The sequence below is a fragment of the Zalophus californianus genome, chromosome 1 (genome assembly GCF_009762305.2).
Source record: "Zalophus californianus isolate mZalCal1 chromosome 1, mZalCal1.pri.v2, whole genome shotgun sequence".
Classification (NCBI taxonomy): Eukaryota; Metazoa; Chordata; class Mammalia; order Carnivora; family Otariidae; genus Zalophus; species Zalophus californianus.
The window spans coordinates 97,473,587-97,545,675 of NC_045595.1; the positions used below are offsets into that span (position 1 = coordinate 97,473,587).

The window sequence follows — 72,089 nt, forward strand, 5'->3', positions numbered from 1 at the left end:
ATGTTTTATATGGTAAGTGCTTCATTGAACATCTGTTGAAGCCTTAGAATTGAGCAGATTTAAGGGTAAATATGGAGGTAAAGACCTAGAGGAATGACAAAGTGGGAAAATCCCCCTACAGAGATGTAGTTATTTCAAGCCACTACCTCTGCCCCAAACCATATATCACAACACATTCTACATAACCCTTATTTTTTCGGGGATTTTCACCTGAAGAATCAATATTAAGAGAAGAATGAAAATAAAGCAAAAAAATAACATTAGTGGGGGCGCCTGAGTGGCTCAGTCAGTAAGTGTCTGCCTTCAGCTCAGGTCATAATCCCAGGGTCCTGGGATCGAGCCCCGCATTAGGCTCCCTGCTCAGCGGGAAGCCTGCTTCTCCCCCTCCCACTCCCCCTGCTTGTGTTCCCTCTCTCGCTGTCTCTCTGTCAAATAAATAAAATCTTCAAAAAAAATGATAGTCAACCTAGAGAAACATAGTATTGCATCATAAAAGATTAGAAAATATTACCTAAAGACATTTAATTTACTAAATGTGAAAGATGGACAAAAAATTTTTTAAGGATATATAGGAACAAGCTAACCTGACTATGTTAAGCTTTTTTTTTTTTTTTTTAAGATTTTTATTTATTTGACAGAGCGAGAGAGCACAAGCAGTAGAGGGAGGGAGAAGCAGGTTCCTCCCAGGACCCTGGGATCATGACCCGAGCCGAAGGTTAAGTTCAGATGCTTAACCATCTGAGCCACCCAGGCGGCCCTGGATAAAATTTTGTTATATTGCATTCCTCTTTAGAGTATTTAATTTTAGAGTAAGTAGCACATAAAATGTTTGTGATATAGTATAGTGTATACAATACATAGAATATAGATTTTATACTTCTAGTACAGATTTGTAATTTTATAGGTAGTAAATTATATGTAGTACAATATATAGTATAGTGTATTATAAGTAAATGTAGATAGATGGATAGATAGTATTGCTTTTTCCTTGCGATAGGACCTGTTGCTTAGAGAAACATTGAAGCTGATACGTCTCTTCTTACCATTTGGTATTGTTTCAAAGATTAATGGCCCCATGGTAACTGTTGAGACAATATGCTAAGAAAATAAACACTGAATAAAATGTTGCATTGCGTCTGAAATGAGGGATACATTTAGAGAGTAAAACCTGAATGCGTTTTTAAAATTTGCATTGTATACTGCTATTTCTTTTTTCCCTCTGAGGAAGTTATTAGTCATGCTGTTTCCTCCTAGTAAACTCATATTGACATTGACCATTCTGTTTTAGGCACATGTTCTGTAGATGCAGAGGAAGATTTGGAATGTGTACTAGTCAAGCAGCTCAGAAATTACTTTCTCACAGATGAGTGAGCATCAGCCTTACATTTCCAGAGTAGTGATCTGCCAAGGAGACAGTCCAGCATACTATTTATTTTCTCTGTATCTAGAAAAAAAATAAGTATTAGTTTTTCTTAACAGGAGTCATTCTTTTTGCAATGGCTGAAATTAAAAAAAAAATCTCCACAAAAGCCAGTTAATACAGTTATAAATATACTGGTTCACAATGGGAAAATAGGATTCCATTTCAAATCCCTCCCCTGCTGAAAAACAAGGCATATTTTGATTCAAATTTGTTGAACTTAGATTTGGCTTACTTCAAGCGTATGTTTGTGTATGGATGTGTAAATGTAGTATGACACATGTATACGTCCATTCATTAATGTGCTTTTAACTCATTGTTCTCATTGTTTGGGTATATAAAAGAATCAGAAAAGTAAACTCCTTGAAGGATATTTTTGTTTTATAAGAATTTACTAGAGCTGCAACTAGAAAATGTGTGTACCCTGTGCAGCAATCAGAAAACATACTTGTAGGCAGGACGGTAGTGAGTTTTCGGATAGTGGGGTGACTGAGTGGAAATTGATGAGAAAGGCACTGAAACATAATATCTGTTTCTAGAAGAAAAACAATAAATAACATGGGAAGGGCGAATGGATGGAAAGCTTGAGGAAAGCCCTGTGAGCAAAAGAATGGGGAAGAAAGACATCCTTTACCATGTAGTAGACATTGAGAAATCAGATATCTATATTTAATAATTCTTTACAAAAATAATATATGCAGAAATGTGTTCAAACAGTATACCTAATCTAACAAAACTAGTCTGATAGTTACATAGGAGTTGGGCATTTACAGTAAGATCAGTGTTACTATATTTAACAAATAAGTTACTGTAAAGGGAGTAGAAATAATTATGAAAGAGTTTGTATAGATTATTTTATATTTATATTTAATTCCATTTAGTGTGCATAATTTAGACATCATGTCTCACTTTTAAGTTTTTTAAATAGATTTGACTCTTTTGCATTTATAACATACTTTTGAATGACAAGTTATTACTGTCCTTATTTGAAAGTCAAGAGAGCTAAAATGTCAAGAGAACGGACCTAGTAACATTTTAACAGATTCCAACCAAAATCCTTGTTTGGGATTTTTGGGGGCACCTTGTCTCAGCTTTGAGTAGCAGTTGGAAAGAGTGTTGCCCCCACCTTCGTGGTTTATCCAGATTGTTTTCCTTTTTTGTAAATTAATGACAACACCTACAAATAATTTTTTTCAGTTTTTCTTTAAAATTATAGTTAGGCTTTTTAGTTTGGGGTGTGTGTGTGTGTGTGTGTGTGTGTGTGTGTGTGTGTGTGTGTGTGTGTGTGTGTCCTTTTTCAAGTTCTGTTATTGAAGATGCTTTTCTAGGACATATTTAATGTAATAACTTTGCTAATATGGTTGATTTTGTAAAGTATATCAAAACATTTGTGTATTGATTAGAAATGAATTTTCTTTCATGTTTTTCATAATCCTGGTTATGTACTACATGCATATTAAATAATAATAGATTTTTAAAAATTTATTACAATACACAAATATGTTTGACCACTCAAATGTTGATCATTGTACAGTGAGCTATTTGAGTAGCTTTTTGTTTGATGTTTTTAAAAGGATGTATTCATAAAATGTGAACCAAATATTTGGCTTTGCAGTGAAGAGAGAAATAGTAAGAATGTCAAGTTATTTTAGTTGGTATGACAGTACACAAATAAAATGTGAAGGATGGTGGTAATAAGTAGATTTTCCACACAGCAAAACCACCGGCCCACCGCCTAACAAAGCTCTGTTTCTACTACACATCAGCATCTGAGGGTAATAGAGGAGGAGGGGCTGGGACAAAGCAGCACTGATCCTACCCATCCTGGGATGATATCAACTCATCTGCATAGCCGTCTGAAGGTTTAGTACATATTGTTTCATCAGAAAGAACACACTGTGACATTTAATTATGAGAACCAAAGCAAAAGTTAAGCATTGAACAGATTTTTCTTTCCATTTGATTAAACAATGTTGAAATTTATTTTACTAGTATATTGGAAATATGTTTGTCATCTTTAGCTCCGTAATTTTCTGTCTATGCAAGGTGCATTCGTCTATTACAGCTGACATCCAAATCAGTAAATCTTACCCCATCAAACCCATTACTTCTTTTTTTTATTTTATTTTATTATGTTATGTTAATCACCATACATTACATCATTAGTTTTTGATGTAGTGTTCCATGAAACCTGTTACTTCTTATACAATATGTTCCCATTACTATCCTGAAGTGCAATTCATAAATGTCTCCACACATAATTAAAATATGTATAATGACTTAATTGTAATATCTAAATATGTAATATAAGATAATATAATATGGAAATAAAGGGAAAGTAGTTTGTAAGTATTTGCATTTCAGTATCTAAATACTTGGGCATAGTTACACCTGAAGGCGTAAAGAAGTAGGCTGATGCATGTCTGGATGTGTGTGTATGTGTCATCACTACATATAGACAGCAGTAATGCAGACTGTCGTGACTCCGTAACGTGGGAGCATTTCCACTGATGGTAAGAACTTTCCCGCCCAAATGATGGATCATGCTTAGTAAAACTCTGAACAAAACAATGTACAGTCTTTTGATTTACATGTTAGTTGCATGGCTGGACATTTCAGTGACATGGTTAGTGAATATTCACTTGGCAGTCTTCTAGGCCTAAAGAATAAGCTCAAAATTGTTTTATTTAATTGAAGCTAATGTAAAAGTCTTTAGGATAAAAAAAAAAGTTTAAGTGTTCCTTTAGAAGTTTAGCAGACATCTGATAAGAAAGGTAACTTTTTTAAAAATGCTTTTTTCCTTTTTAAAGTTACTCTCAAGGGCTAGCTTTTCAGGGAAATGCTCTGAAAAGAAAATTAGAAAATTTCCATGTTTAGTTTAGTAAGCCCAGTTTAAAAAAAATATATTTAAAGGAAAAATTACAAGGAAAATTAGAATTAAAGTACAAATATATTTGAAGTTTTAAGCTATTTTATGTTGAACATTTGAACAATATAACAAAACACATGATAAATTTTGTATGGAAGTTCCTCTTTTGCCCTTTTATGTCATTCTGTTTCTGCCACGGTTAGGTTTTGTTCAACAAAATAGTGTCTTAGGGGAAAAGTATCTTCTCCGCATTTTGACACTCAGTTAGTGGCTGAGAGCTGACTCTACAGCCAGGATACCTGAATCTGAGTCCCAGCACCTCCACCAAGGGTGACCTTGAGTGAGTCACTTACCTCCATTTTCTCTTATACATTGCAAATAACAATAGTACCTTCCTCACTAGATTGTTTTGAGAATTGAAGACTAAGTGAATTCATACACAGGTAAAATGCTGAGAACAGTTAAGTACCACTGTTACTTCATTTTAGTCAATTTTGGAAGCTCCTCTAATAGAAGCGGCACTTAAAAAATAATGTATTTTTAGTTATGGGGTAAGGCACTCTTAACTGTTCTCAAAAATTTTGTAAGAAAAAGTTAATTGTTGTAAATACAGGTTATTTGTTGCACTGTGAGCTTTTGTGAAGAGTCATTAGTGAGGCTTTTAATGACTTGCCTGTCACATTTTTTCTAATCATGGGGTCAACACGATTTCCAGATTTTATATTAAGAAAAGGTTTTGTAACTATTGAGCTCTCACTTTAATTTTAGGTTTTCCATCTTAGTAGAAATATTTTACTGGCTGCTGCAGATAAGCATATGGGGTACATTTTTTGACCACTTGATTTTGCAGGAAACCCCTATAGCTTAGAAAATTTACCTTTTTTTAAGCCCTCAGTTTTCATCTTCATAGCCTACTTTAAGTCTTACAATCAACCTGCTGCTTTTTCTTGTCTCTGCACTCAATAAACCTGGGTCAGTGATCAGAACAGAACCTGCTTTTCCTAAGTGGGCTGCAAGCAGGCTTTCTCTGGGTGAGTGTAGCTGTGGTATAGAATAGTAGAAAGACTGCAATTTAGGAGTCACTCAGCCTGGCTTGAAATCTTGAATCTATTGTTTACTACCTGTGTGATCCTGTACCAAGTTCATAACGTCTCTGTCCCTATCTCCTCAACTAAAATGGGAACAACAATATTACCTACCTCACAGAGTTGCTATGAAGATTAAATGAGTTAATACATGTTAACTACCTGGAACAGTGCCTGAAATATACTAAGCACTCAATAAATAGTAGCCATTATTATAGATCAGTATTGCCACTGTGGATTTCTGCCTTCGAGAATGGCCTTGAGAAAAGGTATCTTGTTTTCAGTGATGATTCTTGTAGGAATTAGGATGTTTGTGTGTACTCACAACCTGTGCACAACTGCCAATATGAGTTTTTAGGAGAATGGCTTTCAACTGTTTAAAAACCACTCCAAGACAGTCTGAAAAGCACATTCCCATCAGCAGCAATGGGCTCTGCCACAGTGGTTTTCAAAGAAGTGTATGTGTATAAACCAGACAGGGAGGAGAGTTAGAAAAAACAGCCCGGATGAAAATCTCAGTTAAAAGCTTTTGGAACTATTTCAGTGCAGATGAAATGTTCTATGGCATTTGCATTTTATCCTAGCTTTTAGGGAGCTACCTACTAACTAGATTTATTAAGACTTATAGAAGAAGTCCAACTAAATTATTTGTACCCAAATTGTATGTAATAAAATAATCAGAATTCTTGTCAGACCACCTGGGGGAAAACTTTATAAATCAAAAAAATACATAGTATAGAACAAGCTTTGTGTGGTTGGTATAATACAATTGTCATCTAACTCTTTAGTGGTGATTCTTGGACCTTCCTTGTGAATTAACATCTCCTATACTAACTCCTGCTCTGCTTTTTCTACCTTTATAGAAATTATATATTTAATAATATTTATTATTCACTGCTTGCCTCCTATATATGAGGCTTTGCCTTAATGGTAGAAAGAATTTGAATACAAGTAAGTTTCCAATCTTCAGAGACTGCAGGGTCTGTTAGGGAATGTTGGATTCACCACAGATTTGTAAAGTGTAATGTAATGAACCTTTAAGAGACACATAGTGCCTGGGAAGTCGAAGGGACAAACCACATTCACTTGCAGTATATACAGTATATGATTCCAAAGACCATCTCTTGTGTGGATTATGAAAATCCATTCCTACGCTATTTAACAATATGTGGTATGTATATGCTCCATAGCATTTCTGGGGAAAGAAATGCTATGTGTCCATGTGTCCCCTTGAGGTAAGTTGTTCACATAGCTTCCACTCCCTCACCTGCCTACCTTGCCTTCAGCACTTTACATACTCTCATATTTGCCTGCTTGTAACCTTCTGTATAGGGCAGGGGGAGAAGGGGGCCTCCCCACTGACAAAAAAGCCTCCGAAGGAAGAAAATAACATTTAAAATCATTTCTTGAAGGGTATAGGTCTGTGCTATCCAATAATGTAGTCATTAGCCACATGTGGCTATTTACATTTGTATTTTAATTAAAATTTTAAATTTAGTTCCTTAGTCACATTAGCCACATTACAGGCGCTCAATAGTCACATGCGGATAATGGCTTCTATATTGGACATTACAGAATAAAACATTTCCATCATGGAAGAAAGTTCTGTTGGACAGTGCTGGTATAGATCACGTGTTTTTAAGGCCTATTCTATCAGAATATAGGAATCATGGAGTCCTCAGTTATATCAAATTTAAATGACCTTCCACCTTCCTTTTAAAGATTATCTTTGGAAACTAGAATGTTGAACATGAGCCTTATTTTACTAATTAAATCTTATCCTTGACAAAGAGAATTACACACTTTTAACTGGTCAGTTCACTACACTTAGGGGGAAAAAATTAACCCAAATACGAAGATCCAAAATTATATTGAAACACCTCAGTTTAAAAAAGGGTTATTGACATAGTTTCCTGTTCTTTAGATTTTGTAAGAATTTCTTATGTTTTCAAAATGACTTAATATCTGAAACTATAAATTTGAAACTGTGTAGCTGCTTTTGTATCCTGGATAGATTTATAGCAGTGGTTCTCAGCCAGGGAATGATTTTGCCCTGCAGGGGACACTGGGCAATGTCTGGAGACACCTGTGGTTGTCACAGCTGGTAGGAGGGCTAGGATCTTTTGGATAGAGGCCATGGATGCTGCTAAACATCCTACAGTGCACAGGACAGCCCCCACAATAGAGAATTATCAAGTCAAAAATGTCAGCAGCACTGAGGTTGAGAAACCATGATTAACAGTAATTTATATACATTTGCATATTTTTGAGAAGTTGGAATTCTCTCTTAGAAACTTCCTGAAATATGGTCGGTAATGATAATAAAACTTATGTAACACTTACTAGCTACCAGTTTATCCTCTAAGAGCTTTACACGTATTAACTCATTTAATCTTAACAAAACCCCTTTTCTGTTATCAACTCCTTCTACAGCTAAAGAAACATAGACATTGAGAGACTGAGTAACCTACTGCTACGGACTGAATTGTGTCGCCTTCCCCCAAATTCATATGTTGAAGTCCTAACCTTCAATGTGATTGTATTTGGAGATAAGGCTTTCACCCAGGCACCCCTAAATTTCTGTTATTTAAGCCACTCAGTTGATGGCATTTTGTTATGGCAGCCTGAACCAAGGCATCTGCCTCAGCTTATAAAACTAGTAAATGGAAAGCAGAATATAAACCCGGGCAGTCTAGTTCTAGAATCCATGTTCTTCACTGCTAGCTTATACTGTATTAATAGAATACCTATTTGAACATATTTTCTTCCAAGATTGCTTTTCTGAAGTTTGTCCACATACATCTGTTTTTAGTTCTGTAAAGTTATACACAAACCTCTTCATTTATACTTGTACTTTACAGCTGTATATTTTGTGTTTTCAACTATTGGCCAAGCCATTTCATTGTGTTTTATACCATTTCATTGTGTTCTAGCATACTACTATCACATATGATCTAAATTCAAACATGCATACACTGAAAGGGTAGTTTATGTTTGTTCTCAAAGAATAGAAGCATATGAAGAGACCACTGGTAAAGAAAAATATAAAATGTCTGGTATATTTTTTATAAATGCTAAAACAATATTAGAGCAGGTTATCAATAAATTTAGCAATGTTTTTTTTCAATTTGGTTCCTAGAGTAGATAATATGGTGAAAAATGTTAAGCCCCTTCTGCTTAAATAAAAGTATAATTATGTCTCAATACTTGGAGTTCCTAGGAAAACCAGTTATATCCTTAATAAAGCCAGGCTCAACAGGAAGATGTTGGTGCATAATACAAAGAGTTAATTTCATGTTTGGTACGATACCTTCTTTTAAACACTAGCTGGCAGTACATTTTTCTTCCAATATCAGAAGGCCTGACTACACTGGTTTAATAAGCTAGTGGTTTATTGTCTCACACAACAAGAAGTCTAGGAAGATTAGGGTTAGTACAATGATCAGTAATGCCCTCGGGAGCCATGCTCCTTCTTTCTAGTCCCAACATCTTCAGCGTGAAGCCTTGTTCTCATACCCTCTCCCTCATGGTCCCAAGATGGCTACTATATTTTCAAGTCTCATATTCACCTTCTTGGGGAAAAGTGAGGGGCTAAAAGATTTCTTTTTCTTTAGTAAGAATGACTTTTACTTTGGAAAGGGTGCCCTCGCTGATGTCTTTAGTCTATACCGCATTGGTCAGAATTACGTCCCAGAGCCTCTTCTGGATGCAAAAGAAGTAAGAGGTGAAGTATTTGCCTTTCCAGTTTTTAGTTTTTATTTTTTTAGAGGCGGTGGAGTGGGGGGTAGAGAGGCAGAGGGAGAGAGAGAATCTTAAGCAGGCTCCATACCCAGCACAGAGCCTTACACAGGGTTCAATCTCACAACCCTGAGATCATGACCTGAGCCGAAAAATCAAGAGTTGGACGTTTAACCGACTGAGCCACCCAGGTGCCCCTGGCTTTCCAGCTTTTATAGTAGAGGAAGAAAAGAGGAACAATGATTGTAAACAGGTGTTGAATTAATCAACCTATATTATTGTCTGCCATTAGTATTAATGACTAACTTAGCAACTGTTAATACTTGGAGAGGTGCTGCTACGTGTACTTCCTTGTCATAAACTCTTAGAATTGGAAAGGATCTTACAGATCATTTTATCTCTGAAGCAACATCTTTGTGTCTATATTTTTTAAAATGCTGACTTGTAAAGCAACTTTTCAATGAGCCTTTAGCATGTGTTCATTGTGACATAAATTTGGATAATCAAATAAAATTATGTTTCAAAATATAACTGCATATGGAAAAAAATATGATGTTATATAGACTGTGACACTACTTTTAGATATTTCCCCCAACCTAATTTTATGTTGAAGTTAGAGAGTAATTGTTCTTTGGGTTCTGAAACAGAACTGAAATAGCACATGGAGCCTTTTACAGATAAAATGGTTGCTTCTACAGTTGTCCTGGGAAATTTAAACTGTTTGGAAAGATCCAAATATGCTTTTAGCCAGCTTATCTGATTTCTGCCATTGCTACCTCAGTGTCTGCACAGCATACAGCTTCTCTACTAAAGAACGTGAGCAGTCAACAGATTACTGCCAGATGAGGCCATATTCTCAAGAAAAGCTTCAAGAGCTGGATAACGGGCAAAAGATTTGAAAAGATACTTCACAAAAGAAGACCACAAATAGGCAGTTAGAACATGAAAAGGAGGGGCGCCTGGGTGGCTCAGTCGTTAAGCATCTGCCTTCGGCTTGGGTCATGATCTCAGGGTCCTGGAATCGAGCCCCGCATGGGGCTCCCTGCTCCGCGGGAGGCCTGCTTCTCCCTCTCCCACTCCCCCTGCTTGTGTTCCCTCTCTCGCTGTGTCTCTCTCTCTCTCTCTCTCTCTCTCTCAAATAAATAAATAAATAAAACATGAAAAGGAGGCTAGCCTAACATTTCTCATCAGAAATGCAAGTTAAAATTACAACAAAATACCTCTGCACACCCCCCTAGAGTAGCTCAAGTTAAAGAGGCTGTTAACACCACTTCTCAGTGAGAATGTGGAGGACCTGGAACTCTCATACATTGCTGACGGGAATGAAAACTGGAACAGCCAAACAGTTAGGCAGTATCGTAAAAAGTTAAATATACATCTACCCTATGACCCAGCAATTTTGTTTCTAGATATCTGCCCAAGAGCAATGAAAACTTATGTCCACAAAAAATGCAGATGAATATTCAAAGCTGAATTTTTTTTTAAAGATTTATTTATTTATTTATTTATTTTTGAGAGAGAGAGAGAATGGGAGATAGAGAGCACGAGAGGGAAGAGGGTCAGAGGGAGAAGCAGACTCCCTGCTAAGCAGGGAGCCCGATGTGGGACTCGATCCTGGGACTCCAGGATCATGACCTGAGCCGAAGGCAGTCGCTTAACCAACTGAGCCACCCAGGCGCCCAAAAGCTGAATTTTTGTAGGTGTAACAGCCCAAACTGGAAACAACCCAAATGTCCATCAACAGAAGAATAGTGGTATATTCATAGAATGGAATGCTACTCAGCAGTAAAAAGAAAAAAAAGGAACAAACTACTGATACATGCAACAACATGAATGAGTCTCAAAACATTATGTGGAACAAAAGAATCCAGACACAAAAGAGTACTTAGCTGTATGATTCTATTTATATGAAGTTCAAGAACAGGCAAATTTAATCTACAGAAATCAGAATGGTTGCCTCTCACTGTGGATATTGACTAGAAAAGCTTTCAGTGGCCATGGAAATGTTGCATATATTGATTTGGGTGATGGTTCCATGAGTGCATACATTTGTCAAAACCAGTCATTCTCTACATTTTATTCTATATAAAATAAACCTGAATGTTTTTTTAAAAAGACAGAGGGGGTATTATTATTTGAGACCACAACCGACACCCTTTCATATTTGCCACTAAGTGGAAAATACAAGAAAATGCATTAATGGTTGTTCCATTTGTCTTATTGTTCAACTCTTCAAGAAAGCACTCAAATCAAAATAATTGTGTTTCTGATCTTGTTCTGGTTCCCTGTGGAGGTAATCTGAGAAAGCTCCTTGGAGTTCATTAGAAGTGTTTCATTTTCAAGAAGTTTATCAAAATGCAGAAGAAATCAGTAATGGAAGAGGTATTTTTTTTTAAAGGGAAGATGTTTTATTCATCTCAGCTCTCTTCTAAAATATTTTTCAGGGTTTTAAGTGTACAAAGTCTTAGAGCTGCTATCAGTCATAAGGTGGAAATTTTAGTGTACCCTGCAATTCCTCACTGAACTCTGAACACCTCACCGAACAACACCGACTCAGAATTTTTCTAACAATAGGCTTAGAACTTAAGGATAAAAGATATGGACTAGGGTCATTCCCATACCTTCTGCTTTCGAAAGCTCTTGAAGGCCCTGAGGCTGTAGTGCTGGGTTTCTGTTGGACAGATGGCCTGGAACTGGGTCTTGCGAGTGAGCACGCACAGACCCCTTGATAAAGCTTGGGAGTGCTGGAGCCCTCCCATCTCCACTGTAGCCCTGCAGTTAGGTCCTTAGGTGGATGCAAAGTAAAAGGAGTTACCCTTGAAGTCCTGATGCAGCCCTAAAACCTGCATCTAACCACAGAAATGCCCCAGATCCTTCCAGCTCAGCTCAGACCACCCCTCTGTGAGCTCCGCGTGCATGGAGCAGGTGGGAGGGTGCCCAAGTACTCTCCATAAGACCTCCCACAACTCAGTGGTCAGGTGGGTCCAGTAGTCTCAGCTCCAGCATCCTGCGTGCCCACACCAGGCCAACACCCCTCCCTGCCCCAAATCTCAGGGCCTGGCCACCACCACTGAGTTGTTGAGCCCTCATTCTCATCTTGCTCTTCATCCCTAGTTAGATCCGAAAACACAAAAAACCTATACTTTCCAGGTCATCTCACATTCTCTCAAATCTAACTCCAAGTAGTTCTTTACATCCCCTTATATTCCTCTTCTCTCACTCCTCCCAACTTCTGAAACTTCCTCTGTGCCCTCTGGTAGTTATACCAACAAAATTTCCTCCATCCTCAACCTTCTCTGAAAGTTCCCTTCGCTTTTTTTTTTTCCAATTGAAATATAGTTGACACACAATGTTACATTAGTTTCAGGTGTACAGTATAGTTATTAGACAAGTCTCTACATTATGCTAGGCTCACCACAAGTGTAGCTACCATCTGTCACCATACATGATATCATGGACTACATTCCCTAATTCGTATGTTTTAGCCCCATGATTTACTGATTTGATAACTGGAAGCCTGTATCTGCCACTCCCCTTCACCTGTTTTGCCCAGTGCTCCACCGCAGTCCCCTCTGGCCACCGCCAGTTTGTTCTTTATATTTATAGGAGTTTGCTTCTGCCTTTTTTTCTTTGTTTATTCATGCATTTTATTTTCTGGATTTCACATACAAGTGAAATCAAATAGTATTTGTCCTTCTCTGTCTGACTTTCAGTTAAGATAATACCCTCTAGATCCATCCATGTTGTCACAAATGGCAAGATCTCATTCCTTTTTATGACTAATATTCTACTATATATAAATACCACATCTTCTTTATCCATTCATCTATTGATGGACACTTCAGTTGCTTCCCTATCTTGGCTATTGTAAATAATGCTGCAGTAGGGTTGCATGTATCTTTTTGAGTTAGTGTTTGCATTTTCTTTCGGCAAATTGCCAGTAGTGGAATTGTTGTCATATGGTAATTCTATTTTTAATTTTTTGAGGACAGATGGCCTGGAACTGAGGTGTTGTGAGTGACAGATCCCTTGATAAAGCTTAGGTGTGCTGGTGTATGTAGTCCCAGTAGCTCATTTTGCTTTTGTTTCCCTTGCCTGAGAAGGCATTTGTAGAAAAATGTTGCTATGGTTGATGTCAAAGAAATTACTGTCTATATTTTTTTCTAGGAGTTTTATGATTTCGGGTCTCATATTTTGGTCTGTAATCCGTCTTGAGCTTATTTTTATGTATGATGTAAGAAAGTGCTTCAGTTTCATTTTTGGCATGTAGCTGTTCAGTTTTCCTAGTACCATTTACTGAAGAGACTGTCTTTTCCTAATTGTATATTCTTAAAAAAAAAGATTTTATTTATTTATTTGAGACAGAGAGAGCATGAGCTGGGGGACGGGCAGCAGGAAAGAGACAAGCAGACTCCCTGCTGAGCATGGAGCCCAATGTGGGGCTCAATTCCAGGACCCCAAGATCATGACCTGAGCTGAAGTCAGACGCTCAAACCACTGAGCCACCCAGGCACCCCCCTAATTGTATATTCTTGCTTCCTTTGTCAAAGATTAATTGACCATATGATTATGGGTTCATTTCTGGGCTCTCTATTCTGTTCCATTAATCTGTGTGTCCATTTTTGTGCCAACACCATACTGTTTTAATTATTACAGCTTTGTAGTATACCTTGACATCTGGCATTGTGATACCTCCAGCTTTATTCTTTTTCAAGATTGCTTTAGCTATTCATGGCCTTTTGTGTTTCCATACAGATTTTGCTATTATTTGTTCTAGTTTGTGAAAAATGCTTTTGGGAAAAAAATGCTTTTGGTATTTTGGTATTTTGATAGGGATTGCACTGAATCTGTAGGTTGTTTTGGGTAGTATAGGCATTTTAACAGTATTAATTCTTCCAATCTACGAGCATGGAACATATTTCCATTTGTTTGTGTTGTCTTCAGTTTCTTTCACCAATGTTTTATAGTTTTCAGAGTACCAATCTTTCACTTCCTTGGTTAAGTTTATTGCTAGGTATTTCATCCTTTTTGGAGCAATTGTTAATGGAAGTACTTTCTTAATTTTTCTTTCTGCTACTTCATTATTAGTGTATAGAAACAACCGATTTCTGTGTATTAATCTTGTGTCCTACAACTTTGCTGAATTCGTTTATGAGTTCTCATAGCTGCTTTGTGGCATCTTGAGGGTTTTCTATGTATAGTATCATGTTATCTGCAAATAGTGACAGTTTAACTTCTTCCTTACCAATATGCCAATATGGATGCCTTTTATTCCTTTTTTGCTTTGTTTGTTTGATTGCTATGGCTAGGACCTCCAGTATTACACTGAATGAAAGTAGGGAGAGTGGAATACTTGTCTTGCTCCCAATCTTAAAGGAAAAGCTCTCAGTTTCTCACCTTTGATGTTAGCTGTGTGTTTCTTTCTTTCTTTTTTTTTTTTTTAAAGATTTTATTTATTTATTTGACAGAGAGACAGCGAGAGCAGGAACACAAGCAGGGGGAGTGGGAGAGGGAGAAGCAGGCTTTCTGCCAAGCAGGGAGCCCGATGGGGGACTCGATCCCAGAACCCTGGGATCATGACCTGAGCTGAAGGCAGACACTTAACGATTGAGCCACCCAGGCACCCCTAAGCTGTGTGTTTCTTATATGGCCTTTATTTGTTGAGGTTCATTCCCTCTAAACCTAGTATGTTGAGTTTTTATCATGAACAGATGTTGAATTTTGTCAAATGCCTTTCTGCATCTATTGAGATAATCGTGATTTTTATCCTTCATTGTGATAATGTGATTATCATGTTGATTGATTTGTGAATATTGAACTGTACTTGCATCTCCAGAATATAATCCCACTTGATGGTGGTGAATGATCCTTTCAATATATTGTTAAATGAGGTTTGCTACTATTTTGAGGATTTTTGCATCTATGTTTATCAGGGATATTGGCTTATAATTTTTTTTTCTTTTTTTAGTGTCCTTGTCTGGTTTTGGTATCATGGTAATGCTGGCCTCATTAGAATGTATTTCGACATGTATCATATGATCTCACTGATATGAGGAATTCTTAATCTCAGGAAACAAACTGAGGGTTGCTGGAGTGGTGGGGCGTGGGAGGGATGGGGTGGCTGGGTGATAGACATTGGGGAGGGTATGTGCTATGGTGAGCGCTGTGAATTGTGTGAGACTGATGAATCACAGATCTGTACCTCTGAAACAAATAATACATTATATGTTAAAAAGAAAAAGAAGAAGATAGCAGGAAGGGAAAAATGAAGGAGGGGGGAAATTGGAGGGGGAGATGAACCATGAGAGACTATGGACTCTGAGAAACAAACTGGGGGTTCTGGGGGGGATGGGTTAGCCTGGTGATGGGTATTAAAGAGCACATACTGCATGGAGCACTGGGTGTTATACGCAAACCATGAATCATGGAACACTACATCAAAAACTAATGATGTAATGTATGGTGATTAACATAACATAATAAAAAATTTTTTCTTTTTTTTTAAAGATTTTATTTATTTGAGAGAGAGAATGAGATAGAGAGAGAGAGAGAGCATGAGATGGGGGAGGGTCAGAGGGAGAAGCAGACTCCCCGCGGAGCAGGGAGCCCGATGCGGGACTCGATCCCGGGACTCCAGGATCATGACCTGAGCCGAAGGCAGTCGCTCAACCAACTGAGCCACCCAAGTGCCCCATAACATAATAAAATTTTTTAAAAAATAATAAAACACTTAAAAAAAAGAATGTATTTGGGAGCTTTCCTTTCTCTTGTATTTTTTTGAATAGTTTGAGAAGAAAAGGCATGGACTCTTCTTAGTATTTGGTTGAATTCCAATCTGTCTGGTCCTGGACTTTTGTTTGTTGGTCGCTTTTTAATTACTGATTCAATTTTGTTATTACTGGTTGGTCTGTTCAGATTTTCTTTCTTCCTGATTCAGGTTTGGAAGATTTTATGTTCCTAGAAATTTATGTTTCTTCTTGTTGTCCAATTTGTTGGCATATACATTCTTTGTAGTAGTCTCTTATAAACCTTTGTATTTCTGTGGTGTCAGTTGTTACTTCTCTTTCATTTCTGATTTTATGTATAGGGGTCCTCTCTCTTTTTTCTTGATGAATCTGGCTAAAGGTTTACCTGTTTTTGTTTATCTTTTCCCGAAGAATTATCTCTTGGTTTCGTCCATCACTTTCTTATTCTCACTGAAACCTGTCCCTCCCTTGAGGACACTGCTGCTTCTGCAACCTCCTGCTCCCTCCTATCGCTGAAGCTGTCAATGTGCAAGATACCTTCATTTCTTTCTGTTGCTGCTTCCCTCCCTAAAAACACCCAGCTCTGACTCTCAGGTCATTAGACCACCACTCAGCACAGTCTTCCTGTGGCCCCAGTCACTCTCCTTTGTTCTTTGAAGATGCTAGCCCCGCTCTCTGTCAGTTCGTCCATCACTTCCCTTTGGGTAATTCTTGGTGATTTCAATATTCACATGGATGATGCTTCTAGTACCCTGGTTTCTAAATTCCCTGACCTCCTCTCCTCCAGCAATCTTATCCCCCTGCCCCCAACCTTGGCCACTCACTCCAGTGATCATACCCTTGAACAAAATTCCTCAGAAGACTAGCTTATACTGACCCCATGCCTCCAGTTTACCTTCTTCCATTCGCTACTGAACATACTAATAAAGGTTTCATCATACCTCACCATTGAAACTGCTCTTGTCCAGCTCCCTAGTGACCTCCAAATTGCTAAATCTCTTTTGAGTCTCAATATTTTATTAAAATAGCACGTTTAACCAGTTAACCAATAGTACCTTAACTGTCTCTCCCTGGCAACCCCCACCCCCAGAATATGCAGCACAACACCGAGTGACTTCAAATATCCTTGATCATGAGAACTCACAGAAATATAACCATGTTATGTGGTTCAACACTCTGATGGCCTCCCATTGTTCTTAGGACAGAGACCAAATCCTTAAAAGGATGGTTTGACTCGTGGCTGTCCCTGCAGCCTTGTCTGGTACCGCATATCTTCCCCTTCGTTCATCATACTCCACTGGTCTTTGGCATTGAATGGGCTGCTCCTGCTTCTGGAAATGTTCCTCCCCTTCAGAACAACACTCAGCCCTCCCTGACCTGCCTGGCCAATTCCCCTGCCATGCCTGGTCATGGTATCACATAAACCCTGCTGGATCACCTGACACAAATGGAAAATCACACGTTTAATTTTGTCTTCCTCACTAGATGACAAGTTCCATGAGGGCAGGGACCACATCTGCTTTGGCTCCCCCCTGTGGCCAGAGCCCCAGCACAATGCCAGGCCTGTAGGTGACCCCAATAAAGACATGTTGAAGAGAAGAAGACAGAAGGCAAGTGGCAGGGCTCTCATTCATCATTGTAGCCGCAGGCCCTGGTTGTGATCTCTGATGAACAGTAGGTGCTCACTCAGTGTTCTGAGTGAATGAATACATGTGTGAATGTTTTCAGACAGCCCTTGGCCAGGAAGAAGTAGTAACATAACCAAGTTATAAACAATTTTAGGATAAGCTAAACTGGGTTGGGTAATAATAAAAAAAAAAAAACCCTACATGTCAAGGCTTAACACATACAGGTTTGTTTCTGGATAATAGATTATATTAAAGAATATTGGTAATTGTATTAAGGGTAATAATGGCACGATCATTACACTGATCCCTGGCCTATTTGCTCACAGATACTTTCTCTGACTTTGCCCTTTTCTGATCTGTATCCCTGGGGGCTCACCTCCTGTCCTCCCTTGCTGTATTAGCCTGCTCTGGCTGCCACAGCAAACTACCATAGACTGGGTGGCTTACACAACAGACATTTACTTTCTCACAGTTCTGGAGGCTGGAAGTTCAAGATCAGGGTGCCAGCATAGCTGGTTCTGAAGAGAGCACTCTTCCTGGTTTGGAGTCTCCCTTTTTGCTGTGTCCTCACATGGCAGGTGTGTGGGTAGTGGAGCGAGATCTTCCCCTCCTTATAAGGCCATCAGTTCTATAGGGCCCCACTCTTATGACCTCGTTTGATCTTAATTCCCTCATAACAGCCCCATTTCCAGATACAGTGGCTTTGAGGGTTAAGGTTTCAACATATGAATTTGGAGGCACGCATTTCAGCCCATTAGCACTTGCCTCCCAGCTTCTGGCCAGATTCTGGCTATGACGACAGGATACTAGGGTTTCTCTCCTGTCTCTCTCAGGTTCATGTGGCATCTCTGGTGGCATCTTCTCTGACATCTCAGCTCCCGCTGGACAAACTCTGCCTCCCTGGCCCCAGCTTCTACCACACAGCCCCTGTATTACTTTCCTATGATTGCTGTAATGAATTACCACAAACTGGGTGCTTTGCAATGACTGAAATTTATTCTCTCACAGTTCAGAAGCCCAGAAGTCCAAAAGCAAGGTGTCAGTAGGGTTGGGTCCTTCCGCAGGCTTTGAGGGAGAGTCCATTCCACGTCTCTCTCCTAACTTCTGGTGCTTGTTGGTAATCTTTGACATTGCTTGGCCTGTAAATGCATCCCTCCAATCTCTGCTTCCATCTTTATATTGCCTAGTCTCTATGTGTCTCTTTATCCACATCTCTCTCTTTTCTTATAAAGATACCAGTTATTTACCCACCCACCCCCAATCTAGTATAACCACATCTTAACTTGATTACATCTGCAAAGTCCCTTTTCCCAAATAAGGTACATTCACAGGTACAGGGATTTAGGACTTGAACATATCATTCAACCCACTACAGCCCATCATGGTTCTGTGGGTCATTAAGCATTTGTGGCCCAAGGGCTCTAGTAACACACCTCATCTTCCCTTTGTCCTTCCAGTCCTTGGGTTGGGAGCAGCTTTCTGCCAAGAGCTAATCTCTAAGCTGCTTCAACAACCCCTGCTTGTTATATTTTATAAAATATAAATATATAATATGTATGTGTGTATATATGTATGTATACAAACATGTATGTATATGTGGTATGTATAAATACCAAAGTATTTACAGATATAATGACATGGGATCTTCTTTAAAATAATCCAGCAGGAAAAAAAGGGGTGGTGGGAAGACCCCACTGTAAAATATGAACTTTGGGTGATTATGATGTGTCAGTATAGATTCATTAATTGTAACAAATGTACCACTTGGAAGGGGAGGGGGCGGTTGATAGTGGGGGAGGCTCTGCATGTGTGGGGCAGGGAGTATATGGAAAATATCTGTACCTTCCTCTTAATTTTGCTGTGAATCAAAAACTGATCTAAAAAAATTAAATTGTTAAAAAAAAAAAAGAGGGGCACCTGGGTAGCTCAGTTGGTTAAGCGTCCAACTCTTGATTTTGGCTCAGGTCCTGATCTCAGGGTTGTGGGATTGAGGCCGCATCAGCCTCTGCCCTAGGTGTGGAGCCCGCTTAAGATTCTCTCTTTCCCTCTCCCTCTGCCCCTCACCCACCCTCATGCTCTCTCTCTCTCAAAAAAAAAAAAAAAAGAACAAACAAAACAAGAGGGTGTTAGATGAAAGTGAAAGAAAATTGGCAAAATGCTAATAATGCCAATAATAAAGTTGGGTGATGAGTATGGGGAAATTCATTTTACTATTCTCCGTACTTTTATGTATGTTTGAAATTTTCCATAAAAAAAGATCTCTAAAAACGGTGTGATAAAATTGTGATTTTCATCTCCTGTATGATTCTTATACTTAGTTCTCTGAAAATACCTTGTGTATCACTCCTTTCTTATTTCACTAAGAAAACTTCAGATGTCTCTAGAACTTTGTTGCAGAAAATCCAGCTGGACCACCCATGGTCTTACTATTTAGTATTTCAACAGAAAAGACAAAGTGCTTGAAGACTAATTTTTTGTGAGAAAACTCTATAACCACATTGAAACAGTAGTCTACAATTTATCTAGCTCCCTAGGTTCTCTGTTTACTATTCAACAAATTTTAAGTTAAGATATCCTTGACTTCCTCAAATCATTAAAATATAAAGTGTGCTTAGCTGCTGTTGGAAGGATAAAGACCCTTTTGCTTTTCCTTCCAGTAGAGGGCTTCTACTAAAAGAAAAAAGCAAAATCTTTACTATGGAAAGATTTAAGTCAGAAGTTGAGGAATAATCTGGCTTCTTTGGGTATCCTAATGCTAAACTATTAATCTACTTCAGAACTTACATTCAGTGTACAAAAGATCTTGTTTCTGAGATCACATCATATCAAGTTGTATTATTTCATAATTCTCCGTCCTCCGATACATGTGCTATTGGGCCATGCAGAGAACTATGGATTGTAAAAGAGGGTCATGTTCTTTCTAGAAACCTTGCTTTACTATTTGCTTTATCCTAGGATGTATTTTCAATGTTAAAAATCCTTAGAAAGAGAAACAAATCAAGCCTACCATATTACTAATTTAACCTAATTTTTATTTATGTTCTATGAGTTTCAAATGTCATATGACATCAGAGCATTTTAAAATTTAAGAACATACATATCAGGGACACCTGGGTGGCTCAGATGGTTAAGCATCTGCCTTCGGCTCAGGTCATGATCCCAGGGTCCTGGGATCGAGCCCTGCGTCAGGCTCCTTGCTCAGTGCAGAGCCTGCTTCTCTCTCTCCCTCTGCCATTCCCTCTGCTTGTGCTCTCTGGCTCTGTCTATCTCTCTGTCAAATAAATAAATAAAATCTTTTAAAAAAAAAAAGAACATATATATCAGAAGTAATGCTTTAAGCCACATGCTGCAAAATGTAATGGAAGATGTGGGTAAAGAGGTTTTTTTTCTTTTCTCTAGGTTATAAAATTAGTCATAAAAGATAGTAAAATATTTTCATTGTTTTCTCCATCCTAAAAGTTTATTTTCCTTTCAAAATGAAGTATCTCCTCTTTTCACATGACAGAGTTTAATCTTCTGTGTTTATGGCAGAATGTCGTAAATCATTTCGTTGCAGTAGTTTATTGTTAGAAGTTGTGCTGTCACTTAACGAATCTGTTCTCTCTGTCTTCCAGCTGCACCAGACCCCACAGCTTTCCAAGGTCACATGAAACCCTGAGTTGGCTGCTCTATGCTAGGTGAGCATTGCACACAGAAGCCCACCTTCTTCTACATTGCTTAGGTCTCTCCTACCTCCTCTCTGCATATCAGAAAAGCATAATTTTAGATTCAGTTTTGATGATAGTCATCATTTAAAAGCTAGTACAGTTCACTGTGCCAAGCACTATTTGGCATTTAATTCTCTAAAGAACCTACTCAAGAATCAACACTGATTATTTCCGTTTTCAGATAATGAGACCAAAGCTCAGAAAAGTTAAGTAATTTGCTGAATATCACACAGCTAGGACTCCTTAGAGCCAAGATGCAGCTCTCCCAAGCGGTGCTGGAGTTACTGCTTGTAACCGTTGGGTCACATCTCCAATCCAAGTTTTTTGGTACTTTTCCCCATTGGCACAGGGTATCCTGAATGTGCCCAGCATTTGGCTCTGCTTCTAAAGCTAAAGATACAGTGCTGTTCTTTAATTGGATCTACAGTTACTGTTTCATCAAGTTGGGAACAGCCCTGGACCCTAATTGTTAGTAATCACATAAAGTGTTCCATTTTAAACAGACCTTTTTTTTTTTCCAGGTGCGTAAAACTTAAAAATAATGATATTCTGTTTTAAATTGCCAGTAGGCAACACGTAGTCATTGTATAACTTTTAAACTTGGTGTTCAAATATTATCTAAATTGTGTTCTCATCAGTCAGATAATTTTTAGTGAATAAGAGAGTGAGTTTTGCTTTTTTTTTTTACACAGATGGTCTGTGGGATTACTAAATAGAAAACAAACAAACCTAAAAACAATTTCTCTTACTTAATGACAAAACTAGGTAAGGAAGGGTTAATTCTGTGTTGTCCAGTAAGGTAGCCACTGGACACATGTGTCTGCTGAGCATTTGAAGTGTAGATAATTTGAATTGAGATGTGCGGTAAGTGTCAAATACAAACATATTTTCAAAACTCAGGACGTAAAAAAGGATGTAAAATGTCTCACTAGCAACTTTTATATCAATCACATGTTGAAATGATAATATTTTACATATACTGGGCTAAATAATTATTAAAGTTAATTTCACTCATTTTTTTCTTTACCTTTTTTATTGTGGCTACTAGAAGACCTTGAATTCCATGTGTGGTCTCGCATATTTCTATTGGACAGTGAAGTGATGACTAGATGACTAGTCCAAGTGGAATCAAGCAGTTCATAGCATGTATGTTCATCAGTGAAAAGCATTCTTTTTTTTTTTTCGGTGATAAGGTTAAATATCCATGGGATGACAATTCTACCATTTTCTAAAAGTTCTGCCCTGTTAGATTGCCATTCTTTCATAAGAACCACAGGAAAAGGCATTTCCTCCTGAAGAGTGATTCTCAGACTGATTTTTCACTACTCAGAAATGTGGCCCCAGGATGACATATCAAGAACAAAAAAAAGTACCAACATTTCTTGTGTGAGATTCAAAGCCGATGGTGTGGTTCCTTCTGAGCAGTGGTCACTGGTGTGGCTCACCCATCTCTACCATAGGCGTGATGGTTCACAGCGCAGCAGTGCAAAGCCAAAGGGCACCCACGAGTTCATTACATAATTCTTGGTAGCATGAGGCCAAGCGTGTATCTGCTCTGGGGAACGGTGGGCAGGCTCTGACAGGCAGACCGAGGCGGTCATGATGATGTTTTGACAGAGTGTGTGCTAGAAGTTGTTTGTTTGGAAAAAGGCTTACCGGCTTTTTTTCCCCTCCTCCTTTCTCTCTCTCTCTCTTTCTCGTTTTCCCTTTTAAACACTCTGGCATAATACTGAATGACTTTGTTTTTAAGCTGCCTTAGCCTTGCTTTGTGAAGAAAAAGCCTGAGTACTCTTTCCCTGTAGGACACAAGTGTTATTTTTGGAGCAGAGGTTCTTAGCCTGATCTCTGTCTAAACCAATTTCTGTTCTTTGTGAGGTCGTGGTCTGGGGCGGCTCTGAGTGATCTCCATGGAGGGAAGCTTCCTGGCTCCGTGAGGGAGTGTTGGCAAAGATGTCGAGGGGCCACGCCTGAAAGTGCCCTGCCCTGGGTCTCAACCACAGAAGGCTCCTTCACATTCAGATTCCACTCAATAGATTGTGCCCTTAGGACAGTTGCAACCACATGTGGTGAAGTGGTGTTCTTTTTCTGCTTATGTCACTTGATGGGATGTTTTGGGTCAAGATGACACCCCCCCCCCCCCTTTCCTTAGCCTAGCACTTTAGGTCCCAGGCTCCTGGGAACGAGGAAAGCCACAACTGGACAATCTCTGCAGGCTGTTCAGCATGGAACTGGCTGTGGGAAAGCCACCGCCCACTCCAAGGGCCACAACATGAGTCCCCGAGGGCCTCTGGGAACACATCTCAGGACTCAAAGTTCAGAGCATCCCCTTCTGTAACCTGCTCTGAGTCGGGCTGCTAGACAAGGAAGAAAACCTCTCCTGCTTCTCACCATTCCTTTTCCTGACCTGGCATTCCTAGGAGTTTACATAGCTTGAGCCTGGTAGGAGACGTGTCAAATTAGAAACAGTTTAGTAAAATAATGCCGTGAGCAACAAATAGTATATCACCTTATGATGACTCCTTTCCTTTGGAAAGTGGTAGCTGCATATTCAGGGAGCAGCCACGTATGGAAAAGGCCCCCATGATGAACAAGTAGCCCCCGCAGGTGTGTCAGGCTGTTTTCCTCTCGGTGGACGGGAGCGTGACCTGTGCTGTGCCCTTCCCTGGCCTGCTATACATAGCCAGCAAAGCTTCTTACCAGAGAAACCTCTTTCTGTACCCTCCACCAGGCCCACCCGCAGACTAGAAGCCTCGCTGTAAATCCTCTGCAAGCTACTGCACCTGGCAAGGGAAACCAGCCAGCTGGCCCCCAGAGCTGACCAGGTCCCCACCACAGCCTTCCAGCCTTCCTTTTCTTCTCCCGGGAGCATACCCTGTGTTCAGCCATGGTCGATATGGGGGCCCTGGACAACCTGATCGCCAACACGGCCTACCTGCAGGCCCGGAAGACCTCGGATGGAGACAGCAGGGAGCTGCAGCGGCGACGCCGGAGCCTGACCCTGCCTGGGCCACAGAGCTGCACCCAGCTGCGCCAGTCCCTGCCCCAGGACTTCAACAGCCTTTGCGAGCAGCAGCCCATCGGCCGCCGTCTCTTTCGGGACTTCCTAGCCACGGTGCCCCCATACCAAGAGGCCGTGGCCTTCCTCGAGGAGGTGCAGAGCTGGGAGCTGGCTGAGGAGGGCCCCGTCAAGGGCAGCATGCTGCAGGGGCTGGTGGCCACTTGTGTGGCTGCCTCTGCTCCAGGGCACCCGCACCCCTTCCTCAGCCCAGTGCTGGCCACCAAGTGCCAAGCAGCCACCGCCAAGGAAGAGCAGCTAGCCCTGGTAGCACAGGCCAAGGCCGAGGTCATGGCCTTCCTGCAGGACCAGCCCTTCCAGGATTTCCTGGCCAGCCCCTTCTATGACAAGTTTCTGCAGTGGAAAGTCTTTGAGATGCAACCGGTGTCAGAAAAGTACTTCAATGAGTTCCGAGTCCTGGGGAAAGGTGGTTTTGGGGAGGTAAGTGTCTCAGAATAGCCAGACTGGAAGGGGAAGTACACAGCATAAAAGGGGTTTGTTTTGCCTTTAAAAAAAAAAAAATCTTAAGAGAACTTACTTAGAACTAATTTCAGTGCTGCCTGTGGAGAATTCCTAGCTCACTCTCACATCTTTTTTCTGGTCACCACGTGAAATAAAATAAGAGTGGCATAGGAAAGACAAACAAAACATGGAGCTGGCCAAGAATCTTTATCATGGGGTCTACACCAGAAGCACGCTGAAGTGCCCCGGATGCTTTGGAGAATGATAGCAACACACAACAGCGGGAGCTCTCCCTTTCCCTTTAATTGCGGTAATGGATGTAACTTGAGAAAAACTTCAGGTATCTGAGAAAACACTTATCTTGAAGTAAAGTCTAGAATCAGTTTTATACCACTGCTGTCATCAGCCCTTTCTTTTTTTAAGTAGAAAAACATTTTCTAGTATATGTGCTGCCAAGGCGAGCACTAGAAAGACATGTTTTGAGGTAAAATTCACATAATGTAAAATTAACCACTAACAACAACAAAAACGTATACAATTCAGTGGCACTTAGTACATTCATACTAATGTTGTGTAACCATCCCCTCTACGTAGTTCCAAGACATTTCCATTACCCCTGTACCTGTTAACAGTTACTCTCTGTCCCCCTCCCAACAGCCCCTGGTGTCTCCTGGTCTACTTTCTGTCTCCGTGGTTTTGCCGACTCTGATGTTTCGTGTAAATGGAGTCACGCGATATGTGACTTTCTGTATCTGGCTTCTTTCACTGAGCATAGTGTTTTAGAGGTTCATTCACATCATAGGTCTACCAGTACTTCATTCCGTTTCAGAGCTGACTAGTCTATTGTATGGGGATACTACATTTCACTTATCCATTCATCTGTTGCTGGACACTTGGATTGTTTCCACCTTTTGGCTGTCTTGAACAGTGCTGCTATGAACATCCATGTACGTGTATTTGAATACCTGTTTTCATTGCTCTTGTGTCTCTGCCCAGGAATGGAATTGCTGGGTCATGTGGCAATTCTACATTTAACTTTCAGAGGAACCACCAAAATCTTCCACATTTTAGGTTCCCACCAGCAAGGCATGAGGGTTCCAGTTTTTCCACACCCTTGCTGGCACTTGCTATTTCCCCTTTATTTTTCATTATGGTCCTCCTAGTGGGAGGTACAGTGGTACCTCATGGTGGTCCCAGCTCTTTCCTGAAGAACCCCTATTACTCACGGCTTCTCTTTTTCTCAGAAGCCCGCCATCTTTTTACCTCCCTTGATTTCTGCCCTTCCACACCCTGAATCAGCCTCACTCCCTTTACTCTCCAGTGCTTCCTACTTCTACCTCATCCACTCCCTTTCTTTCTTCCCTTAAGGTGTGTGCTGTCCAGGTGAAAAACACTGGTAAGATGTATGCCTGTAAGAAACTGGACAAGAAGCGGCTGAAGAAGAAAAATGGTGAGAAAATGGCTCTTTTAGAAAAGGAAATCTTGGAAAAGGTCAGCAGCCCTTTCATCGTCTCTCTGGCCTATGCCTTTGAGAGCAAGTCCCATCTCTGCCTTGTCATGAGCCTGATGAACGGGGGAGACCTCAAGTTCCACATCTATAGTGTGGGCACGCGGGGCCTGGCCATGAGCAGGGTGGTCTTCTACTCGGCCCAGATGACCTGTGGAGTGCTGCACCTCCACTCCCTCGGCATCGTCTACCGGGACATGAAGCCTGAGAACGTGCTTCTGGATGACCTCGGCAACTGCAGACTGTCTGACCTGGGGCTGGCCGTGCAGATTCAGGACGGCAAGCCTGTCACACAGAGGGTGAGTGGCTCTCCTCGGTCCTAAGGGTGGGGCACAGAGTCAGAGAGAAGGGGAGAGGGCTGATCTATTCCCCTTGCAAACAGAGCCTTGGGCATAATTCTTCTAATTTCCTTCTTCCTAAAGCCATTATGCTGTCATCTTGCCTTGAGTGGAGTGTTGTAAGAGGATTAGCTTAACTGGCTATTTGGGGGCTACTTTGCTCTCTTCTTCTGGCAGACACAGGGAGCCTTCTTTGTGAGTTGGAGATGGTCTGTGCTTTCACGGTGAGATGGAAAGAGCTGAATCCATAGTGAGCATCTAGTATGTTCCACCAATAACCACCTCCCCAGTGCCATGATCCTGAGTCAATAGAGCCTTGGTTTCCTCCTCGGGAAAATTTTAGAGGCTGGGTCCTAAAATTCCAGGATCCTGGCAGGTAAACTTTAATAGGATAAGGAAAAGAAGAAACCCCTAATACTTAGCACATTAAAGTAAATATCTCTTTTCCCACTGAGTGCCAATTGGCGGGGGGGTGCGGGGGGTATGTTTTACTTTGGATAAAGGTGAAATTTTGAATGAAAATGTATAGAAGAGAACAAAGGCAACTGATATTTATTTTGATCAATCTGGTTCGAAGTGGCTTGCAGAGAATTCTTTGATTTAAAGGGTATTAATTCTTTCATTAATTTAGCAAGTATTTAAGTAAACAATACAAACTCTCTTTGATTCTGGCAGGTCTTTACCACTGCGTTTCTGTCCACAAAGGTGGGAGAAAGCTCAGGAAGACAGGGGCCTAAGTCAGGCTCTTAAATATTCACTTGAAACTTTGTTTTTGTACAGTTTCCAACTTATAAGGCAGAAAGGATAATCGGGCAATGAAGTGAGAAAAACCGTGGCAAATTTGGGAAAGTGCAGGTGATTTTATGTAGCTGTAATATAAGGGGTGTTGACAAGATGTGTAGGGTTCAGATCATGCAAAGTCACTGGAATGCTTTCTTGTGGGGGCCAAGGAGCCATTGAAGGCTTTCAAGAAGGGGAATGACATGAGTAGATTTGCATTTTTAAAAGACCAATTTGGGTTGTAGATGGGAGGCAGAGGACCTAGTTAAGAGGCTAATGCAGTGACCCAGGAAGAGATGGTGGGTACTTGTAGAAAATAGTAGGATTAAAGATGTGGGAGGAGATTGGTGCCATTGGAAAGAGACCAGGACATCAAGACCAGCTGGGTATGATGGTGAGGAACAGAGAGGGTCTCTAGCTCCACTCACTGGAAGGAAGAGCAGAACTGTGGAAAAGCTAGCAAATTCAGTCAGTGATGACTGTGTTGTATATGAGACAGGCAGGTAGAGATGTTCCCTGGGCATTTAGACCTGTCGGTCTGGTGCTATGGAGAAAGGTCTGGGCTAGATATTGGGATTTGGAGTCACTGTGACTTGGGAAGCTTCAGGCACCACTGAGTCACATGGGAAATAATGAGGGAAGAGGACTAGGAATGGCAGCTGGGGAATATCAATGTGTAGGGGATGTGGAAGAAGAGCCTTGAAGAGGTTAGGTTAAATAAATAGAATGAGAGATAGGAATGGCATAGTCATGGGAGCTGTATCAGCAGCATATCATAGAAAACCCAAATAGCAGTGGATTAAATCAGACAGGGGTTTATTTTCCTTATGTAACAAATTGTGTGGAGATTAGTGGCTCTGGTATTAGTTCAGCAGCTGCAGGATGATGAGATCAATATCTCTGGCATTTTGGCCTTTTCCATGTGCCATAACCATCTGAATTTGGAAGCAAATCTTGAGCTCCAGGTAAGAATGCAACCCAGCAGATATCTTGACTTGGGTCTTGTAAGATCCTAACCAAAGAAACTTGCCATGCTGTACCCAGACTTTTGACCTACAGAACTGTGAGTTAATAGAAGGTAGCTGGGGGAAAGATTTTCATATGATAGCATCAAAATTAATCAAAAAGATAGTAAGGTGCTAGACATTGTGAGAGGGACAATGTTTTCCTTTCCAACAGGGCTCAGAATGTGTACCGTCTATTATAATAGAACTTTAGGCTGTAATAGAATTTGAAACTCTGGACTTGATTCTTCCAAGTGGGTAATTCTTCCCTAGGTAGGAGCTAGTCGTCCTTGAAGGGGCACAGGCCCTTTCAGGCTATTGGGGGATATTAGGTGACGCACTTTGGACATTGCTCTATAGGCAATAGGGAGCCACTGAAGGTTTTTCAACAAGAAAGTGGCATGACTGGAGTGATTCTTCAGGAAAATAATTTGGACACTGTGTAAGATGAATTAAAGAAGAAAGAGACTGGGGGTGGGGCACCCACAAGCAGCTACTGAAAAGATCCACACATGAGGTGATGTGGGTTGAGGAAAGGCCTTGGGCTCTGAGCAGTCCTGTGTCCACAGTTCAGCCCCCCTGGCCTCTCACCTAGGCTCCATCAAGACGCACACCTGAAGGAAAAAAAAAAAAAGACCCACACCTGGACTTCCTTCTCTTAAAACATGGCTGTCCTCAGTGGAGGGGATGAGAAAAGCACAGAACCATTCTTTTTTTTTTTTTTTATGATTTTATTTATTTATTTATTTGAGAGAGAGAGAGCGCATGAGAAGGGGGAGGGTCAGAGGGAGAAGGAGGCTCCCCGCTGAGCAGGGAGCCCGATGTGGGACTCGATTCTGGGACTCCAGGATCATGACCTGAGCTGAAGGCAGTCGCTTAACCAACTGAGCCACCCAGGCGCCCAAGCACAGAACCATTCTTAGAATATGGTGACAGAAGGCACCTCAGAGAAGAAAGACACAGGTGGCTCTGCTCAGGTGTGAGAAAGATGGAGGCAGACATACCAGGAGAGGCAGGGATGCTTAAGAGTGCTGGCTGGGTAGGCAGAAAACCTGAGTCCCTATTCCAGCTGTGTCACTGATTTACTGTCTGCCATCTTAGGTAGGCCTTAAGGCCTCCTTCATCTCCAAGTTTTAAGCGTCTTTGAGAGAGTCTTTGAATTATTTGGAAGAAAAGACTTATAAATTCAAAAGATTAACATATGGAATAAGTTACTATGATTTACTAGACTATCAGTCAGGGTTCTTGTGGGACAAAAGGAAGTTATTTAAGAAATGAAATTAATGGTTTTCATACCTAAGAAACTCAGAGGCTTGGCTTGATCCAGGTGCCTGAGCAGTGGATTCCCTGAGAATCTCTGAGCAGTGGAGGATTCCCTGAGAATCTCTTCCTGTTTCCCTGCTCTGGTGTCCTCAGTGTTAGCCTCACTCTCACTTGGGTGATCCCTGCACAAAGGCCACCAGCATCTCCATACATACCCTACCAACTGAGCAACCCCATGGAAAGAAAACACTTCTTTATAAACAGTTCCTTCACATTTCCCAGGGAACACTCTCAATGGACAACTCAAGTCACATGCCCGACCACAACCAGTTCCACTAACCAGGATGAGATCACTTCTGTTCCCAGGAGCCAGGGAGAAGGTCTGTCCCATCTAAATCTCATGGACTGACATCAGAAGAATGTGTTCTCCAAAGGAAAATCAGGTTGGAAAAGAATGAGAAATGGATGTCAGCTAGGCAAAAAGAGTGGATACCCCTAGTAACTGCTGTTACCTCCATGGTTTGAAAAGTTTGAAAGCTTTCTGACCCCTTAAGAGATGATGGGATCTAGATCCTTTTTAAGAAGATTCTATGAGGTAGGAATATTATTAGCTCCATTTTACAGATGGAGAAATTGAGACTCAGAGAGGTTAAGTTACCCACTCAAAGTCACATTTCTAATATGTGATATGAACCCAGGTACATCAGATTCAAGGGCACTTACAGTCTTGATTCTACCCTGTTAAATTCACACAGAGAGCAGGACATGGCCTAGGTTTTTAATGCTATAAAAGACTTTTCTCCAGTAAAACTCAGAATAAGTATATGTGATGACATTAGCATATCTTCCTCAGGCTGGTCTGATATGGATACCAACCAGAAGTCCAGCTGAACCTCTTACAGAGTTAAGACTTCAAAAAGGAGCACCCCCACCTACAGGAATGATGTGACTAATGTCTCAGAGCCAGCTTCCCACACATAGGCACAATGTAAATAAACATGGTCCCAGCCACTCTCTGCATTCACTTTTAATAAATGTGATAAGCACTCCTGCCTCTTCTCAGCTGATATCTACATGCATACAATAAAACTAATTCACATCACTTTTTTAGAGACTCTGGGAAAATATAATAGGAACATTGGGCAGTGGGGTTCATGCTGGGACTTTCAAATTCCTTATTCTAAGTGGAGAACAGTGACCTTCAGATTTTATGGAACATGGATCCTTAAGATGTGTTCTTTTGTCAGGAGTGGGAACGAAGTTAGAACTGTGAGCCAAAGGCTCGTGACATGTTTGGTTACCTTGTCCTGCTCTGAAGCTTCTGACCAACTCCTTACATTCAGAGGGATGATGGGTGACAGAGGTTGGGCATTATATTTAGTCTGAAGCTTCTATTGTCCTGAATACAGTGCTAGAGACACACTGAAGAAGTGATTTTGAAAAGATCTCAGAATGTGTTTCATCAAAATTAACACCTTCATACCTCACGATCATTATGACCCTGCTCCAAAATTCTTTCTCTTTGAGAATTCACTTCTGAGAAACAGTGGAAGAGCCTTATAGGAGTGGAATTCTGGTTACTTCTTGGTCACACGTTGGTCTCCACCAAAATTATAACCACTGTCATTAACTAAATTTAGTGCCTAGTAATTTTTGACCACTACCATCCAATCCATTCTGAAAGTATTTATCACTATTAAGGGCATTCAAAAATATTCATTAAAGCCTAAGAATTATTTTTTTAATTTTTTTTAAAGATTTTATTTATTTATTTGAGAGGGAGAGAATGAGAGATAGAGAGCACAAGAGGGAGCAGGGAGCCCAATGCGGGACTCGATCCCGAGACTCCAGGATCATGACCCGAGCCAAAGGCAGCTGCCCAACCAACTGAGCCACCCAGGCACCCAGCCTAAGAATTATTTTTAACATCTCTTCATTCAAAAGGCATTCACTCTGGGCGCCTGGGTGGCTCAGTTGGTTAAGCGACTGCCTTTGGCTCAGGTCATGATCCTGGAGTCCTGGCATCGAGTCCCACATCGGGCTCCCTGCTCAGCGGGGAGTCTGCTTCTCCCTCTGACCCTCTTCCCTCTCGTGCTCTCTGTCTCTCACTCTCTCTCTCTCTCTCTCTCAAATAAATAAATAAAGTCTTAAAAAAAAAAGGCATTCACTCACTCACTCCTTCATTCACCATATATGTATTGAGCATTTCCCACATGCCAGGACTGTGCTAAACCTAAAGGATAGAAAGATGAGCAAAAAATGGACATGATTTCCTGCCCTCATGGAACTTAGTCTAGGGAAAATAGAACTTAAAAATCACTCACAAGAATATAAAGTGTCAATTATAATAAATGTTGTGAAGATGTGGTACATGGGGCTCTCCAAGGAGGATTTGACTTAATTTGTGAGAATCCAAGCGTTAACCATAAGGGAAACACAATTTAACTTGCTATCAGAGGGATATCAGCAAAGTCCCTGGAGCAGTGTCTTAGGCTAGGTTCCCTGGAAACACACTTGGAGACACATTTCCATGTGAAGACTTATTAGGGTGCATTCTCAGGAGATCTCCCCATGAGGAAGGCAGGATTGGGCAGAGGGAGAAGCTGATCCACAGTGAAGTGGAACCAAGACCTCAGTCAGTCCTTCAACAAGCTCTTGAGTTGGGATGGCCCTTCAGAGTTGTCCCAAATAGGGGTCAGAGTTTAGGTTTTTGTATGCCCCCATGGGCCAGTCAGTGGCTTTGTGTGGCTGCTAGCAGGGGGGCAGCTTAGGCTAGGCAGTTGCCTGGGGCCGAGAGCAGGTCCCAGGGTGAGGTGCAGCTGTGAGCCATCAGCAGTCAGTGGTCCCAGCCAGGGCTGGCTACATAATTTTCTAGGCTCCTCATGAATTGCACGTGGGGGACCCTCATTCAAATGCTGGCAGAAAGCTCTCTCGTTTCTTCCATGATTAATCTTGTTGAAAGTCATGGTGGTTTTTGCTATTCAATGTCACACTCCTTTAGGCTTAGAAAGATAGGAGTAAGGGAAGACCCTCGTAGGCATCAGGGCCCCACCCAACGGGTGGGCCTGAAGAAGCAGGTGCCTGACCCCAACCCTGAGCCCAACCCTGCACCTGAGTCCAGGCCCCTCACAGCAGCAAAGGGTCACAACAGTTGCGGAGCAGAGACAGTGGAGGAAACAGCCAGGAGCCCACGGCTAAGAGGTGGAAATGTGGCGGGAGACAGGACTGTGTGTGAGCCAGGCTCCCCATCCCAGGGGCATGCTCTATCATCTCACTGGACTTAACTGACAAGATCCAAGATCCAAATTCAGAAATGTGTCAAGACAGCTCCCACACAGCATCGAACCCCAGCACAGGGCTACTGCTGAGCACAGGGCTACTGCTGAGCACAGGGCATGGTTCAGCTGTACCGCAGACTGGCCCGATCCCAGCAGCAAGGGAGGCCACACCTGCAGAGGGGATCTGGGCAGAGTACCACAGTCTCCACTCCAGGTGGCAGAGCCAGTGCAAAGTACCTGAGTACAGGGAACCAGAAGGCCCCAGGACTGGAAAGAGACTGACAGTAAAAGGGTGGTAAAAATACACGTGACCAAAGCTGTCCATGTTGGGTGCACAGGAAGGGCACCCAGCGTGACATAGGATCACGGTGTCAGGAGAGGCTTCCTGGAGGAAATAACAACCAAGTTGAGATGTACAAGGCAAACAGAAGCTAGGCAGGTAAGGAAGAAAGAGAATGGGCTAGGCAGAGGGTCAGCAGCATAGGTCGTGGTCCTCAACTGAGGGCAATTCTGGCCCCCAGGGGACTTCTGGCAATCTCTGCAGACATTTTGGTTGTCATGATGGGGGAAATGCTACTGGCATCTAGTGGGTAGAGGCCAGGGATGCCGCTAAACATCTTACAGTGCACAGCACAGCCCCCACCACAAAGAACCATCTGGCCCAGAATGTCCATACTGTCACAGTTGAAAAATCCTGCCCAGCTAAAAGCCTGGAACGAGAGGCCTAGCACTCAGGCACAGAACAGAGTGACTCTGCAGCTGCTTAGAATGCAGAGTCACAGGGTTGGAAGGGGGTGACAGCCGGTGAGTATAGCAGATGTCAGTCCCTAGGAGGCTGGAGGAGTCCAACAAGGGCATTCCAACTCAGCGCCTAGGGTGTTGGGGAGCCACTGAAGGCTTTCGGGCAAGAAAATGACAAAAGCAGCTTTGGAAGGACACTCAGGAAGAAGGAGCCGGGATGAGAGTAAACAGGAGGGAGTGAGGCAGAGGGCCTGGGACCTGGAGGGGCCCTGGCAACACATTGTCCAGGGAATTGTAAGAGCGAGGAGAGAGAGGCTCCGGGGGCGGCAGGAGGGGACTGTCATGCAGGATGATATGATCAGGGACCAAAAAGTTGCATCATCGTTGTTGGTATGGACACATGTTGGAAGCTCAGAGCATCCATCCAGATCGAGTGCAGCTGATGAAATACGGTCCTCAGGGTCCACAGGGCCAACCAGAGAGAAGAAGTGTGTGTGCCAGTCCTGGCTCTGCCACTTCCTGTGGCTGCTGGGACAGATGCACAGGCTGACCCCTCTCGTGGGATGCCTGGCCCTAGGGACACTGAGGACTGAGGGCCAACTCGTGCTCTACATGCCAAGCCATGCAGAGTGCCTTCCATTAATTGGCACAGACATGCCACTTAGTCTGGCCATAGCCTTGCGCTTGACCCCAGGCAAGTCATGCCTCTTCAGTGAGCCTGGTTAATACCGCCTGCCTCTGAGGTTTGATGAGAAGATTAAGAAGCAAGGCAGATAAATGTCTAGCAGATGGTCAGCCCTTGGTAGGCACTCAAAGAATGATTGCTCTGATTATTCTACGAAGCCAAGTACCAGACCCCTCGGTCACAATCCCTTCTGTTGCACTGTTTCTGCCTCACCTGTCAGCACTGTAGCTTCTCAGGTGACCTTTGCACCTGTGCTTTGCTCTCTGACAGGCACAGGGAGCCTGCAGGACCCCAGGGCTGCAGTGTATACAGTGGGGTGGGGGGCATGCAGCTCCCCTCTTGACCGAGCCAGGCAGGCACATGCAGTTGCCTTGCTTCTCACATCTTAGAGACACCATGGAAAATATGCCTCAGCCCGCTGCCGGAGAGATACGGGGAACATGAAACCACCAAAGAGCACACAACTCTTGATCTCTGCCCACGTGCCAGGCCCTGCCTTTCAATCTAATGGAATCTTAGAGGCTTTGGAGTTTTTCTTCTTGTGTAGCTCTCCTGCCTGAGACACCTGGAACCCAGACTTAGTGACCATGGTCTCTAACACCTGTTGAGGGCCCACTGTGTGCCAGGCTTTTGGGAGGTACTCTGTGTTTTATCGCTTTAATCCTTATCATGGCCCTGTGGAGTAGGAGCTGTGAGGCTCAGAGAGGTTGAGCCACCACCGAATGACGCCAGGCTAGACGGCTGTGGAAAGCAGTATTGCAGAAACCTCTCTTTTGGATCCCCTGCAGGGTCTCTCTGGCATAGGTGTCCTCCCAGGGGTGTCAGAAAGAGCAGGAAGCTGCATCTGGTGAGGTTCCTGCTGCACCTAGGAAGTGGCCGGCAGAAAGCAGACAGGGAGCAAAAGCAAGCCCTCTGGAGGCTGCAGCCTGGGGCTGAGCACGCAGGCGGAGCCTCGCAGCTAAATCCCCTGGGGTCTCAGGCCGCATTCCTCTGAGGTCTGCAAAGGCCACCGCTTAAAGGCGCAGAGGAGCAGCTGGGAACAAGAACAAAGCGGCCAGGCCCCCCTCGGAGGAAGGAAGGAGCGAGCCCCAGGAAACAGCTGATAGCGCTAAGCTCAGCTTGTTTTTTTCCTCTGCTCAACAGTTCTCCTGCCACGGCAAACAAAAGATGTACATTCTGATTCCCTCTTCTGTTTGGATTGTGCTGTCGAGTGGATCTGGTTTGTGATGAGCTGGGGGGAAGAGGCACCGCGGGCAGTTTCTTGCTCCGCTGGCCAGTTTGCTGGGCCACCACCGACAAACGCAGAGAGCTTCCTTTTCTGCATCTTTCTCCCCGCCTGGTCATCAAATCCAGCTTGGCCTGGACACACCGGGGGCATGATGCTGCCGTTTCTTCTAATTAAGCTTGCCACCTTTTCAGATTCAGTGGGAGCCGGAGGCTTACTGGTGACCTTGACCTTGAAGGACTGGCAACATACACCTGCACGAATTCACACACACACTTTTTCATGGATATATAAAACTATTAAGATGTGAACTGTGCCCTCTCAGTCCCTCTGAAAGGCCCCTCCCTGTTCTCAGCACTGCCAAGGTCACAGTCCACTGCTGCCCACAGTCACACTGGGGCTGTTCAGAGGACAGAATCCACCCAGCCTGGCCTTGCCACTGGGCTCCCATGGGCCCAGGGGTAAGCATGACAACAGCTACAGGGTCAGTGGAAGCCAGCATCCAACAGCAAGAACAATGTAAGGGGTGTCTGCATGGGTCCAGACAGGCTGGCTCCGATCCTGATCCCACCCTAGGGTGTTCATCCTCCTCAAAGTTTCAGCACTTGTAGGTGTCCGGTGGTCCTGATGGGCCTAAGCAATACACACGCGGTAACTGTAGTAGTTGTACTTCTTGCTGCCCCCCTGGGGGGCAATATGGAAGGAGGCGTTATTACTGGCTTCCTAAACCCTGTGAGGTCTGATGCTTGATGCCCTGCAATGTTGGGTATACCTTGTTTTGCCTGACCAGGTGTTGACTATGTGGGTCCATCAAAAGGCACTATAAAACAAAAGCAAAACAAAATGAAGGAAACGGAACAAAAAAATATATACAGAAACCTCCTCTAAGAGTTTTGTGGCTGCTGACACTTGAGTGATCCCTCTAGCCCTGACAATGGCCGTTCTGGTCACATGGACTGAAAGTGACTTTTTTGATGACACAGAGACTGATGTGTGGAGGCCCTTTGTAACTGCAGGAGTTAAACTGAGCTGTGAGAGGTCAGCGTGGTTGGACCCTGCCCCATGCTGCTTGGCCCGTTCTCTCCTCCTACCCCACTCTGAGGAGGCAGTTCACATGCAGAAGACAAATGGCATAAAGGGCAGGCAATTAATTTTTTCAGCTGGAGGCTGCGATGGAATTTGGGTGCTTAGAGTCTGGCGTGTGCCTCTAATTCCATTCTTCTCTGTGAAATAGCTCCACTCCTTAAGGAGGTGGTGCCCTTCAAAATTCCATCACTGACATTTTCTGTCTTTAGGGCCAAGAGGTAAATTTAGTCCTGCAAATTATTTGGAAGGGATCTAAAGCTACCCTGCATGCTGTCTTGTGCTCTTTCCATTACACCAAGAGACTATAGTGCTGTAAAGATGGCAAGCTGATTCTTCATTTATTTCCCTGGGGAGGGAGCAAGGTGGTCCCGGAGCATGGCTCGGGATCTGGTTCCCTCCTCCTAGCAATCTCTGTAGTGTGGAGCAGCCCAGCCAGCCTGATTAGCAGAGATACAGGCAAAGGATGTTGGGAAAAGGGGAAGGGAAGCAACTTAAGCAGGAATGGACCAAGATGAGGTCTTGGTCCTTGGTAGATGGGGAGATGGAAGGAGAGGACTCTAAGGAGAGAAAAAAAAATCCTGAAGGGAACTTGGAAGGGTAAGAAAAAGCCACATCACCTACTTCCAAAGAGGCAGTGTAATGTCGTGGTTCTAAGTGCAGAGCTCTGTGTGAATCTTGGGTGGGTGACCTTGGGCAAGATTTAAACCCTCTGTAGTTCAGTTTTCTAATCTGTAAAATGGGAGATAAAAATAGTTTCTATCTCATAGGGTTATCATAAAGATGAAACAAGGGATGCCTGGGTGGCTTAGTCAGTTAAGTGTCTGTCTTCGGCTCAGGTCATGATCCCAGGGTCCTGGGATCGAGTCCTGCATTGGGCTCCCTGCTCAGCAAGGAGTCTGCTTCTCCCTCTGCCTGCTCTACCTGCTGTTCCCCCTGCTTGTGCTCTTTCTCTCTCTCTCTCTCTCTGACAAATAAATAAATAAATAAATAAATAAATAAATAAATAAATAAAATCTTAAAAAAATAAAGATGAAACAAGAAATTCACATAAAGCAATTGAGAAAGTATTTGGCATGTAATGAGCACTTAATAAGCATTTTACATTGTTATTTCCAATTTTTCCCCTAGCTGCGTCTCACATCCTTTGTTTAGGACAAGGCATGTTCTCCACTTTCACCCTATACCTTCTACTGAGCAACTGATATTTATCTGGTGTCCCAGTTAACTATTTTAATCACTAAAGTCACTTGCTTCTGAAATCTGCTCATTGGAAGGGTGCCACACACAGAGCAAACTCACAATCAGTGTTGCTAAGTAGAATTTACCAATCACCACTGTCTGAACTGCAGCTGGATGTTGTTTGTAGTCTTTCTCCCTGCTTCTCCCACTCCAGCAGAAGAGATTGAACCAGAGAGAAGCTGGACGCAGGAACATAAAGTCCAACTGAGAGTTGTAGAGCATGAAATACTATGTGACGTGGAGAGACCCTCAGTCCCCTCCCCACCTTAGCTCCCAGAATGACAGCAAGCAGGCTGACCCCTCTCAAGTGGGGTATTGGAGCATATCTCTCTCCGAGGAAATGGAGTAGCCTAACACAAAAGGTCTGTGGGTACTCACAGGTGGGGCCCCACTGAAATGGCTTGGTGAGATCACTCTACAGTGAAGTCCATCAGTTGACAAGCTTCTTGTCAGCTTTTTGGTGTTACATTCTTAAATACAAGTAGTCAAAGATCACTTGTTATTTGAAGGAACCCTCCAAAATGAAAGACTATGCAAAAACAAACAGAAGAGAGAAGCTTATAGAAAGTAGGAACAATGCAATGAATAGAAGGTACCATTTTTTAAAAATGTATAATTAATATCTTATGAGATTTAAGAGAAGATATTGCATCCATGAAGCAAGAACAGATGCTAGAAAACAGGGAACATTCAGAGAAGAAAAAGGACATTTGGAAATAAAAAAATTCACAATAAATTTGCAGGACAACATGGATAAATCTCAAAAACATTATGTTAAAAAAAGGAGTCAGACACAAAAGAGTATCTACCATACAATTCCATTTACATGAAATCCAAGAACAGACAAAATTAATCTATGGTGACAGAAATCAGAAAGTGGTCGCAGGAAGTAGAGAGGAGAATGGACTAGAAAGAGACACAAGAGGACTTTCTGGGTGGATGAAATGTTCTATATCTTGTTTGGGTGGTATTTATGTGGGTGTATTCAATTATCAAAATTTACTGAACTGAACATCTACGACCTGTGCACACTATTCTATGTTAATGATACTTTAATAAAAAACATTTGCAGAAATGAAATTTCAGTAGAAGGATTAAGCCTCTAGATCTAGCTATTAATTCACAGGAAATACAAAGAATAGAGGAACATGTTAAATGACACCACAGGGAGGCAGTCAGCAAAATCTGACCTGGGGCACTCTAGAATTTAGCCAGCTTTTCCAACAAAATCTTCCAGTGGGCTGGGGAGGCAGACAGATGAGGAACTTATAGATTCACAGAGATTAAAGAGACATACCAAACAATGACACTGTGTGAACTTTGTTTAGATCCAAATTTAAGCAAACTATTTAGAGGACAATTTTATAGCACAATTGGAGAAGTGTAAACATGTCCAGACATTTGATAATGTTAAAGAATTTTTGATATTTTTAAAGCGAGATAATGATATTGTAGTGCTTTGGTTTTGTTTGTTTGCTTTTAAGTGGCCTTACCTTTTAGAGACTCATAGTGAAATATAAATGATGATGTCTAGGAGAGTCTGGGCCAGTGGGAGTGGGTAGGGGACACAGATGAAACAAGACTGACCATTTGTTGATAATTCTTGAAGCTGAGTGTAGCATATACTGGGTTTATTATTCTAGTCTCTCTTTTGTATATGTTTGAAATTTCCCATAATAAAATACTTAAAAAAAATAGAAGAGTTGGGGAAAAAATAGAGGAAGTTCTCCTAGAAAAAATAAAAAAAGGAAATCCTAGAAAAAGACAAAGAGATGGAAAATAGAAGCAAAAGATAAGAAGCATAGGGGATATGTTCAAGATTTCCAAAAACAAAAAGAGAGGAAAGAAAATGGAAGGGAGAAAATGATCAAAGAAATATTATGAGAAAGTTTCCTGATTCTGACAGCCATTAGATCCTGGATTGAGTGACCTGCCAGTAGCCAGCATCACAAATGAAAAAAGCCCCATACCAAAGTACATCGTGGAGAAATTTCATCAAGTTGGTGTACTGGGCCACAAACCTCACACACCTTCTGACAGTCCCTCTCTGCCTCTTCTCTGTCTCCTGGACAGCACCCTGTTGGCTCCACTTGTAGGCTGACTTGTACCTCCTCTTTTAGAATTGGAGGAAATATCAGACTGCAATGTGAATCCTGGTTTCTAGCAAGCTGCTGAAGGTCTGGATGATATCTGGAAATACAGACAATTTAGCTTTTGGGTAATCCTTGACTAATGGAAATAGGAGATGGGAGGGAGCTGGGTAGATGGATTCCCTCTTCTTCACTCTCCCCTGTAGTTCTTCTTTATGACCCTTCTAGAAGATTCTATTGTGCCTGATGGACCAACAGCCACCTGGTAATGCCTGGCATCGCATCCCCTTCCCTCACTCCTTTTCCCCTCCACATTCTTTTTTTTTTTTTTTTAAGATTTTATTTATTTGAGAGAGAGAGTGAGAGCACGAGCGGGGGGAGGGGCAAAAGGAGAGGGAAAGGCAGACTGCTCACTGAGCAGAGAGCCCACAACACAGGGCTGGATCCCAGGACCCCGGGATCGTGACCTGAGCCAAAGGCAACGCTTAACCGACTGAGCCACCCAAGGGCCCCCTCCCGCTGCATTCTATTATAAAAACTTTCAAACATATAGGAAAGTTGAAAGAATTTCACAGCAAGCACCTGTATACCCACTACCTACCTGCTTACCATGAACATTTTGAACAGCTTTATTGAGATATAATTTAAATACCGTAAAATTGACCCATTTAAAGTATACTATTCAGTGGGTTTTAGTATATTCATAGAGCAATGCAAACATTATCACAATTTTAGAATCTTTTCTTCACCCCAAAAAGAAACCCCCTGCCCTTTAGCAGACACTCCCACTCCCCCTGTCCCAACCCTAAGCAACCACTAATCCACTTTCTGGCTCTATAGAATTGCCTGTTTTGGACATTTTATATAAATGGAAACACAATACGTGGCCTTTTGTATTTGGCTTCTTTCACTTAGTGTAATGTTTTCAGGGTTCATCCATGCTGTAGCATGTATTAGTACATTCCTTTTTATGGCCAAACAATATTCCATTGTATATCATTAATATTTTTTTAGATTCACTTTATCACATGTCTCTCCATCCCTCTATTGATCCATTAATTTGTCTTATATCTTTTATGTATTTCTAAGTAGGCTTACTCCCCTTTTTCCACAACCCTCAGCACCTTTGCCTTGCACACCTCTCAAAGCTCATATCACATGGTCGCCTTAGGTACAAAGGAAGCTGAAAGATGGAGTGCTCAGCCTTCTGACCTCTCTGGTAGAGGGGTACAAGGGAAAAGGGGGACTGGGAATAAATTTTTGCTATTTTGGCATACAGTATTTCTCAGTCTCATCTACATCTCTTCCTCTAGTCTCCCCTCCCACCATTGCATCCCACAGATCTTGTGTTCCAGAAATGCCAAATTCCTTCAAGCTCCTTGAACACCCCACATTATTTCTGGCTCCATCTCTTGCACATGCTCATTAGCTGGCTAGCCTGCTCTGGGGGACAGATTCTTCCCTCATGATTCAGCTCAGCTATCACTCTTCAGTGAAGTATCCCCAACACACACACACATACACACCCTCTCACCTCCCTGTGCTTTTTTTATACTCCCATTACAGCATTTACTGTACTCTATTTAATTAACCTTTCGACCTGTCTCCATCAGCCTGTAAATCCTGAAGGGCAACGGCCAGGTATCATGTGTCTTGGCATCCCTAGAACTCACTGCAGGGCATGGTTCAATACTGGTTGCATAGTGAATGGAAAACATCTGGTTACCATCTTTACTGTTGTTTAACAAACATTTTGTTGGGTATGAACCACATGAGGCCCTATAGTAAGTTCCTAGTTTGGATACAAAGTCGAGTAAGACTACATCCTGGGCCTCAGGGGAACCTACAGGACCCTTCTGTCTGGATAAATGCAAAACTAGACAAGGTGCCAGGACAACAGATGTAAACTGGGACTGTACTGGGCAAACCAGAACATATGGTCACCCAAATTATATATCAGCTTCTATGAAAACAGCAGTACCATGCTGACTCATGCCCGGCCTGTCAGACCCAGTCACTTCCAGAACAGGCCAATTACTTCTCATTAGTGCTTGGGTCATATATGCTTTTCACTGTTACCCATGTAGAAATTAACCATGAAACTTAATATTCCTATGGCATTATATATATAATGCATATAAAAATATATACTTAAGCAATTAGAAAAAAATCACCCGATAAAAAACTAAAAACACTTTCCAGCCTTTTTTGATGTACTGGAATGCATATTTGTAATCAGTGTGTGATATCCATTTTATATATATATATGTATATATATGTATACATATACATATATATATATTAACAATAGATTCTAGTCTGTTGTCTTTATTGACGGGCTTTTGGAGGTTTCCAGCTTGTGACCATTATAAATAATGGAGCTATGAACATCTCTATGTAGATTCCTTTTTCTTTCTTCTGAGTCATTTCTTGGAGGTATATACTCCAAGATGAAGTAACCTGGTTGAAGGAGAGGAACAGTTGGTACATATTATTTTCTGTGACTCTATATCTTACTGCTCTCCTAAAAGTCTGGGTCAATTTGTAGAGCACATCTGTTTTTCACAACTCTGCCAATAATTTATATGATCATTTTTATGTACTAATAGAAGCCTATTGTCATTTTAGGGTGTTCTTTGAATTTTTCCTTTTTTTTGCTTTAAAGATTTTATTTATTTATTTATTTATTTATTTATTTGAGAGAGAGAAAGCACAAACTAGATGAGGGGCAGAGGGAGAAGACTCCCCGCTGAGCAGGGAGCCTGTCATGGGGCTCAATTCCGGGACCCCAGTATAATGACCTGAGCCAAAGGCAGACAGTTAACCAACTGAGCCACCCAGGCACCCCAGGTGTTCTTTGAATTTTTAATTGCTGCAGAGATTATACATTATACTTTAACCAAAAACAAGTTAGTTTTTGGAAAACATGTGTTTGTGTGTGTGTGTGTTTGTGTGTGTGTGTGTGTGTATGTATATATATGTATATTTTATAATTACAAGGTATGTTATAGATATTCATTAAATATTTATTGGGGGCACCTGGTGGCTCAGTCAGTTAAGTGTCCAACTCTTGATTTTGGCTCAGGTCGTGATCTCAGGGTTATAGGATCAAGCCCCGTGTGGGGCTCTATGTTTGGCTTGGAGTCAGCTTGAGATTCTTTCCTCCCCCACCCTCTCCCTCTGCCTCTCCCCTTGTGTACACACATACTCTCATTCTCTCTCAAATAAGTATATAAAATATTTTCAAAAATTTGTCAAATTAATGAATGTATTAAAATAACACATTCACAAAAAGACAATAACTGCATGATTCCCCATACATGAGGTACCTAGAGTAGTCAGATTAGTAGAGACAGAAAGTAGAATGGTGGTTGCCAGGGCCTAGGGAGTGGGGGCAATGGGGAGTTGTTGTTTAATGAGTATAGAGTTTCAGTTTTGCAAGATGAAAGGAGATCGAAAGTGATTATGGTTGCACAACAATGTGAATGTACTTAATACTCTTGAACTGTACACTTAAAAATTATTAAGATGGGGGGCGCCTGGGTGGCTCAGTCATTAAGCGTCTGCCTTCGGCTCAGGTCATGATCCCAGAGTCTTGGGATTGAGCCCCGCATCAGGCTCCCTGCTCGGTGGGGAGCCTGCTTCTCCCTCTCCCACTCCCCCTGCTTGTGTTCCCTCTCTCGCTGTGTCTCTATCAAATAAATAAAATCTTTAAAAAAATTATTAAGATGGTAAATTTTAAGTTATATGTATAAATATATATTTTTTAACTCAATGGTCATTTGGTATGTATTGTCAGTACAAATGTGCCTACAAAATATAGTCATGCATGTTAAATGAATTTTCATGTGTGGAATTTTTTAGATTAAAATGACTGTGCTAATTTTTCAGTGCAGGGATAGGCAGAGATGTGTGATATTAATATCGTTATATAGCAAATAGAGTAAGAATCACAGACCAGATAATATATGAACATTCAATATTAGCAATAAAGTGTTCAACCTTTAAAACCATGCATCTAATTTTCTATTATCTGTGAATAAAATACAGAGGCAGAGCTTACGGGAATCACAGAGACATCCACTTGAACTTTTCACCTTAATGATGAAATGAGGGGCTAGGTGACTAACTCATTTCAAGAGCAGCCTCATCCGTCCCTTTATTTTATTTATTTATTTATTTATTTATTTATTTATTTATTTATTTATTTATTTATTTCTTAAACTCCATGCCCAGCATGGACTCACGACCCTGAGAAGACCTCAGTTGAGATTAAGAGTCAGTTGTCTCAGTAATGGGTATTAAGGAGCGCATGTATTGCATGGAGCCCTGGGTGTTATATGCAGACAATGAATCCTGGAACACTACATCAAAAACTAATGATGTACTGTATGGTGACTAACATAACGTCATAAAAAATAAATAAATAAATAAATAACATATTAAATTATATCCATAAGAAAAAAAACACAAAGTACGTGATTTCATTAAAGATGATAGGTTGTCATTACTTTACTGAAAAAAAATATTTTAAAAAAAGTCAATTGTCTGAACCACCCAGGCACCCCTCATCTGTCCCTTTTATAATGCACTCCAGCTAAATCCTCTTGGCTAGAATGGATGACATGGCCTACCCCAGCTACCCCAGAGGATGCTAGGAAAGCAGAGACTAGAATAGGTTAGACACATTGCCACCCCAAATACTTAGGATTCACTTAACAAAGAAAGAAAAGGAGAATGGGTATTGGATAGGCAATCAGCAGCATCTGTTACACTCACATTAGTGTTTTTGTTTTGTTTTGTTTCTTGTTTGGGGTGTTACAGGCTGGAACCAATGGTTATATGGCTCCTGAAATCCTAATGGAAAAAGTGAGTTATTCCTATCCTGTGGACTGGTTTGCAATGGGATGCAGTATTTATGAAATGGTTGCTGGACGAACACCATTCAAAGATTACAAGGAGAAAGTCAGTAAAGAGGATTTAAAGCAAAGAACCCTGAAAGAAGAGGTCAGATTCCAACATGATAACTTCACAGAGGAAGCAAAAGATATTTGCAGACTCTTCTTGGCTAAGAAACCAGAGCAACGTTTAGGAAGCAGGTAAACTACCATATAACAGAGGTAATTAGCAGTGTCAGCATTGTCCACAGGTTTGGATTGATGACGAGGACTTGGGCTTAAGTATTATTATTTTTCCTATTATTATTTGCATATTATATGGTTAAGTGTTTCTGATATTTTCAGACACTGTGAGCACTTGATGTGGAATGATCTCCAAGATATATTTTAAAATAAAGTGAGGTGCAAAACAGCATACAAGAAAGAAAGAAAGATAGAGAGAGAGAGAGAGAGAGAGAGAGAGAGAGAGAGAGAAAGAAAGAAAGAGAAAGAAAGAAAGAAAGAAAGAAAGAAAGAAAGAAAGAAAAAGAAAGAAAGAAAGAAAAAGAAAGAAAGAAAAAGAAAGAAAGAAAGAAAGAAAGAAAGAAAGAAAGAAAGAAAGAAAGAAAGAAAGAAAGAAAGAAAGAAAGAAAGAAAAGAAAAAGAAAGAAAGAAAGAGAGAAAGGAAAGGGGAAAAGAGAAGAGAAAAGAAAAGAAATCTATAATTCAAATAGTTGCATAGAATATTTTGGGCAGAGTATACAAAGAATGTATATGATTGATGGTCTCTAATAAAAAGAAATTAGGGGCAGGTGACAGGGACGTAAATGAAGATTTTTACTCTATAACCCTATTATCTCCTGAATTTTGAATTGTGGATGAATGATTAAAAAATGAATACAATTAAAACTTAAAATAAATCCCATCAGTACCAGGGCACTTTCTTTTTGAAGAAAGTCGAGTTTTATTGCTTACAGGGAATAATAAGATCAAGCTATTTTAGAAGAAACAAAATAAGTAAAAGCTGACCTGTAAAAAGGCCCTTGGCAGTGGGTAACTGTTATATAGAGAAAAAACCAAGGGCTTTAGATTCGCAGACATAGACTCCCATCCCAGCTCTGTATGTCCTTTTACCTCAAGCAATTGAATTACATTCTCAGAGTCTCAATATCCTCATGTATTAAAATGGGGGATTTATGGGTATAATGATTAATTTTATGACAACTTGACTAGGCCACCATACTCAGATTTTTGATCAATTATTCTAGATGCTTCTGTGCAAGTATTTTTTAGATAGTCTTAATATATAAATCAGTAGCCTTTGAGTAAAGGAGATTATTGTTCATAACATGGATGGGTCTCATCCAGTCAGTTGAAGGCCTTCACAGAAAAAGACTGACTTCCCTGGGAGAAGAGGGAATTCTGCAGGCAAACCACCTTTGGACTTGAACTGCAACTCTTCCCTGGGTCTCCAGCTTGACGGCCTACCTTGCAGGATTTGGACTTGCCAAACCTCTACACTTGTGCAAATCAATTCCTTAAAATAATCCATCCATCCTTCCTCCCTCCCTCCCTCCCTCAATCTCTCTTTCTCTCCCTCTCCATGTGTCTCTCATATACATGCACACATATTGTCAGGGAGAAAAAACTTCTCCTCTACCCTCTTAGAGGCCTGCAAACGAAACTAACAAAACACAGATTAGTAAGAGAAAAGACAGGCTTTTATTTATGCACCTATACAAGAGTTCACAGAAAAAATGTGACTGGGATCAGTTAGAATTATAGACCATCTTAACAGGGGAAGGGGAGGAGGAGAAGGGTACTTGCATGAAAACAAATAATTTCTTAGAATTGCTGGGGGGGAACGGCACTTATAGGAGAACCAATGACGTTTAGGAGAGAGAGACGGGCCCTTAGGAGAAGAGATGGGAGGTACGATAGTTTTGTGGCAGTGGCTGTTTAGGTGTGGAGCAGACTTCTGTCACTGGTGATAAGAGTCAATCTTTCCCGGTTCTAAAACTCCCAGAGAGAAGATTTATGAGTTGAGTTTTGGGGGGAGTCTCTGCTTCTAGGCAGATAAGGGGAGTTCAAAACCTGTATCGGTTGACTCGCAAATGCCTTCAGCTCAAAATAATTTTTATGCTACCGTGGTACATTCTGGACCCTTTCAACATCCTGTTAGTTCTGTTTCTCTAGAGAACCCTGACTTATACAGTGGGAAACTTTGAGGTTTAGATATAATATATATAAAGTAAGTGATAGCAATTATTACTAATTTGTTCTAAGAGAGATACCAGATAATATTTTGACTGAACTATGAGCTTGAATGTCTTAAATTTTGAATTTTCAAAATTTAAAAATATATACAAATATGAAAGCTACAACATGAAGTAATATGACTGATTTTTACTATTACCCCAGAACATGGGCAGTAAAATTACCCTCAATCTTCCAAGTAGCTGCTAGTGAAGGCTCTAGAACAAGGCTGCCTTAATTAAAAATATTAGAGTATGGAGGTAAGCTTTTAATTTTCGACCTCATTATTTTAAATAGCGAAACAAGATCCATTTGTAATGACTTTCAAAGCATGACAGACACCAAACTAAGAAATGAGTATTTTGAAATTTAACAGAAACTCTACATTTAAGTGAAGGAAAACGTGGAACTGATTTTTCTGTGTAGATTCCAACGTTGTTGCATTAGTGTGGTCAGAATAGGCCGCGTCATGATAACAAGCAAATCACAAAGTCTCTGAGGCTTGCAATGAAGAGAATTTTTTTCTCCCTCGCACAAAGTGCCTTATGGGTGCAGCAGCACTCCCTTCGGGTACCTCCCTTCGGAGCAGAGACTCAGAGAGCCAGGCTGCATCCATCTGACAGCTCCACTGGAACTCGTGGCTTCCAGTCGCTGTAGCGGACGAGAGCATAGACAACCTCGGGGAGCTTCGTACTGCCACTGGCCGGAAGTGACCCACTCGCGCGTCACTTACACTCACTTGTGTTTGCCCTGCGCAAGGTCCAAGGGTCTGGCTAGTGTTGTCTTCATTGTGCCCAGGGAGGAGAGGAGAACCGGAAATGGTGACCCCTGACCATCTCTACTGCCGGGGTTCTCAAGTGCAGGGAGTCTAAGAGGGCATCCCAACAGCGGCAGAGGCCGCAAAGAAAGAGAACCGTCTCTTCAGATGACCTCCCTGAAGGTGGCTTTGGGGAAAAGAGACAACTTGCCCGCTTGGTATGTTTGATTGAAAAATCTATCTTGACACTCTGTAAACACACTTTGGGTATAGAAAATGAAATATTGACAAACCTCTTCAGGAAAATGCCACCTTAAAGCACTGGATCATTGCCTGAGGTTGTTCCATCAAGCAAAACCTTTTTATAAAGCATCTGTTGTTGTGACTGTTTTGAATAAAACTGTTTACAACATTAGAGAAAAGGCATATAAAAACCAGCTGTTCGGTGAAAGAGAAAACCTTCCAACATTTTCATTTCAACTCTCTGTATTTTTTTTTTTAATTCAGATGAGATAATCTAGTGGTGTCCTTCAAAGCCAAGCAATGCCTACTCAACATGTTACACAGCAGAGAGGTCAAGTGCCCCCTCCCTCTTGCATTCACAAACATTTGAAATAAATTTTAAAACCCTTTTCCCTCTTTAGACATCACTGGAAGGATCTCCTCCTTTGTTTTCATAGGTCTGTGAATTAATTTTGTTTTGCAGAGAAGTTGAAAGCTTTAAAAAAATAATAAATTGCAAGCTTTTCTGAGCATCTCACAAGGGCTCCAGATAGAGTTTATGATGTTTTCTAATAAAATAAAAGCTGAAGATCACTTAAGCATTTTGCAGGTTTTCTTCTGATCAGTCAGTGCAGCAGAACAAGATCAACTAATCATGCAAGTCTCTGACTTAAGTGCTTCTCCAACACATAATTTCATACCAATACTAAAGATACTGTTCTTGGCAGACCAAACCCCACAGAGTGGTCTTCATGTATGGTCGGGTGGTATCTTTACTTCATTGACTATTATAAGAAAATCCATTGTAATCTCTATGTAGGGTTCAGTAACACAAAAGCTCCTATAAATGCTCTGAAATAGAACCTACTCCAATCAGCAGGAGAAGTCTTCCTGCAGCTGCCAGTTTGGCTAGGGCAGAAGATGTTGCCCCCATCAATAGCCTCTCTTATTTGTCCAAAGCGCACTGCCTAAGGATGGGCCAAAAGATCCCCGCATGAAGCAGCCCTGCAAGATCCAAGAGTAAAATAACATCCAGGCTATTTTTAATTATGGAACTGAGGTAAGAGTCATTAGTGCAAAAGATAAAGTGATCAAATTTGTCGTGGTCCAGACACTGAGTAAAAGGAATAGGGGAAAGCCTAATCTTTTGTTGTTAGCATCAGCAACCACAGACACTTAGTGAGAAAGGGCATTAAAGCATAGGCCCTGGCCTCCAGGGTCATCTAGTCAGGGTGCTGAGGAACATAAACAAAACCTTTAGTGGCCTGTTGTTCCCTTATCCTTTGCAGCTCGTTGCAAAAGGGCTGAAGTGGCCATCCCTGTTGGGCAAACCAAGGCCATTTGGGCCTGTTGCTTGAGGTGTTCCTTGAGAACTGTTCATACTGATGTCCAGACTGGCTTGGCAAGTTTCTCAAGGTTACTGAGCCCCTGGGCACTCTTTGTTTATCCAAGTTAAAGCTGCTCAGAGTGAGTTTAGGTTGCTCTCTTGACCTGTGGGATACTGTGTTCATGCCTGCTGGTGGCCATCAGGGTGGTACAAGCTCCTTCCTCATGGCACCTGGTCCCATTCCAGCTCCTTTGTTTTCTTTGAGACACAGAGTCTTGGGGTTATTCCTGATTTACATAGATGGAATTCTAGCTCTGTCCTTGTTCTGCCACATTTAAATTCTTTTTTAAAATTTTTTTAATTATTTATTGGCGAGAGAGAGAAAGAGACAGAGATAGCGAGAAAGAAAGAGAGCAGGAGCAGGGAGGAGAGGGAGAAGCAGGCTCCCCACTGAGCAGGGAGCCCAACAAGGGGCTCCATCCCAGGACCCTGGGACCATGACCTGAGCCAAAGGCAGACGCTTAACCGACTGAGCCACCCAGGCACCCCTCTATCCTTGTTCTGCTACATTTAAATTCTATCTGATACCCTCCCTACGACCAAAATCTGATACCTTAAAATGGTGAATGTTGCTGTGAAAATTATACCTGAATAAACCTAACTTAAGAGAAAAATTCATCTCTGAAGCTTTGAAGCTATCTCAGTAACCCTCCCTCAAGGCTCTGACTCTACAGGATGTAAACCACTCCGACATCGGTCAGTAGGTTCTAGTAGATAGCAAGCCTGCATTTTCCTTCCTTTAAATTGATGGAGACTTGGTGGCTTTGGGGAAAAAAGAGACAACTTGTAGTATCTCATGATACAGTTCTCCATTTCTGTTTTTCAGCTGGGTCATAATGAGATAAGTCCAAGGAGTCCTGCATCATTCTGGATGGGGCTAGGCCTGAACCACAGAACAACCCAGGGAATGGCTGGACATCAGAAGCCTACAGCTGGATTTCTCTTTTCCATAATAATATTTGATTACAATTTTCCTTTGAAAAATTCACCCATGTTTGGCTTTTTCAGATGCACAGCCATTTATGAATACAGAAGCAAGTGAAGAGGTTAAAAATACAATGAAAAGACAGACAGGCATTATTGTGATGGTTAAATGTGATAACATAAGTGCAGAGCTTAACTTTGTGTTAGCTGAGAGTAGGTTCTGGATAAATGCCAGTTATTCCCACTGTTATTATTAGTAATGTCATTACTGTGTTTAGAACTGTTAGATAGAGTCCACTGCAGTAATTATCTGACATAGTAGGGAATCTGTAAGGGGGCATATGGGAGAAATCCTCAATTCTTTTCCTAAAAATTTTTGATAACTGGAATAAAAGTAAAGGAAACCTATGAATGTGATTAATTTTTACCAAGGTTGATTTATGACAGAAATTGACTTTTCCCTAAGGGGAAACATTTCTTTCTTTTTCTTTTTCTTTTTCTTTTTTTTTTAAGATTTTATTTATTTAATTCAGAGAGCGAGAGAGTGAGAGAGAGCAGGAGTAGGGGGAGGGGCAGAGGGAAAGGGAGAAGCACTGCTCCCCGCTGAGCAGGAAGCCCGATGCGGTGCTCAGTCCCAGGACCCTGGGAACATGACCCGAGCCGAAGGCAGATGCTTAACCGACTGAGCCACCCAGGTACCCCTCTTTTTTTTTTTTAAGATTTATTTATTCATTTTAGAGAGTATACAGGGGGAGGGGCAGAGAGAGAGGAAGAGAGAGAATCTCAAGCAGACTCCCTGCTGAGTGTAGAGCCCAAGGTGGGATTCAGTCCCACAACACTGAGATCATGACCCATGCCAAAATCAAAAGTCAGATGCTTAACCAACTGAGCCACCCAGGTGCCCCCCTAAAGGTAGACATTTTTTTTTGTCAGACCAACATATCTACTCACATAAAAAGGAAAAAATCATTTGAATCTGATGCCACAATACAGCCCCCTTTTATTTCTTTAAAAACCTGGACTTAAGAGGAACCAAGAGAAATGTGTGGTAGGCTGTCCCTAGTGTGGTCCCCAAATATCCCCATCTCCTGTTATCCACACTCTTGTGTAATCCCTTCCCTTAAGGGTGGGATGGACTTATTCATTTGCTTCTAACAATATGGCAGAAGTGATGAGATGTCATTTCCAAGATTAGGTAGTAAAAAGACTGTGCCTTTTATCTTGGGCTCAGGGGAAAACCAGGTATAAAGTTATAAGGTAGCTTTGTGGAGAGGCTCATGTGGTGAGGGATGGAGACCTGCCAATAACTATGTGAGTGAGCTTGGAAGCAGATTTCCTCCCCTAGTCCCAGTTGAACCTTCAGATGAGACCACAGCACTGATGAACAACCTCATGAAAGACCTTAAGCCAGAGGCACCCAGTTAAGCCGTTTCTAGATTCTTGACCCACAGAAACTGAGATAATAAGTGTTTGTTGTTTTAAGCCGCTGAATGTTGGGGCAGTTTGTTACACAGCAATAGATAACTAATACAAGAGGTTACACAATTGGGAACATACATTTTCCCCCCTCTTATTCTAAGGCAAATACTGGCATAATTTCTAGCACAAGGAAAGAGGGCTTGTAACCAATAACCATAGTCTTGAGCATTGAATGTATGCTCATTCATGCTGCTAAAAATTACTAATGGATTTTTTTAAAGTCTTTGAAAGTATTGTGGCTGTTGGGGGAGGTAGGTGGAGCTCCTAATAATCATGTCATATGAAGACTGAGACAATATGGGTGCTGTTTTTTAGGATGTGAGTGGGGCTGTGTGTGGATAGACATGCTTCCCTTGTTCTATGTGACCCTGAAGGGTCTAGCAAAATGCAATGACTGGAAGTTGCAGGGAAGCAGGTTCTGGCCCCACTGAATTTTGCTTGTATTTCCACAAAACACTAAGAATAAAAGTCATGTCAACTACTTGACTCCAAAAATTAGACATGTGAAGGTTATCTGCAAACAATGAAAATGCTACTGTCTGCATAAGATGGAATGATTTTTTAAAATTGTGGGTGAAATTTAAAGTTATTATTTTTCCAAATTATTCTTTACGTCGTTATATTGTCTTTGCAATTAAAATGAAATGTATTACAGGAAAAGAATGCTAGACACTTTGTATTGTTAGAACATTTCCTGTTTTGGTTTGTTACTGTGTCTCAGGCTGACCATCTCCTTTCTTCACAGAGAAAAGTCTGATGATCCCAGGCAACACCCTTTCTTCAAAACCATCAATTTTGCTCGCCTGGAAGCTGGCCTAGTTGAGCCCCCATTTGTGCCAGACCCTTCAGTGGTTTATGCCAAAGACATCGCTGAAATTGAAGATTTCTCTGAGGTTCGGGGAATCGAATTTGATGATAAAGATAAGATGTTCTTCCAAAGATTTGCAACAGGTGCTGTCCCTATAGCATGGCAGGAAGAGATTATAGAAACGGGACTGTTTGAAGAATTGAACGACCCCAACAGGCCTGCAGGTTGTGGTGATGGTAATTCATCCAAGTCTGGTGTGTGTTTGTTATTATAAGTTGTTCTCTCCACCAGATAGGCAGCAGGAATCTCAGCTGACATAATCCTCGAATGTTCCTAACACATGAAAATCTGTTGAATGAGGACTGATCAATCAGGAGGGGCATTTCAACCATAGAACAATTCAAAGGACAGGTGAGCTCACCACTAGGACACATTTTTCTCCCTTCCCCCTCCCCTCCTCCCCCTCCCCTCCTCTTCCTCCCCCCTCCCCTCCTTTCCCCTCTCTCCTTCCCTTCCTCTTCTCTCCTTTCCTCTCCTCTCCTTCTTTCCTTCCTTCTTTCTCTCTCTCTCTTTCCCCCTACTTCTTTCTTCTTTCTCTCTTTTTTCATAAAGATGAGTAAAGTCTCAGTTTTCACTGAGGCCTGGGAAAAGGAACACTCAGGTTTATTTTGATAAACTAAAAGCATGAGCCCTCCACCATCACGTCCCTGATAATTACACAAAGTCCTAGGAATAGAGAATGGAACGTTGTGGTATACTCAGAAAATGAGCATTTGCAATTCTTGGTAAATAATCATTTTAGTTTTTCTTTGTTTATATCCTTTCTTCCCTTCATCTTTCAGTATTTCTTCTGCTTCTGTACTTATAAAAAGGATTTGGAAGCTGGAAATAAATGTTCCTGATATTCTCCCCCTAAAAAGGAGTGGATTGTAATATACTGGCAGTATTTTAAATTACAGAATAATTTTTAATTTACCGAGAGTCTCTTTTTCATATTTTTGAAATATTTTACCATTATAATGTTGAAGTATTTTAAATGGAAACATTCATGAGATCTGTGAATTAAGGTATTCTGTAAGTTGAGTCCTTTAGGTAACATGCCACAAATTTTAATGTAGCTACATGCTACATGTATTTTTCCACATGCCATTGGTTCCCAAACTTTGCTGAACTTTAGAATCACCTAGGGATCTTTTAAAAATACCAATATCTGACTCCTACCCCCATATTTTAATTGATCTGGGGGAGGCAGCCTGGGCATCTAGATTTTCAGAAGCTCCCCAGGTACTTCTGATGTGTGGCACGTTTGAGAACCAGAGCCATGTAGGCTGAAATGCTGTTATGTATGGGTTCCTATCTTGGTTGCTCAAAGTTTCAATTATACATTTGACAGCAACTTTTCAAATACCCAAAAAACATGTAATTTTGGCAATTGCAGTATATATGAAACTGAACATCATCTATATTCATCTTGTAGACTTTCCTGTCCTTGTACACGTTAGTTCTTCCCACATATCTTGTGAAGTAGACTCTTGGCTATTTCAAGACCTGAAGGAGAAATATGGCCTTTGGCAGCTGATTTGAACAAATGGTAGTCCTCAGTTCAAGTGGCTGCCCAGCCAGCACTTTCCTGTAGAATTAGCACTTCTCAAGAGCACAGCCAAAGTGAAAATTCTAAGGGTGAAAAAAAATATTCTGGACACAATTATAAATCTGAGATGATTATACTTAAAGAAAAAAGGGGGGGGCACCTGGCTGGCTCAGCTGGTAGAGCATGTGACCCTTGATCTGGGGTCCTGAGTTCAAGCCCCATGTTGGGCACAGAGCTTATGAAAAAATAATAATAATAAAATGAAATTTTAAGAAAGGATAAAAAACGATATATGTGTGCATAAGGAAATCTCACTCGTGCCAGTGGTGACAAACCTGGCTGAAATCATTTTAAAAGTTTTATCTCTTGAGTACAGGAGCCAAGAGTTGCAAAAACACTAGTCAAAAAATATTTGGTTAACTGGAACCCAGCCAACATTAATCCTCAACTACAAGACAGCATTAGCCATATCCTGCACAGTAAGTAAAAAGTACGAAATCATCTCAGACTTGAGTCCTGGGTTAGTGCACCTGCTACTCACCTTCCTGCTCATTCTCTATCCCCAGCAAGCTCTTGATACTCCAAATCCTGCCCTGGAGATACTGCAGAGTCCTGGGTCATCAAAGCCGATACAGGTGTGTCCAGCAGATTCTTTTCCTAAGCAAGGAAATAGATTAAAATTTGATGAAATTCGTAACACGTCTCTTGTAACAAAAAACAAATTCACAGTTAACAGAAATCCAACTAACCAGAGCATTCCAAGAGTAGAGGTCTTAGTATTTAGTTTTATACTTAGACATTTAAAAGTAATGTCTTATTGCATTGGTTCCTTAATGTGAATGTCTATTGCTTTTGATAAACTTTAATACAAATCTGTGTTTCATTTCTTAGAACTAACTCAGGAAAGTAATTGAGTAAGATAACTATATTCAAACAATCACCAAGTAAATATGTATTGAGCTAAGTTACACGTTGAGCCCCATCCTGGACATTTGGAGGACACCACTGAGAAATAAGACAACTGTCTAAGAGAGGCTATATGGTGTAGGGTAGAATGCAGACTCCTGTCATTGTTATTATTCACATTTTATTTTATTATTTTTTAAAGATTTTATTTATTTATTCATGAGAGACGGAAAGAGAGAGAGAGAATGAGAAGCAGAGGGAGAAGCAGGCTCCCAAGGAGCAGGGAGCCCAATGCGGGACTTGATCCCAGGACCCTGGGATCATGACCTGAGCCGAAGACAGACGCTTAACCTTCTGAGCCACCCAGGTGCCGTATTATTCACATTTTAAATGAGAAACTGGGGCACCTGGGTGGCTCAGTCAGTTAAGCGTATGACTTTTGATTTCAGCTCAGGTCGTGATCTCAGGATCATGGGATCAAGCCCAGCATCAGGCTCTGTGGTCTGTGGGGAGTCGGCTTGGGATTCTCTCTCTCCCTCTCCCTCTGCCCTCCTCCCCGACTCCCTCTCTCTCTGAAATAAATAAATAAATCTTCTTAAACAAATGAGAAACTGAAGCTCAGAGATGTTCTGTAGCTTGTCCAAGGTCACACAGCTTTTCAGGGAGGGGTGTAGCAAAGACTAGAAATAATGTATATGAAGCACATAGCACATGACTTGCATACTGTAGGGGCATAATAAATTGAAGACTATAGTGAGTAAGTAGCAGCAGGTCAAATGATTCTAGGTCAGGGAACACACTAGTAAGAGCTAAACTTGGCCACCTTAATTAAAAGGTCCAAAGGAGGTGAGAGAAGAGAGCTGCATCCCAGGGAGCAGTTTAAAAGGAAAGTTTTTATGCACAATGAAAGAAAAAACTAATTAGAATAAATGGAGACATTGGAGTCCATCCCAGGCCCCATCCTCATCACAGGCTAGGTACAGGACCTACCTGGGCCACTTCAGAGTGAGGGAGGCTTCTGGCTAAAGGGTGGGGCACATGAGAGACAGACCTGATCGGGGAGATTAAATATCAGAGATGGAGAGAAATAAGAGAATGCAGAGCCATCTGCGCAGGTCATGGGTGGGATTTAAGTAAAAACTTAAATAAGACGAAACCAGATGTTTCACCAAAAGAAGAAAGTGATTTTTGAAAGGGGATGATGCTTGCTTATTTTCCAAAAGTGAAATTGAGCTTATGTTTTATAGAAAAGTTTCATAAACATAATGAAACATCAGGGGAAACAAACACTTATATGAATGAGGTATTCAGACAAAGAACCAGAGTGAAGTCATCTTTATTCTTCCAGTTTGTCAGAGGTTATCTGGAATGTTTATTTCCTACAGGAGGAGATGGGTTTAAAGGAGATGGCTAAGCTGCAGGAAGGGACGTAGAGGTACCGTCAAAGCAGAAGGTATGCATAAGGTTTTCAAAGAAAACAGTGATGAATTCTTGAGTTAAAGATTGCACGCCACGAAGAGTTAAAAATACTCTCAATTGTTTATTTTCAATACCAGGTGTAAGATGTTTTTCATTTAGGTGACCAGGCATGGAAGTGAAAATTCAATTAATTGGCTTCTTAGAAATTACACGTCTTGAAATCATGAGAGTTTACCTGATCAATTTTTAAAGGTTATTATATTGTATGTATCATTAGGGCATTTTAATAATAAGACTTGATTTATGTAAATTGTTTGGACGTGAAAATACATAATCCTTGCTTCTTAAAGAGTTGTCCTAGACAGTTTTAAATCTTAAGAGTTTAAAAAAAAATTATACAAGGAAAAAAAATAAATGCAAGAAGGGGGGTGCCAGGAAGACTTATCATATTAGCCATTTTGATTATCAAAAAATTTTTCAAAGACTTACTGAGTTTTCTTGGATCATCTAGGATAAATACTTGCAGTTATTTAGGTTTAGTTATTTGTTCAATACATATTGCTACCTGCGTGTGCCAGGCTCCATTTTGGTTTGGGGAGAGATGCTTGGTTTTCTCCCTTTACGAATTTTAGATTGGAAAGTGCTTTTGTTGCCCCTGTGTGTCAGTAAACCTTTATATCTCTCTGGGTAGAGATGAATTTTGTTCTTCCCACTGACCACATTTTTATTTAAAAAAAATCAGGAAAAAAATATATTATTTAAAGCAAGTCAGGCTCCATCATAGCTGGACCTCGGTGTGTGGGGCATGCCCAGGCTGGCTCTGGCAATAATCAGTCCCTGAGGACTCCTTTCTGGCTGAAGGGTATCAGCCTGGATCCTGGGAGTTTCACCAGACCTGACTCCTGGTCTAAACCAGCAGAGTCCCCTTGGACAGAGCCAGCATTTGGTGCCTAAAGTTAGGTCAGATTATTGGTTCCACAAACTAGGCCATGAACTGTGGGGTTTCCTGGTGAGGTTTTACCAAACCTCAGAGAAATGAAAGCAAGTACAATGCAGCAAAGTTTCTCGTGCACTATTTACTTCAAAATATCTTTTTATGCAGCAGCTCTTTCTGCCATGGGTCCTATCCCTGTGCTTTATTTATTTTTTTTTTAAAGATTTTATTTATTTATTTGACAGAGAGAGAGAGAGACAGCGAGAGGAAACACAAGCAGGGGGAGTGGGAGAGGGAGAAGAGGGCTTCCCTCAGAGCAGGGAGCCGGATGCGGCGCTTGATCCCAGGACCCTGGGATCATGACCTGAGCCGAAGGCAGACGCTTAACGACTGAGCCACCCAGCGCCCCCTATCCCCATGCTTTAATAAAATCACCTTTTTGCGCGTACACACACACACACACACACACACACACACACACAAATCTTTTTATGAAGCAGCTGATATTTTATAAAAGTAAAATTGGAGACCCTCTGAACATCCCTCAAATTTTTTTTGAAATTTTACGGACCTGTGAGATTTCAAAATCTGGGAACCCCTGAACCAAATGACCTTGAACGCTCTGATTGTAAGGAAACATTTGTGCTTCAGTGGAAAACTGATGCATTGCCTGGAGGAGGATACGCAAACTTCTTCTGTAAAAGACCAGAGTGTAAATATTTTAGACTTTGCAAATGGCAACTACTTATCTCTACCTTTGTAATAGGAAAGCAGCCACAGATAATGCAAGAAGGAATAAGTATGGCTGTGTGCCAATAAAGTTTTATTTATAAAAAACAGGTAGTAGGACTAGATTTGGCCCACAAGCATAATTTATGGATCCTAGTCATAAATTATCTTACTACTAAACTGAAGAGGTTATCTGACTCTAAAGGAGCTATTTTACAACTCTATAAACTAGATAACTAATGGGAATGCAAAATAATTCTTGTCTATAGACATGCAAACAACCGCCCCCCCACCACCACCATTAGTTGGTCAGGGCTAAGATAACAAAGTATTGCAAACTGGGTGGCTTGAAAACCAGAAATTTATTATCTCACAGTTCTGGAGCCTCCAAGTCCAAGATCAAGGTGTCAGTGCGATTGATTTCTTTTGAGGCCTCTCTCCTTGACTTCTACAAGACTGTCTTCTCCTGTCTGCCCATGATCTTCCTGCCGTGGGTCTCTGTGTCCTAATTTATTCTTATAAGGACACCAGTCGTATTGGATTAGGGCCCATCCTAATGACCTCATTTTAACTTAATCACCTCTCTTAAAGACCCTATCTCCAAATACAGTCGCAGTCTGGGGTACCTGGGGGTTAGGACTTTAACATAGGAATTTTGAGAGCTACAACTCAGCCCAACACCCCCTAAGCCAGTTTTATGTGTATTTGCTCATGCATTTCAACATTCCTTTATTGCTTACAGATGTATGGTTTTTATTACTTTTTTTCAACTGGTTGTAACACCAGTTTTCTCATGAATGAGTTAAATAAAAATCTTTAACATGTATTCATTTTTATTTTTGTATGACAGTCACGATTTTACTTTTTTTTTTTTTTTTTTGGAGGATTATCCATCGACACAGCCCAGAATGTCATAATGCCATCAAAGAACCTGAGGCATATTTTTGAAATTCTGCTTCCATTAACGGAAGTTCTCACCAAGAGCCCTTTCTCCTGTTGTTCTCTTATGAAACACACAGCAGAAAGAAGAGCCCCTAAATAGGGGGCTGGTGGGAGAGGTGGCAAGCCCAGAAAGCAGCTAGCATTTCCCCAGCAGTTGGGTTGAGGTGCGTGGGCCAGCTGACTAGTACATATTTTTAAACCAGTTCTCTTCGCCCTGCCTCTCCCATCTGCACCGCCAGTTGTCAAGTGCATTCCTGCCGTGCCCATACTTTCTGCGTGCCGCAGGAGATGCTGTTGGGGAAAGAGAGGCAGAGAGGAGAAAGCCAGGAGCCAGAAGAAGCAAGAACAGCTTCAGAGGTTCACCTGCTAGTACACAGGGTGCTGAGCCCCCAAGGCAAGCAGGCATTCCAGAGACACACCCAGCGGCGGCACCATTTTCAAGTCCCTGTACTAACAACTCCCCTGCAAGGTTTGCCAGGTCCAATGCAGGATGTCAGTTACATTTGAATTGCTGAAAGCAAATTAATTTTTTTTCTAGCATCATTAGGTCCCCAATGTTGCACCAGCCATACTTAGGCTAAAAAATTATCTGTTGTCCATGAGTATAGATAATCAAATAAGAATAGTCTGTGGTCAGGGTGAGAGAAAATACAGGAAAACTATCCCAGCACCTGGCTCACAGTCAGAGTGAATTGCCCGCATCTATCAATTCTGTGCTCCAATACAGCTTCTGCAAATTTTTGTGGCCGGTCCACACGTGTGCTCGCTCCCACTCGAGGAGTTGGCCAGGCGGTGTGGCCAGCATCACCACTACTACTGCCAATAATAATGATGCAACAAAAGTTTCCATTGGCTGAGCACCTACTATGTGCTGGGCACTGTACTTGGTACCTTTTGTGTATTACTCCCAAGGCTCACAGTCATCCTGTGAAGTAGGTATTATTTTCTGCATTTTATTGATGAAGAAAAGAAAGCTCCAGAGGTTAATAGTCTTCTTCAAGTACACAGTTAAGTGCTGAGTAAACCCAGGTCCACCTGACACCTCTTGGCTCTGAGGTCATTGGTTTCCCGGGTAGGAGCTGCCTCTGTCCCTATTCCCTGCAATGTCTCCTGTGAGGCTCAGAGCAGACTTAGTGGACCAAACCCAAGGAAGAAATAATTTCTAAGAAATATTCTGTAGGCCCTAGATGGAGTAGCAGGGCTGGGACTAGAGTGAGGTGAGCGGGGCAGCCAGGGTACAATATTTAAGGCAGCACTTGGTCTCAGGAGCACACAGTGGCATGGAAACGTGCACAAACTGAAAGTGAATGTTCCAGTCGCGCACCTTGGACCTTGCATTTCACTCACCCAACTTCTGGTCCTGTGGGCTAATGGCTTGGGTGTAGATACTTAGAAAAATCCTTTTGAAACTACACTTCTTTATTTGTCTCCTCAAAAATAATCATATACATTCACTCGTTCAACAAATACTAATTCAGGGTTTACCATGTACTAGGCCTTGTGGTAGGAGACAGGAATTGAGCCCAAGACAGACCATGCCCATCCTGAATACTTCCTCCTTTGGCTGGATATCTCTATGAGCCAATGTGGATCAATAATTTTTCCTGCTTCTCTTTAGTTGATGCCAAGGACCAAGAAGCATAATGCCTAGGGGGATTTAAGAACCAGAATCCAGTTTTCCCTCTTCCTTTCCTCTTTATAAGAATTTCTCCCAGGTTTATGCTTTAAAAATCCTTGTTCTTAAAAAGCTGTGCAATTAGGACTTGTAAACTCCTTATTACATCTCCCTTAAAGTGGAAAGTTACAGGCAGGCTAAAAGACACATCCAGACTGGATCTCGGTGAATGTTTTTTTAACAAATGCCAGTGAAATTAAGGGGAGAAGGCCGCTTGGGCACATGTCATAACTGGTAACAAGGCAGACAATGGTGAAATAGCAACTCAACCAGACAAACATTCGGATGCCCTTGTCCACGCCCGGCTTCCTGGGGAGTGGTGTGCCCTCCGGCCCTCACCTTTGCTTGGTTCTGTTCTGGGCTAGGCCCATAAAACAGAAGAGCAGATACTGCAGGGCAGAACTTTGCCCAGGCATGTGGAATTTTCACTGTTTTTATTACTTTATGCATCTTCACTGGCAACATTTCATAGTCCAGCGTTTGATCAATTCTGTCACTTAGTTCTGACATGCAGTGTGTAGGCTGTCCAGTCATCTTGCCTCTCCCTCCCACAGCCCCCTCTAGTCACTTTGTCACTCACCCTGCCCTACCCCACCATGTGTGGCGATGCAGAAAGGAAGTGAAATAAATCCCTCCATTTGATTTTGGAAGAGGAGTTTAAGAAGAAGGTAGAAACCATTGACTGACATCTGGATTCTCTGAGAATTTAAATGATCTACTCTATCTGCTCACCTTCTCCCACCACCACCCCCTCCTTTATTTTCCTGTAGCAGAGAAAGCTCAGCTAATTCATCTCAGATGTTACATTAAGTTGAGAATTTTCTTGTGTGTAGCACTGGAGACCCACAGAAGGAGCCAGTTGCTTTTCCTCCTCTCCTGCATGGTGACTGTCTTGCCAGTAAAAGTGACTGACTGACTGTAAGCCAACATTACTCCACACAAGGAACAAGGAACAGTGGAGAAGACAATGAGCAAAATGCAATTCTAACTCAAAGTTTACTTTCAGTTATACTTCCATGCCGCCAAAGCCTGACTTGGGGAGAATGGGTGTGAAAAGTTTCCTTTGGCAAAACTTCCAGAGGGAATGTTTGACTAGTTCTTCCCTGTTTGGGAGGTAGCAGACTACTGCAATCTTGCGTCATGAGGACAGACCTGCCCTTGGCCCAGGGAACGGATGGTGCGCACCTTTTCTCAACTCCACTTTCAGCCTCACCTGACCTCATCTTGGTAGCTTGAATTAGGCCATGGTGGGTAGATCTGCAACCAAAAAAAACAGCAGATCCCACAATTAAGGGTTTGTTTTCCTGGAGAGTGGGTTGTTAAGCATTTACCAGCACTTCACTGACTTGCCCCTGAAATAAACTGTGGTATATTTATTTATTTTATTGAGAGAGAGAATGCGGCCATGAGTTAGGGCAGGGGCAGAGGGAGAGAATCTTCAAGCAGACTCCCTGCTGCTCAGAGCTGTGGTTGGTTAGTTGTGACTCGGTCCAGAATCTGGCAAGGTCTACCCCAAGCTTGGTTCCATTTTTAGGAGGTAAACAAGGTTGTAGGGGAGAAACCAACTAGAGTCACAAGTCACAGCCCATGGAAGATATTCACCAGACAGAGAGGCTAAGAAATGCCAGGGAAAGCTAGATACAAAGCTTCCAATATCTAAAAGATGAGAGAACATGAAAGTCAGGGGCAAGGACCAGAACCAGAACAACAACCAAAAAAGAAACAAATACGGAGATAGGAAAACAGACTGAGTGGTCTATAAACTCACTACAGAAATTTTACATAATGTCCTGATAGCTTGAATCATCACTCCACAGTAGGGGGTTCATTAAAAATGTGATGAAGCTCATGTTGGCATGTGATTTATTTGATTAAAGTTACTTTACATTAATGGGATATGCCACTTCTTCCATATGCACTGTCTTAAAGCAAGCCTGATTCATTTACCTGCAAAAGTAGAAAACAGAGAGAGTTACAAGTGTCCCCCATAGGCTCCTGAGAAAGACTTCCTTCTAATGAGAATTCTGTCCTTCAGGCATAAACGCCACCCCAAGCACCTGCGACAAACCTAAACCATAGACCCCAAACCTGCAATTATGAGTGGCTGGGTTGCTGAACATCACTGAGAAGACATTGGAACTCTCTCCTGCCCTGAAGTTCCCCCTTCTAAAAGTTCTGAGATTGGAGGATCAGATATCGGAACATGTGGTGGGCTGAATATTCGTGTCCTAATTCCCTATAAATGCTATATGGCAAAAGGGGCTTTGTAGATGTGATTAACTTAAGGACCTTGAGATAAGGAGATGATCATGAATAATCACAACTCTCCTTCTAGGAGAGATACAGGAGGAATTGGTCAGAGAACGCTGTGTGATACAGAGAAGCTGATGCCATTGGTGTGGAGTCGTGCACACTGAAGAAAAAGGGCCACAAGCCGAAGAATAAAGGAAGTCACTAGAGACTAAATAAAACAAGGAAATGGATTCTCCCCAGATCCTTGAGCAGAAACAAGCCCACAGCCAATACCTGGACTTTTAGCCCAGTGAAACTTTTGGATTTGGGATTTCTGGCCTCCAGAACTATAAGAGAATAAATTTGTGTTATTAATTTTGTGGTAATTTATTACAGCAGCCATAGGAAACTGATACAGGATATAACATACTTTTCCCAGCCTTGGAATTAAAGAATTTTCTGAGGCCTTAGGAGAGTTAGGAAAATACAAGGTCAAATTATTCTGCAAAAGGATAACTAGGAATTTCACTAACGAGCAGACCATGTCCCCTGTTCCCCAACCCTGACCTTGACCCTGCCCCAGGCCTTCTACTTTTTAGGCTCGTTAGAGGAAAGACATGAAAGGAAGAATAAAGGGGTTATATATCAGCCTACCCAAAAATGATCTCCTTCTTCCTTGCACACAGATGTCAAATATTTCCAAGGGAAGCCACATGCCCTGACCTAGAGGATGAATTAGGATTGGTCTTTTTGCCAGTAATTGGGCTAGACATTGTCATGTGACCTCACCCTGGTCAATGAGAGTAAACAGCTGCTTTTTGGGCTGTTCTTAGATGGATTTTTTGGCCTAAATAAGAGAGAGCCATGTGAAAAAAAAGCCATTTTGACCCCTTCCTTTTTTATGTCGTCGTGTTTTAAGTGGACAGTGATGCCTTGCCCTGGGGCAGCCATCTGCAACCATAGGTCATGGGCTTGAAAACAAGAGCTAACACACGAGGAGGCAGAGGGGCAAGAAGGAAGGACCTGGGTGTTCGATGACATCACTGAGCTGTCACACATACTGGGCACTCCTTCTTTCAGACTTCTTAAGGAGCTCGTAGCCTCTTTAGAGTTTAGATTTGCACTGACAGTCGAGTTTCTGACTACTTGCTGCTGAACACATTTAAAGAATGTGTTTCCTTCCCTTCTGAAAGAGGGAAGGAAAGAAGAAAGAAGGAAAGCCAGAGGAATGCAGGTCGACCTTTGCAGAAGTGAGCTGTCAAGTCTATAGCTGCTGCCAGAGCCCCAAAAGTGAGAGTCCCCGAAGTGGACTGGAGGACTTCCTGTGGGGGCAGGGGGCACCCAGCACACCTTTAGCTAGTAAAACCACATTTGTGCTCTGTCAGCTTACCACAAATCCCTTCTCAAACCCTGGGGCCAGTTATGCAAGTGACAGTGTCACTTAGGGCACCAGCACCAAAACCATGAGAAAAGCATGTGACAGCAAATATCAGAAGAGTCATAGGCAAATATTAATTTTTTTAACTCTGTTACCCTAATCCAGAATTTGATGTGATTTGGATTTGGATTACATATGGTAAGAGGCACACTATTTTTGGTGCTCCAACTCCCAAACAATGAAATCACAGAGTCATTAATTGTACCAGCCCTAGGGCCAGGCGGCTTAGGTGTGAAGCCTAGTTCTGTTACTCACCATTTGTATGACCGTGGGCAAGTTGCTTGGGTGCTTTTGGTCTCAATTTCCCCATCTCTAAAAAGGTAATGATGCTGGTGATAGCATTTGCCTCTTACAGTTGTTAGGAGGCTTTAATTAGTATTTATATCTAACATTTAGACAGTGCCTGGCACAGAGCAGATGCTATATGTTTATAAGGTGCCGCTGTTATGACTATTCTTACTGTTAGAACCTCTAAATATCTCAGCATGGTCCCTTTGGTCACAGGGAAATGACCAGACCCTAGGTCCATCAGACAGAGACCTCCCCTGGTTGTATGACTGAGAGCGGTGGGACCCGTCCCTCCCTTGCTGAGAGGCTGTGAGCTGACATGCCTGGGACTCAGGTCAGCAGCATGAGAGTAATAAGCCCAAGGCCCTGGGGACACTCTGCATCCATCAGCCACCCCTCCTTCTGCCTGCACTCCAGTGGGATCACAAGAGCCAACTGTTCCCCACATTCACTCAACAGAGGTGGGTTTCTGACACTTGCACCGGAAGCTAGTCTCTACTGAGATGTTTGCCTGATGAAGATCTGGCCTAGGTCTGCGCAGAATTGCTTATTTGCTCCTGATATGATTAAAAATGGCAATGCTCTGGACCACTATGAATATTGACCTAATTTTCTTATTATTTGGCCTGTAGTTGGAATGAAATGAAAAATAATTCCTCTTATACAGTCTTGAAAAACTTTTAAGTCATTTTTTCCTATTAAAAATACAAGGTGAGGGGCACCTGGGTGGCTCAGATGGTTAAGCATCTGCCTTTGGCTCAGGTCATGATCCCAGGGTCCTGGGATCGAGCCCCACATCAGGCTCCTGGCTCAGCGAGGAGCCTGCTTCTCCCTCTCCCTCTGCCTCTCTCCCTGCTCATGCTTTCTCTCTCTCTCTGTATCTCTGTATCTCAAATGAATAAATAAAATCTTAAAAAAAAATACAAGGTGAAACAAAATTGGTCATAAGCTAATAATTGCTGAAGTTTATATGCATGTGGCCACAGTGGGGATGGGGGTGGGGTAGCTATCACAATTCTTTCTCTTTTTATGTTTTAATTTCTCCAAAATAAACAGAAAAAAGCACATGTTCATTGTATAAAACTGATTTTTTGAAAAAGGAAAATACCAGTCACATCTTGAGATTAGCTCTGTTTATATTTTGGTGGATATATTTAGTGGACTGGTAACAGATTTGGTTCATTTGGTGGATTTTTGGTGGATCTATCTATCTATCTATTTATATCTATATTGGTTTTTAACCCTTCTGGGATCATAATGTATATATATTGTTTGATAATCTGTTTTTTCATTTAACTATATATATATATATTTTTAAGATTTTATTTATTTATTTGACAGAGAGACACAGCGAGAGAGGGAACACAAGCAGGGGGAGTGGCAGAGGGAAAACAGGCTTCCCACTGAGCGGGGAGCCCAATGCGGGGCTCAATCCCAGGACCCTGGGATCATGACCTGAGCCGAAAGCAGACACTTAATAACTGAGCCACCCAGGCGCCCCTTCATTTAGCAATATATTGTAAGCATCTTGCCATGTCAAAAAAAATTCCTTGTTAATCATATTTAGAACTGCATTTCATTACATGGATGCACTATAATTTGTGTACCCAATCCTGTTATTATCAATATTTTCCAGTTTTTCCTTATTACAGATGATCCTGTAATGAACATCCTTGTGGCTATGTTGCAACATCCTTTATTATTTGTCATTGTCCTAGTATAAATTCCTAGAAGTGGAATGTTGAGGTATAAATACTTTTCAGGCTTTGATAAATATTGCCAGATGACCTCCAGAAAGGTTATACTGGGTTGTACTTCCTAGGAGCCCTGGGTTGTGATCTTCTGATAAGATAATAAAAGACCAGCAGCGCCGGAGATCGGAGATCGGTGGCCAGCTACCTCCTCGGCCTGTCTTTGCTGGGTTGCTTTGCGTCGAGGACAGGTACAACTTGTAGGCCTCAGTATTTCCATTAGGAAAATGCAAAGAATGTAATTCTAGGCTTTTAAAGTCAGATTGGACCTTATCTGGATAACTCCCTCATTTTACAGGTAGGAAAATTCAGCCCCAAGATTGCGCAGCTAATTAAAAACTTTCTGGAATTTCTTTAGTACAGAAGAGCTATTGTGATGTTGTAGCCCTGATGACAATAATCGCTAACATCTGTTGAGCACTTACTCTGCTTTCCATGAATTAATCATTTGATCCCTCCCCAGCCCCATGGTGTTGGTACCATTATATCCCCATTTTACATTTAAGTTAAGGGGGCACTAAGAGGGGAAGTAACTAGACAAAGGACATACAACAAATACTTTGAGAATCCCAGGTTCAAATCCAGGTACACCATGTCCAAAACCCAAATTTAACCACAGATTGTCAGCACATCTGTTATTTTTGATCATGGAAGGGAAATTTACTCTATAGTTCCTTTCAAGCCAGGACGCTTGTCCTGTTATACACCTCACCTACCCTCCTGCCTGTCAACTGCTCACCTCCTCACAATGGAAGGATTTTTTTTATCAAACTTCATTTTTGTACATTTCTGATCAATGATAGAAACTACAATTTTTTTTTTTTAGATTTATTTATTTATTTGAGAGAGCGGAAGAGCATGAGCTAGAGGAGCAGAGGAGAGGGAGAGAGAATCTCAAGCAGATGCCACACTGAGCACGGAGCCTGACACGGGGCTCGATCCCAGGACCCTGAGATCACGACCTGAGCCAAAACCAAGAGTCAGACACTTAACTGACTGAGCCACCCAGGTGCCCCAAGAGACTATTATTCTTAAGCCAACCCTTTCTGGGTACAGACTGAGTAGACAATGTTTGTGATTTCCTTCTCCTTAATCTGGTCAGAGTTGGATGTCCAAATTTTAGCTCCTCAGTAGCACTGGAAATGTCAAGCACCCACCAATTGTATGTTGTGAACAGTTACTAATTGATAGCTCTTCCTGGGGTCTTCCTGTCAGAAGAAAAGAGTCCTGGCTGCACCTGGACTATTATTTGGTTAAAACAATGAAAGCACTCACAATAGCAATGAGGAAAAAGTTACTAGGCTGGAAAATAATGTAACCTGCAAATAATCCCCAGGTCTCTTTGGAGCAAACCAAGGCAGAATTTTTTAAAAAGCTCTTTCCTTCTCGCGTCTTCCAAGGCAGCAAACATAATGAATTGTACTGCTGGGACAGGGGCAACCATGACTCAGTTGCAGGGCAGGTCTGCAGCCCTCACAGGAAGGGAAGGCAGAGGAAATGGACCCACTTATAATAAAAGTCCTTCATCTCAACTTTATCCCCCTTTCCAGCCCTAACCTACACTTAGAATTCTGAAAGAGAACGTGGTCATTAAAGGACAAGACAGCCACTAGCAGATTACAATCTTATAATATTGTTTTTTTTGCCAGAAAGGAGTACCCCACCTCATGAATCATCCAACCACTACTCTTTGTTTGGCTTTTTCTCAGCTCATTTCCTTAGTTCTATCAATTGTCTTTTTTTTTTTTTTCTTTTCCTGCTTGAGGAAAAACCTCACTTCAGGTTAATCCCCTGTCCTTGGTGCCAAAGCTTGCCAGCCCCACAACCCACTTGTGATAGGGGACGTCTTAATTGTCCGTGGCAGGAAGGAGCAATGGCAGACAAGTTCTGCGGTGTCTGGGGCTGTGAGCTGGGGGACAGAGAGCCTGGACTCCCTTGACTTGCTCCAGGGTGTCAGCAGAGCCAGCCCCACACTCACTTGTCACAGGGTAGTCAAACCAGCTACGCTGTCTTTCCCTGTCTGTGTGTTCTGTTGGGTCGTCCTGGCAGAACTTATGGGTTATTAGTGAAATGTTATTATTTCTGTCATTGTGCACAGTGCCGTCTGCAGCACCCCACATCACAGAACATTGTGCCTGTCCCAGGATTACGGCTCCTCGATCCTTCTGCCAGGTCAGGCCGGCAGCTCGAAGGCTCTGAATCATTCCCAGTTTCTCTTTCTTCACTTTTCTCTCAATTTTTACCTCATCACAGCGCTTCATTTCCATCCCTGCCCATTGTCTCTCTCTTCAGTGGTTTCATTAGGATTTCTCAAAGTTCCTAAACCTGGGTCAGCCAGTTTTTGTACTTCTTTAAAACTCAACTTTGAACAAGTAGATAAACATTCAGAAACACCTTTCAAAGATAAAGGTGACCCTCACAAACATTCCATAGGCTGCCCTGAATTCAAAGCAGATGAGGAGAGTTTGACTTTGAGAAGGGTGGACTCTAGGCTGAATTTCAAAGAGATAAAGTAAATAATCAAGAGTCTCTTCTTGTAAATGGTCACTGTCATGAATAAATTAACCTGGCTGAAAGACAGTAGAGGGAAATGGGTAAACATGTGGACTCCAGAATCAGACCTGCCTGAGTTTAAATCCCACCTCTTACTAGCTGTGTGACTGTGGTCACATTACCTAAGGTTTCCCCGTCTATAAAATGGAGGTCAGCAAAGTAGCATATCTCACAGGATTGTTGTGATGATTAACAATGTTTTTATAATTAATTATTTTTTAAAAATATTTATTTATTTATTTATTTTAGCAGGGAGGGGCAGAGGGAGAGAGAGAGAAAATCCCAAGCGGACTCCTCACCCAGCGTGGAGCCCAAGGTGGGGCTCGATCCCAAGACCCAGAGATCACAACCTGAGCCAAACCCAAGAACCAGATGCTCAACTGACTGAGCCACCTAGGCACCCCTATAATTAATTATTAACAGTAAGAAATCATATAAAGTACTTATAAAAGTATCTGACACGTGGTAAGCACAGAGGAAATGTTAATTATTAATATTTTCAGAGGATCACAAAGTGCCAGGAGGATGTAAGTGATTTTGCTAATGAAACTTAGTCTTTTGTTCATAGAGTTTTCCCAGAAGATGGGTTCATCTTTGCCTCTGTAAATTTGTCTTTGCTGCAAGCAGATTCTAGACCTCCTAGAGTTTATGGCAACAATTCATACTTATTAGCAATAAACTGTAATCACCAAAGCTTGGCCTAACATTCTATAATATAAATAATATATATCTCCTAGGTTTAATTGGATGTGCTAAATATCTTCTAGGTTAGTATTCCCAGGAATTTCCCTTTATTCTCCTATGTCCCATGCTTGGGAGCAGTCTCTATAGGTCAAAAGGTAAGGTCATGATTTCCTCTTTTACCCACAGACATAAGGCAAGTGTTAAATTTTCCTGGGACATACACTCGTACACACACACAATCTTACATTTGCATAATGCTGAACAGTTTGTAAAGAACTTTCAAATACACTCACTTCCTATCCCCGGAATAACACTTTGGAGTTAAGTGGGGCACCTCTTCTTGCCTTCATTCCTGGAACTGGACGCTTAGAGAGGTTCAGTGACTCAACTGTTCACCCACCATTCCCCTGTGATTCTGTGAATTTTCACACCTCCTAGGCTGGTCTGTGCTCCCTTTTCTGCCTACCATGCCTCTTCTAGAAGGGTCACCTCCAATGCCATGCTCTGCAACATGCCTTTGCTCCTAGCCCATGTAACTGCTCCCCCCCTACCCCCCGAGCTGCCAGGGAATACTTGTATCATAACGGGGCTGGTGGGGGTTCCATGGGCTCAAGAGGGAACTGCCCAGGTTTGACTCTCTGATCCTTCCCTTGCTAGCCAGGTGACTTTGGGCAAGCCCAAACCAACCCCGGCTGTGTCTTCTTGAGTTAAATGAGAAAAATATTTCTACCATTTATTATGTACATGCATCAGGCACCTTACAAATTAGCTCATTTATTTCTCCCCAAAGTTTGGGCAGATTTTGACCCCAGGCTATCTGACTCCCACCAATTTCTTTCTAATGGATTATCCTCTACCTTTTAAACTGAAATGATTCTTTTGTGATTCCTGCTGCCCCAGTCTTTGAGAAGGTTAAATAGACAAGTATGTAAACAGCCTTGAGACTCAGAAGAAGTGTTGGTCTCCTTGTTTCTCTGCCCAAGTCACATAGTCTCACTTGTTCTCCACCAGACTGGCTTGACAAGGTGCAGGCTCAGGAGGTCCTCAATATACATCGCAGATATACATCACACACTGAAGATATGTAATGTTTGCATCCACTAGTGACTGACTCCAAACAATGCTGACCTCAGTCTTTGTAAAAACACAGGCACAATTTTTTAAACTGTGAAAAACAACACATTGTTTAAAAGAAAACCACAGGCCCAAGATGGAGTCACTTGTGCTAGGCCAAGTCACCAAACCTGGACTTAATACTTACCCAAATTGCACTTTCAACCTCCCCCAGAAATGTAGGCTTAACCAGTCAGAAATTTTCCGGTCAGCCCCAGTAAGGTAATCTGTCACATGGGTCCCCGCCCCCACAACCTCCCAAACAGAGATGAGGTAATCTGTATGATAAGACCCTCTGTCCTCCCCCACCCCTCCCACCACCAAGGGAAAGTGACCTTTCCAGAAACAATTCCTTCTTTTCTTTTGCTAATAACTTCCTTGCCCCACCCTTCTGCCTATAAAAACCTTCTTTTTTGTACAACCCTTTGAAGCTCCCCTCTATTTGCTAGCTGGGGTGCTGCCTGATTCATGAATCACTTAATAAAGCCAATTAGATCTTCAAATATACTCAGCTGAATTTTGTTCTTTAACAACACATACCTAACAATTCATAAAAATAAGAATGCAAGCTTAAAGAATTATTATAAAGTAAAAACCCATGTAAATAGCCACCAGGCCAAGAAACAGCTTATCACCAGCACCCAGAAGCCCCCATCATGCCCTTTTCTAAACACAGCTCCCACTCTCTCTTGCCAGAGTTAACCACCACTCTTTCATAGCAATCGCTTCTTTACTTTTCTTAATAATCAACCGCCCAGTAGGCATCCCCAAACACTATAGTTACATCTTGCCTATTGTTGAACTTTATGTAAATGGGGTCAGACAATATGTATTCTTCTGTATCAGGCTTCTTTCACCCAACATTATGTTTTGAGAGCCACCCATGTTCTATGTGAAAGCAGCTTGTCCTTTTTCATTGCTGTATAGTATTCCATTGGAGGAAAAGCCATATATACCATTAAGCTGCTGTGGTTTATTTTAGATTTCCATTGTTTCATATATGTACATATATATGTGTGTGTTTATGTGTATATTACATGTATATATGTGTTTATGTATATATTACAATTTATTTTTCACTTCTACTGCAGATAGATATGGGGATCCCTCCAGTTTGGGGCTATGATGAATAATGGTGCTTCAAAGACCCCTAGTGTATTGAGTCTAGTGGCCTTTTT

At 41.7% G+C, this 72,089-nt stretch overlaps 1 protein-coding gene across 1 annotated transcript; it reads left to right on the forward strand.

Moving 5' to 3' along the window:
* The first annotated feature begins 21,099 nt into the window (after positions 1-21,099).
* Positions 21,100-54,243, forward strand: GRK7 (G protein-coupled receptor kinase 7). The gene is made up of 5 exons (XM_027586187.2): positions 21,100-21,163; positions 23,922-24,689; positions 26,079-26,516; positions 44,771-45,045; positions 52,594-54,243. The coding sequence occupies exons 2-5, from the start codon at positions 24,078-24,080 to the stop codon at positions 52,928-52,930; spliced, it is 1,662 nt and encodes a 553-aa protein (XP_027441988.1). The 5' UTR covers positions 21,100-21,163; positions 23,922-24,077; the 3' UTR covers positions 52,931-54,243.
* The last annotated feature ends 17,846 nt before the right edge of the window (positions 54,244-72,089 follow it).

Excerpts from the sequence above, each read along its gene's own strand:
- GRK7 (XM_027586187.2), top strand. The coding sequence starts at position 24,078 with ATGGTCGATATGGGGGCCCTGGACAACCTGATCGCCAACACGGCCTAC. Across the intron at positions 24,690-26,078 it reads GGAAAGGTGGTTTTGGGGAG|GTGTGTGCTGTCCAGGTGAA; the intron begins GTAAGTGTCTCA and ends TCTTCCCTTAAG. Across the intron at positions 26,517-44,770 it reads GCAAGCCTGTCACACAGAGG|GCTGGAACCAATGGTTATAT; the intron begins GTGAGTGGCTCT and ends GGGGTGTTACAG.